The following is a 71,124-nucleotide window of genomic DNA, read 5'->3' as shown; positions in this document are numbered from 1 at the left end:
TTGTACATTTTATTTAATGAAACTTACATTTACCCCAAAAAAAATTATGCATGTGAGGAGGCATTTTTTCCCCAAATTAGCAAATTTTATGAATTTCAACTAACAAGTGAATTTATTTGTTTACCGGAAATAAACATTAGAAATACTAAGTACAATTTTTTAAATCATAAAAAATTACATGTAGTAACACCAAATATAAGAAATGACAGTATTAGTATCCCTTAATTAAAACAGCAACTTACATTTCTTTTTACCTTAACTAGAGATTTTAGTAAGTATAAATCATTCTCAAATCTTTAGTATGAAGGCAAGTGAGTTGAACTCTGATTGTTTTCTTTAAAAATTAAATTTACTTTACAATTAAATTACGAGTGACGAAATAAAAATTATAAGTCAATGAAGAAATAAAGAGAACTATATACACTGTGTTTTCTTATTACCATATAAACAGTTAAAATCTTTTCAAAAATTTGTTTATGTCTTTAGAAAAAACGCAATTCAATATATTTTAATTTATTTATAGAAAATTAAGTACTTCCTCGTTCCTTAAAATTATAGTTATAATTACAAATATACTCCATATTTATGGACAAAATTTTACAGATAAATTAAATTACGATGAGTAATTATAAAAAAAATGTGAGGTGTTTGTGTAATCAGATTTAAAATAATTTAAAAGTGGAACTAAACAAAATCATAGGGACTCCACGGAGAAGCCTAAAACGTTGAGGGGTGGGATTGCTATTATGATAAAATTCGTGGGCGACCCTGAAAAATAACTAACTTGGCTCGCTCTTCACAATTGCCATAGCACGCTGAAACACACAGGACACAGTGGGTTGTAGATCCTTGCAAATATTTATTTCTCTTTCAGATCCATCGAGTAAAGAAAAGCAAAGTCTGTGTTCGACTGAATATCAGATTCTTGTTCTATTTTGGTCGAATTCGAGGGCAAATTGTAGAGTTAGATGAAGCTGTTGCAGCTGTTTGTGATTGCTTTGGTCTCTGGACTTGTAGCCATTCTCATTTATATTACTGGTGTTTCCAATCTTGGTACGCATTTGTTGAAATAAATGAATCTTTAGTTCGTTTGCGGTTAATATTCAGATGATTTTTGTTTTTGTTGGTTAATTTTGTGGCTTTACGTTTGTATGTGAGAATGCTTCTGCTCTAAGTGCAGATGGGCCATCTTATATTTCTAGTGAAGATTTAAAAGCATTGAAATCTCTACAGAGTCATTTCCAGAAGTGTGTGGTGAGTTCTGTTTTCTTTTCGCTCTGTTGATTATCTGTGCAGTGATTGGAAATTTCCACCTAGTCCTTGCTCTCTTGAAATGCTGAAATTTTGGCCAAGGATGATTTTTGGGTGTGTACCAGTCTAATGCTTTTGCCAAGACAAAGTTTTTCATCTGATTGGAAAGAACTTTTCTTTTGAAGTGGAATAGTGGGTGAACTGAATCTGATTGAAATATTCACTTTCGGGTTTTAGAGCCAAATATGTTCTTGAGAATGTGGTGTAAACAAGGAATTAGGTGTCTTTAATTGGGAGAGAGGAGAAGATGACAGCCTAATTAGTTCGTGATCTTACATTCCAGGGCATACCATTTACTGTTAATACAGTGTCGCTTGGTTGCTAGGCTAGACGAGATTCTAAGAGTTGGCTACAATTCAAATTAACAAACGTTCACATGAAACTTAACCTGGCTGCTTTGGAAGCCAAAAGCATGAGGCCAAGAAGTGCCTCCACCTGCATAAGTTACAGTTGTCTTAGATCTTAACCTTCATTTTTTATTTTCTTGGCAAAAGAAGAAACAAGAGTACAGAGCCTCATTTTTCTCTTGAATTTTCATGACAAAAAGAGACTGCAATAATAATGAATTAACAGGACTCATCAGCTATGATTTAGCTTTGAACAGTTGTTTTTTTAAAGGTCTGACTCTATGGTATAGATGGTATTCTTATCTGATTCGCTGTGTTTAAGTTGAATAATCATGGGCCTATATTCTTATGTTCCTGCTAGATTTCTCCAGTTAAATGATTAAGATGTTTCACTTTGTTTTTGTATTGTATAGTTTATCTAATACATTTTGAATCTTGCAGAGTGCAAATGGATTGGGTTTACAAGCTGTAAGTGGCAGAGATAACTGTGAGGTTTCGTTGAAGTTTCCGAGTGACACAGTTCCAAAATGGGTAGGTTTTCTCGAATGCTTTTTGTCGTATTTTGCAACCATTTCATTCTGGTGTATATTCAAATTGCATCTCCCATTTCACAAAATCTGTCCTATAGAATTTGGAGAAATGTATAAGGTTGTTGCAGAAAATTAATATTTTTCTGAACTGGGATGTTATTGGTAGTAATGATTTATAATTATTTATTTTATTGAGCTTTCTCACTGAAGATATTCTGTTAAACATCTAAACAGAAAGATCCCAAAACAGGTGAACTTGAAGGCTTGTCTTTTGATTTTAATCTTTGTGAAGCAGTAGCCACATGGGAACAGGTCAGTGTCCTATCTGCTATTCAAAATTATGAAGAATATTCTAATCATATACAGTCTCTCAGTTACAGCTATTTGTCTACCATTTCAGCATGCCACTGTAATATTATTCTATATGTTAGGAATGACTGAGCATATATATGCTAGAAGTTCCTGTCCATCATTTTGCTTTCTGCTAGATGCATAATTTCTGTTTAGAAGCTCTTGGGTCTGTGTTCTATTCTGGGTTTTAGGTTATCTGCAACAGTTGATTTGTTATTTAGTGAGGGACTTGCTCAGGTGCGAAATAGTACCACTATACTGACTCGGGAGTTCATTGATGCTCTGCCAAATGGATGGGAAGAATATGCGTGGCGCAGGATCAACAAGGGAGTGCTTCTGTAAGTATCTTCCTTTACCTAGGTGCTAGACTAGAAATTTTTCCAGATGTATGTGTTATTATCCATTCAGAGAAGTCCGAGAAAAAGATCGATTGCTTTGAGATCATACACACGGGCGGCTAAGCATCTTGTAGAAATTAATTATGACATTTTTGGTGGCTGATGGCCATGAAGATTTGATTTAAACCTCCATAGTGCTAGAAAATACATCCTTTAAGTGCAGACTTGGTTGTGCATGGTGGTTTAAATTTATTTTTTGTTGAGCGGAATTGTACTTGTAATGTATAATTGAAACTCCGTATGTGCCATACTTGGTAAGATTGTCACCATTCCAGATGAACACTTAAGCTACAGTTTGCAACGTAAAGCTTTTCTATCCATCCTTCATATGGTTTACCAAGCTAAATAGTGGTTTGCTTCTTCTAGTAAGGTTCTCATGAATTTAGTTCTTGTCAGTATAAGCTCGTAACCATGTCCACCTGCACCGATGTCAAACCAAAACAGCCACTATCCATATTAATATTCTGAAGAGCTTCTTTATCTGTACCCCTTTCCTTTCACCATCTCCTCTCAATATATCATTTATAGTGTCTGCAAACCTGATGAAGCTGAAGTTTTTTGGCCTGTGAAAATTTCATTTACATTAATTTAGTAAACATATCTGGCAATCTATGCTGATATTTTTTGTTTATAGTGCTATTTGGACCAGATTTTGAACTCCTTTGCTGCAGGAACCAATGTGAGAATAGAACTCTGTGCATGGAGAAACTCTCTCTTGTGCTACCTGACAGACCACCTTATACACCAAGGCAATTTGGCCGATGTGCTGTTATTGGTAACTCCGGAGATCTCCTAAAAACCAAGTTTGGCCAAGAAATAGATAGTTATGATGCAATTGTCAGAGAGAATGGAGCACCTATAGAGGTTCTCATCCCATATTACAGTTATTCCTATTAAGAACTTTAATCAACAGTTGCCTTTCTCTTGCAAACCACTTTTTGTTTTGTGCAGAACTTCACAGAATATGTGGGTACAAGAAGTACATTTCGCCTTCTCAACAGAGGCTCTGCTAAAGCTCTTGATAAAGTTGCCGAGTTGTATGGTATTATCACATTTCACAAGTCTTGAGGACTTCATCTCACATACAAAAACATACTAATAATTTTGAAACCTACAGACAGGGGAAAGGAGGTCTTGATCGTGAAAACAACAATTCATGATATCATGAGCAAGATGATACGGGTGTGTCTTGTTTCCATTTCTCGCATAACTTAAGTTCCATCCAATCTAATCAGCAATTTTCTTATCCGGGCGTGTATTTTTTGACAAATATAAGCATGAAGATAGTATTATCATAGTCATGAAGAAGGCCAAACTCTGTTTCTGAAGCTTCAGCAGTGGGCTTCGCTATCTTTGTTGGGACACTTTTGAAGTTCACATTACTAATTCTTAATAATTACCTTTTGATCTCTGTAGGAAATTCCTATACTAAATCCGGTTTATCTCATGCTGGGAGCATCCTTTGGTTCAGCAGCGAAAGGCACCGGGCTCAAGGCGCTTGAATTTGCTCTCTCCATTTGTGACACTGTTGATATGTATGGTTTCACTGTTGATCCTGGTTATAAAGAATGGTAAGTACAATGGAAGAAGTTGTTGAACGGTACCATATTGGTTTAAAGTCACTTAATCATGGAGCTATACTGTCATCTTAGGACTAGATATTTCTCGGAGTCGCGACAAGGGCATACTCCTTTGCAGGGTAGGGCGTATTATCAAATGATGGAATGTCTTGGGGTAAGTTCTAAACTTTATTGTTTCTGATTTGAAGTTCTAAGTTCTCATGCTGATGATTTTGCATTTCTTCCTGTATGCTCATGGTAAACTTGCGTAGCTGCCTAAGTGGGTTATCATCTCAAGTATATCCAATGTGTTTGATCACAATGAAAGTCCAGTCTTAATGTTTTGCTGATAAGCTGTTGGCTATCGTCGAATGTGTTGTGAGGAACCTGCAATGTGTTTTATTACGAAAAAGTCCATTCCTTATATTTTTGCTGATATGTACTGAAGATTATCTAATGTGTTGTCTATGTAATTATGTTACTGATCAGATCCGCAGGAGATACTTATCCTTCATGATACGTCTTACTCTCACTAAATTCCACTTTCTAACATTTTCTACTTATTGTTTTCTGTAAGCTTATCAAAATCCATTCTCCAATGCGGGCAGATCCAAATCGAATTGTGAAGTGGGCTCCAAGCCGCAGCTTAATTACTGCTGCCCGGATTGCGTCAGAGAAATTGTTGAGGTAGTCTACTGTTGTTTCTCTGTATTAAAGTTCAGTTACTTTTTACTGTATTTATTACATTGACCAGCTGATTGTGGTTTAGTTCCTTGCACTCTTCATTGCCACTAATGCTTTGACAAATAACCTCCACTGTTAGCTTCTTCCTCAACGTGTTCTATGTAATAGAACACAAAGCAGTCTTCGTAATTATGATAACAGTTGGGTGTTTATGTAATCATAACCTTAACGTTCTGCATGCTTAGGGTTTCACAGTTGGTGAAACTTATCTGTTGTCTTTTTCTGATACAATCATATAAAATATCTTTTATTATCACGCTCGTTCACAACTCTTTTCTGGTTCTCTCGACAGGAGAGTTGGAGCTGGATCTTCAGATCCACTAGCCGCATGTTCCATCACTGCTAAGCAACTAAGAGGCAATTCTGCACTGGAGGTTGGCTCGAGAAAAGCTGCCGTTGAACATAAAAAGTATGTTAGAGGCACCACTATGTATCCACTGGAGCACAATCCGGGACACGGTCTACTCTGCATGGTGCCATCCAGATGAAAATACCTGTTTTAGAGTCCTACACTCTCAGAAGCTTGCAACTTTTTGGTCGGCATAAACTGGTGTGTTCTTTTTGTAGCATTAACTATAATCCCTTTTTGTTTTTCTCACAGTGGTGAAATCTTGAATTGACCCGAAGATACATTTTTCCCCATCAGAGAACGAATACAGAAAAATCAACACAATACCACAGATACTCTTGATATGTAGTTGTTCATTCATTGATATATAACTAAATTAGATACGACTCATACGACCATGTTTTTTTCTGGCTGTCAAACTGTTTCTTGTTTTGCACGTTGGGTTAGCGCCAATTTATGCATTAGAATAGGGATTCAAAGCTCATTTTCCTCTTTCGCACACTCTCAGTACTTGGCATGATGTACAGTAAGCTTCTTCATAAGTTTGACAGTCCTGTTATGCAAACGGCTGCTTGGATTTTTTCTCAACTGTTTGGCCGTGTTATCATTTATCATCAAAGGCAGGTTTGATTTACTTGCTGCACTTTGACGATCGTGGAAGTGAAAAAACTGGCAGCTGAGTAAGGGATTGGATTTTCTTTTCCAAATTCTGTACGTACAAAAATTTCGTTTTGGACACATAATGTGTATATATTGAATGAAACATAAAATGTAAAGTATTGCTATTTTGTAGGTGGATAATATTATTTTTTTCTCTGTAGTATCAAAACTCATTTAAATTTTTTGGTATCACCATATTTTTCCAAAATAATACATTTTTAAAAGATGGCCTTCAAATGTGTTAGTACAGTCATTTCTTCATTAGAATTTACACATTGGTTCAGTATCATATTGATATTATGTGCAAAATTAATGAGTCGTTCAATGCTCAAATTCTCACCTTTTATTTACTTAATTCTTCATAAATAAATTTGATTATTTTTAAGAAATGATAACATAAATGCCGAGTCAACATTCTTTTTGTTTTATAAAAGTTGAAGAAATATCGCTCGTTTCAATTTAGGATTTTATTTTTTAAATGCAACATTTCATTACAGTAACTAAAAAAAATTAAATCCTAATCGAATTTCAAGAAAAGTGGACAAAAAATATTCCGCTAACAAAATATAGAATTAGAAAGGCTTAAGCACTTTAATAATTTGTCAATGATTAAATATAATTTACTTAAATAATTGCTAACTTATATATTTATACTTATAATTAAATTAAAATGAAAATAAATAATAAAACAACTATCAATTGTTCAGAAGCAAAACATAAAATCATATATACTAAATTCATTTTACCACTAGGGACTAAAATAGTATAAGCTACTAAATAATGATTTTTTTAATAAATACCAAAAATAAAAAAACCGTAGAAAATGTAATAATAATAGAAATATCATAATCGAGTTTTTTTTTTTAAAAATAATAATTAGATGGAAAATATGAAATCAAGAGTCTAAAATAAGACAAAATATGTTGACTGGGATCAATAAAATGCTTTTTAATAAGTTTAATATTTCTTTATTTTTAGTACCTAAGGGATAGAATAGACTTTTAGTATGTTTAGTTTTTTTTATTTTGCTTTTGAATGGCTGATGACAATTTCGTCATTATTCCCACTTTTCTTTACTAATAAAAAATTATGAATTATCAAAATACATGACTTTTTTTTAATCAATAAAAAATGTCAAAGTGGATAATTTTTTTCAATTTTACCCCTCTATTAGGATTTCACGGTTAAAAATTCGTTTGATTTAGGTGAGAGGAAAATGAAAGTGAAAGGGAAAGAACGAGGAAAAAAATTAATAATTTTTTTTTTCAAATTGTTTGGTATATAATTGGAAGGTGAGTAAATATCAAATACTTTGATTTGTTTGGTATGAGGAAAATAGATTGAGAAGAAAGTACTATTTTTTTGTAATTTTATTGAATAATTCTTCTTTTCATATGTATTAAGAAATAAATAAACTAATATTATACTAATATAATTTTAATTTATCAAAATTTTAAAACCTTATTAATAAAAAATTATCAAACAAGAAAAATATTTATCATTGATTTCAATGCAATAGTTTTTTTTCAGTAATTTTGTTATTATTTTCTCTGGTGATTATGTTTAATACTATTCACAGGAATTGAAAAAAAATTATATATATATATGGACAATAAAGTAAATAAAAATATAATATATACTTTTTTGTCTTTTTGCTCTTATATTTTCACTTTTCCTCCTAATTTTGAACAAAAATAAAATTGGACTTCAAAAAGGTTTTATATGAATAAAGTTTTACTTTCCCTCTATCTCTTCTCCTTAACCAAACACCAAACTATTTTTTATATATTCCTTTTTACTTCCACTTTTCAACCCGACAAAAAATCTATACTATCGAATATTCCAATTTATTCTTTATTTATCCTTTAATTCATTATATTTTATCAAAAAAAATATCCATATTAGTAAATTTTAGTATTTTTTAAATTATTCTATAATTACAATTTTCTACGTCATATACTAAAGTTTTTATAATTTTTTGTAAAATTATTTTGAATAATTAATTGTCTATGTGTATCTATATTATTACAAGAGAAAACTCTTTTACTGTACCAAAATTTTAATACCTATCCTTACCCTTCCATTTATTTCTTCTCTAAAAAATAATTTTTAATACCTATCATCAACTACCATCCTAGCAAATATGTCGTATGTATACGATTATTTTAAAGACGAGGGATTGTTAGCTGCGCATCGAAAAAATAAAAAATAAAAAAAAATAATATAAGAAACTAATAATAAAAAAAGAAGGAGTACTAAAAACCCGATTTTAGTTACAGCTGCCACCAAAATAATATTAATTTTACCAGAAAACGTGGCTTCTCCTCCCAATTCCTGCTCAAACAGAATAGCACCTTTCTCGGTACTCTCTCCACACACCCACCCACACACTCACAACTCTTCAGCTCGCCGGCTCTCTGTTTTTGTTCACCCTACCGCTTCACTTCATTCTCTCTGTTTAGTATTTTCTTGGACAAACAGCCCACATAGAGTTTTAATGTTTATTCAGAAGGAAAAGAGAATTTGAGAACTGACGGCTAGGAGACCAATGCAGAACGGCGGAGGAGAGGCAGCTGCAGCGGAGGTGAACGTAGGGCCGACGAAGAGGATGCGGCGCCCGAGCGTTAGGCTGCACCAGCCGTATTACGAGAACCCGGGCCATCGCAAGCTGCGGCAGCAATGGAAGGCTATTAAGGAAGACAAGGGAGGAGCCAGGAAGCCTCGGACTGCCAAGACTGCGCATGCGAAAAACAAAAAGAATGATGGCGTGAGTGACAGTAGTAAAGGTGAAATGGAGGGCTTGAATTTTGATGATGATGTAGCGATTGGGAATTGGAAGAATTTCAATGCCGCTAACAGGGATAGGGATTTCAAGAGGAAGAGAGTCAGGCCCTCCAGTTCCAAGAAATGGGCTTCGATGAATTCTCGTGACAATGAAGATCCGGAGATTGAGAAGTTTCCTTTGTCTAGTGGTGGTGAGAGTGGAAAACAAGGGGAAGCGGAGGAAGGAGAAGAAGAAGAGAATTTGGGTGGGAATGGGATCAACAGCAATTTGGTGGTTGAAAATTCTGACCCATCTAGCCCGAATTGCTCGTTTGGTGATGATGACGGTAATGATAATGATAATGTAGGTGGGAATTTGCGAATGAAGCAGAGGGGTTGGGGGAATGGTCCTTATTCGGATCAAATGGGAGATGAGGGGAGGACTGGAGAAGGAGAAAGTTATAGGGATAGGGATGGTGTGAGGGTGTGGTTGAATGAATTGGGCTTAGGCAAGTACGCGACCCTGTTTGAGGTTCATGAGGTGGATGATGAGGTTTTACCGTTCTTGACTCTTGAAGATCTCAAGGATATGGGAATCAATGCAGTTGGGTCACGCAGGAAAATGTTTTCCTCCATTCAGAAGCTCAGTAAAGGTTTTATGTGAATTTTCGTGATGATTAATTGTGGCAAGACATCATTAGAGAAGAATTGAGTTAGTAGTTTGACTTGATAATGTAGCAAGAAAGGGGTACGGAGGTGAAAACTTGGTTGACATGCAGTTCATAATTTGCTGGTAACTTGTTTCAGCCTTACTTTTGGTAGTGAGCAGGTTAATTTTGTTTTGCATGTATGCTGTCTTAGTTTGTTTATGCTGACTTACCGGGGGAAGTTATGTTAGTGACTAGTAGTTATCTTATGATGCAGCTGTATATACGATCTCAATAACAAATTTTTGTAGCTGTCTGGAATGGATTAGTCATGTTGAAGTTGATAATAGTTGGTATTGCCTATGATGATAATCATCCTCCTTTTGACATTCTGTTTTGGATAATGGCTTCTGTTTGTGGTACTGTTGGTATAATTGGTGCACTTTGTGTGTAAACTCATGTAACAAATGCCTTCTTTGCCGTTCATTAACATGAGATGATTCATATAGAATTTATATGACCTTTTTTAATATATAAGTTGAAGCTTAGAGAATTTGTTAGTAGGAAAAGTTGAGCTGGTATGATGCAAAATTTATTGGACCTACAGCATGATTTAAAGTAACCGTTCCTAATTACTGCAAAAGGCAGTTTACACACAGATTAGGCCTTAATAGCACGATTACTTTCAAGTAGATGATGGAGTTTGTTTGGCTATCATCTTCAAAGGCAGACCTTGGCTGAAACTGTTGTATGGTTAATGATTTGTTTATATGGTATATTTGGATATTGTCATAGGTTACAGTCTCCAGGCACTAAGGCTTGCTTGCTAATGCATCCTTTCATTGACTTACCTCAGTAAGCTATGCCTTTCTTTGGTCTGTATGCCCACATATTATACTGTGGGCCATCTTATTAGCCACAGGCACTGTGGTCGCATGCTAGTTCAAGTTACTTTTAGAATATTTGTTGATGCGTTATACGGAATTTCACTGAATAGGCATAGCTGATGTTTTCAAATCCTAGCCCTAGACTATCATCCGATTAGGATTTGTTTATGGTCAGCTGCTATTTCAAATTTTCAGTGAGGGGAAGTGTACTTTCAAGGGCTGATATGTTGGAGCTGATGCCATTTTAGTTATCTTTTCCTTTTCTAAAATATCTCATAAGGAGATTGAAGTTTGCTCTTCCACCAGGTGACTGGCAAGCGCAAAATGGTCAAGAAGATTATCAAATTGAGTGCTTTGGACTGCTGAAATACACTTAAAACATTATGGATGTGATATAATTAATCAGGAGATGCTATTTATCTGATAAATTGGGATGCTTTGATGCTTTCCATACTGTAGGAAAACACAAGAGTACTTGTATGTAGAAACTGGGATTATTTGCTGAGAATGTCTGTTACCGAGTGCTTCTGTAGCTCATTGATGCAATGTCTGTCCCTGCGATGTTGATCATCTGAAGAAGTTTGTAATTTTCCTGCGACAGGTTTCATGTCTTCAAGAATTGAATCTAGTTCTTGCTTGATGGTGTAGTGCACACATGAAGCAAATGTTGTTTATACATTGCTGGAGTTTCTAAACCACTTGTATCGGTCTTATAGATGCTACTCCTGGTATTTAATACACCGGCTAGTTAGATAATTGCCATATACGCCACTTTCTAATAAAAAGGTATGCGGCAATCATATATGTGTTCACTGTATAAAGCATCTGATGTAGCATGAATTTGGCTTGCTTCTATCAGCTGTCGTTATTTTCGTCCTGGTTCATTTAGCTGGTGGATTCTAGCCTACTGTTGTCGAACTGTGCTCTACCTGCACTGTCACTGCAAAAGATCACTCACCCTAGATGATTGTGGTGTTCTTGATTTATGTAAACTTTGCGGAGGGGAGTGATCAATCATTCACCCAAATGTCGTTATTAGAAGAAGAGTTTGAACTCGTCTTTTGCTGCTTCTCACTACCAACGAACTCCACTGACCCTCGGCGACTCCTTCAGCATCCTATTATCGTTACATTGCATTATCGAACCACCCAAATTGGAATATGACCATTAGATATGATCACCATGATTCCATGTATTTAATTTCCTTTAAGTTTTAGACAAATTTGGATTGTCGACGTAGATATATTGTATTTGAAAAATTAACATACTTTTTTGTGACATTTTGGGATGAAATTTTTGAATTTATTTCAAATTCAAAATTCTCACCATTTTTTCTCTTGCGCCTATCTGAATATCTTTGGATTGAACTTATGACAATTCCTTCACAAATTTCGTTCCAAAATTTCAAAAAGAAATTGATTTTTTTTATTTAATTCCAAACAATCCTTAATTTTAAAGGTATCAAATCGTCCATCAAAACAAGAAAGTTATAACTAGTTTAATTAGAAATAGTTTTATGAATTATTTTATAGTTGTATATACACATACAAAATCTTGTAATAAATAACAATTTAAATTTAATCTAATCTAAATTATTGTATCGTTTTTCATTCTGATTAATTTTTCGAACAGAATGACCATCCGCAAATACTAGAATTTGAATTTGATCTATCTATATATATATATATGATGTAATTAATATAAAATAATTGAAGATTGATATGTACATATATATATATATATATTCAGATTTTGAGGGCTTAATTGTAAAGGTATGATGCAAGAGAGTGAAAACACAAATAAGAGAAGCACTCACATTTATACTATTATTTGTAATGACTTTCCAATGGATTTGGAGACGACATATAGCCTTTGAAACGATCATTTTCAGAAAGTTTTTCGGACGGATTTTATGAAGACATAATCTAGCCATTAGAAATTCGCTATTGGAGTTTTTGACCATCATTTGGCGCCCAAAATTTTTTTTTTGGTGCTTTACCGTCACAAAAAATTGTTAAGTGGGTACAAATTTCATTTGGAAATTTTTGACGGTTGACATGAGTTTGGAATTTCGTCCCAAGATTAAAAAATAAAAATATCGACTAATTTTCTAGCGATTAGTAACATACATATTTTCACGTTCTATTTTCTAACAAAATTTGTAATAATTATTTATTTTTTCTTGACGGATTGTACAATTCCTCAATCTATTGAATGATTCCGTCAAAAAATAGTAAAATTCATTACAAAACTGTCCAAACTTGGGACGAATTTTGCAACTACTTTCGGCCGTCCCAAATTTTTGTAATAATAAAATCATTTTGTTGTGCATACGAAACTAGGAGTCCAAGCTTATTCTTAGAAATTATTGTATATAAATATTATTATTACTGTTGTTGTTGTTGTTGTTATATTTTAATGTTGTAACAATTTTTAGATAATGAAGATTATTCAGTTATTTCAATATAGTTATGTTATATATATATATATTGATAGTTTATTTATTTTTATCTTGATTGAATATAAATATTACTTTGATTAGAAACTTATTACAATTATGAATAGATGAAAAAAATTACATATTTCAAATTTTAGCATATAAAAGTACTTCATTTGGGCTTGAATAATACATTTAAAGTGTTTACTTATAGATCTCGAAATAAATTTAAATTTAATTAATAGTAAAGTTGTTAGTGATTCTTACTTATATTTTGATCTTTTCATAAATAAACCTTTCAGATGAATCTAGTTTTCATTTAGCAAGTTTTATAATGATTATATTTCAAACTTAAAAATTGAATAACTGCAATAACAAAATATTAATACTTATAACTAAAAAAATCAAAATTTAAATTAAACTTGAAGAGGAACATAAGAAAATAATATTCTACTTTCTTTCAAGCTTTATTTTACTTAGAGTTGATTAATAAGATAAAAGATTTAAAGTTAAAAGTGAGATAAAAGTAAAATTTTATTTTCATTGTTGCTATATCATGATCATCAAGGTATAATAATATTTATTGAATTATAAGAGTTTTACTGAAAAAAGTATTTGGCAACAAAATTAAACTACAATAAAAAAGTACCAAGTCAAAAAAAATAAAATAAAATGAAGATGCTTATTTTAATTACTTTATGTATTATTACATTGTAAAGTATACGATGTGCATACTTGTTAAATTTTTGTATGCATTATTTCTCTATATAACAAATCAATCAATATATTTATTTTTCAATTTACGTCATTACATATCCTACACACACATGCATGTACATGTCTTTGGGCGTGTACTTTTTAGTGTATTTATTGTGTATGTATATAATTATTTTAAGTGAAAGTTAATTATATGAATTGAAATTTCCTTATACTAAAAAGATGTATATATTGCAGGTGGAAATATAAACTTAATACAAATAATAAATAAAATGGAAAAATTACCTTATTTTTAACTATTTGGTTTTACTTTGTAAAAATAGTAATTTGTTTTAAAGTTTTAATTAATATATTTTGAATTATAAATTTATTTTATTATTGTAATGTAACAACTTTTATTAAAATAATATGCATCACGTGCAACGCATGTGCTTCTCACCAATACTTATAAAATGTTCTAAATAAGTTTAGCCATCCGTCATCATCACCAAATGAAATCTTGGGTGTATGTCTATTTCTACTGTACTTTATTGTTTATTTGTCTTGTTTAGACGTATTTGTTGATTTGAAATATCAATATATTTAATTAATTTTTATTATGAATAATATAATAAATCACATATTATAAAAGAAAACGGTTCACATTTTGTTGATGGGATATCAATTACAATGGTAAAAATTTCACTATATACTTACCATTCCGAGCTGATTATGGAGATAAATGAATCTTAAATTATTGCCTTAGCTCTTTTTTAGTTTTCTCTCAAGTAAGTTTACTTTGTTACTGACGTTAGTTTCACAGTTTTAGGCTTCAAAATTTGTAATAGAAGTACTAATTTGTAAGAAATTGTCTTTTCATCTCCTAAAAAAAGTTAGAGCATGTAAAATTATATGTCATAATATCAAATAGGACGCATAGTAATTAAACTTGGCGTCTGAAAATGTTTAGTATTCGAAGTACATACAAGTTCAGAAGGAACGGAACTGGGGTTAGAGAGGCCTGCAGCATATGAATTACACTGCTGGACTTAAGTTGTGAAATCCAGCCTGCTCTAGACTGTAGCTACAACAGAGTAAATGTATTTTTATGGCAACCAATTCCATACAAGTTCCCACAGTATTTAGGCCACTGCAAAAAACAAAGAAGATAGACCAGAATGGACCACAACCTTATGGGAAAACTTGACAACATACACAGTTACAGAGATGCATTTCTCGATGTCGTGTTAGCAACTTACCACTTGGATAGACCACAACTTCCCGTATACGAATTAAACTAAATGAAACTTCACAGCTTGCAATTCACATCTATAACCACTGGAATTGGCATAGCATGCTATCGATTAAATCCTGATGGTGACCATTCTAAACCTGCTTCTTGGAGATCTTGGAATCTCTTGGAAAGATATCTCCTCAGTCCATCTTAATTCCTTCTCCCTCCAGCTGCTGTTTCTTAGGCTCGGCAGGGAAGTATTTTACACCTACCATGTCACCAACCCTGCTGATTACCTGATAGAAATACAAAGTTCCAACAGTAAATTATAGAATGAAAAAGCCTGTTGTCTTTCCTTAAGTCGTACAAATGGAAATTGCCACCAAAGGATATGCAATTTCATAAGGGGAAATGGAGAAAAGGCAAAAAATCAAATTCAGGTCAGTTTATCTATCTATCTATGATTTCCAGTTGCACCATGTTAAGTCGGCACAGGCATGTGCAATTGTTCTCCAGATTTCTCATTGAATATGAAGGTCCTAAACTACTTGTAAATCACATGGAATGGTTATGTGTGATGCTATGCCAATCATAACCTCGCTGGGAGTTGTAGTTATAAACTGTAACATTGCAATTATAATGTGTTTGATAGTTCATGATCCATTAGCATCTCATGTCAGTACATATTGGCTAATTTGAGAAAGAAAAAAGTAAAAATAGGAGCGGTTTAGAAAGGCTAGGAAACTTGAGAGCTATAAGATAAGATTCTAACCTCCAAAGCTTTAGTAAGGTCTTCTCTTGTATGAGCAGCAGAAATGCAAATCCGAGCACGGGCTAACAGTAAAGGGGTGGCTGGAAAAGCCACCGTCACAACAGCAACCTATGTTGCATTATCACAGGTCATGACATGGAAGAAAACTTCAAGGCAAAATAGGAGAAGCAACAAAACAAAAAAGGAGATGACGGAAGCTAAACAAGAGGGTAGAAGGGAAGCAAAAACAAAAGATCTTACATTCCGTTTGAGGCACTCTCGTGAAAATGCAGGAATTTTTGCAGGGTTGTAGAGCATTATGGGCATTACAGGGGAGTCGTTATCACCCAGAACCTCAAAGCCCATTTTCTGCAATTCTGACCGAAAAAAGTTGCTATTTTCCCGAATCCGTGCTAGTTTCTGAGCCCCTGTATTGACATAATGCAGAAAGTGAGTAACTTGGAGATAGACAACGAAAAACATGGTCTTGTGTAGCAAACAAAGGGCAGAAAGATCCCAACCTCTGCTAGAACCATCTTCTCCAAGAATAACCTTAATGGAAGACATGATTTGTTGTGCAGCTGGTGGCGATATTGATGTTGCATAAAGATGAGCAGGGCAGTTGTGCTTCAAGTATTCAATAAGTTCCTAAGGAAGGGATATGGAATGTTAGAATGCACCATTAACGGAGCAATAAGTAGGAATTTCTGTGATGTTACCTAATGCATAATTCCATTAAGTTGAAAAGAAATGCATTTCTCCTGGCCAGGAAATCCTCCATTTTCCTTCCTTAATTTGAACTAACGATTTAAGCAATTTATTTTAAAAATGAGGTTTATTTTTTAACATTCACATGCAAGAAAGCAAACTCTTTAAATAAATTCCTATGCAACCAATTGATACTACTTAAAAGCACACACGTTATATTTCCATTGCCAAGTTTGCCCGCTTAAGATTATAAATAAACTAACATGTCAGATTTACAAGCTTAAACTAAAAAATACTAATTAAATTAACCTTAGATCCCGCAATATAACCACCGCATGATCCAAATGATTTAGTGAAAGTTCCCATCATAATATCTATGTCAGCAGTATCAACACCTAGGAGGTCACAAACACCCCTTCCAGATTTTCCAACAGCTCCAATGCTGTGAGCCTCATCCAGATAAATATAAGCCTGATACAAAAGGAAAATTATACGAAAGATAAGGCATATCAGATATTGAACCAAAGAATGAACCATGGAACAGGAGACAACAAAAACCAAAAGTAGAAGAGCACAAATTGGCATTTAGCAGGACCCGAAAGCTGAAGACTTGAATTTCTATCTTTGAAAAAATAGGTACACCTGATGATTAGCTAATCTTTATCCCATGTCAGATTCTGGATAAAGAGGCTAGTCAAAACAAGGACCAAAACACCATTGGACCAGTTTAATGGAAAAACTGTTTTGAATTCCCAAGCCAAGTAAACTGCATATATTATTTAAAATATTAGAATGCTGGCAATTAGCAACTGCAAAAGTAGTATCTTGCAGGAATATGTACCCTGTATTTCTTGCATATGGAAACAATTTCAGGAAGCTGGCACAGTTCCCCTTCCATGCTGTAGATTCCCTCCACTACAACAATTATCTTTTTCCATGGTCTGTGTGTTCTGGGCTGTCCCTCAGCAATTTGTTCCCTTAGAACTTTCTCCAAGTGGGACGGTGCTACAGAAAAGATTATTAACAGTTAAACCAGTAGAATCAATCATTCAATTATTTATCAATATATATATATATATATATATGTAAAATAAACAGACAGCCTTAAACCTACTATTATGCTGAAAAACTCGAATAGTTGCCCCAGATCCTCGAGCACCATTAACTATAGAGTTATGGTTCAGAGAATCACTGATTATCAAGCCTCCCTGCAAATTTCCAAATAAATTAAGCATTACACACTACTGCGAAATGTGGGGGTTAATATTAGTCAACTGCCTGTACCTTCCCAATTAATACAGGAAGAATGGCGGAATTTGTTGCATAACCCATGCCAAATACTACAGCAGCCGGTTTTCCCACAAAATTTGCTACACACTCTTCTAATTCAGCATGCAGTGTTGTTGTGCCTGATCACATGGTTCCATTTATCAAAACATCAGTCTACATGCATTCCAAGGAACGGATAGCGATATTATCAGGAAACACATCTACCTCCATCAACTCGGGTACTGCAGGTGCTCGCAGAAAATTTCTTCAAGGACTCAATAACACGAGGTGTGCAGTATTCATCTGCTGCAGCAAATCCTAGGTAGTTATATGATCCCAAGTTGAGGCATCTGTCGACTCTTGTGGTTCGCCTGAAAAAATAAAATACTAATAGCAGTTATATTAAAAAGTGGGGTTTAAGTTGAAAAACCATGTGCTTGCACATGACGTTTGCATTTATGCAATTCTAGCCGCAAATGTGCCCTCACAGATAAAATGGTGGCAGAGTAGACAACTCGTAATAGTATTTAAAGTTAACAAACCACAAACCAGGTAGTTGTAGCAGGAAAAGAAAATACACAATACTGACTATGAACTTGGTGCAAGATACTTACTTTAACGTTTTGTTATAGTCATTGGAGATACGCTCCACCACATCAAACCAAGCATCAGGAGAGCTACATATTGGCCGGTTAAAGCAATCCTGCAAATAAATGTTTTTTGTAAAGTGAAAAACGTGTAATAGTGACTTTTTTAATAATGTAGAGAGGAAATCATAAAATTCCCTATACAGCTGAAATTCTGCTGTGTTCAACTATTAATGAAGTCCAGTCTGGGAATGCCTGTTTAAGATTCATGTTTTTTGACACTTTAGATGATACTTATTGTTCTGACCTCTATCTTTTCTCCAAATAGAAGACAAAGTTGACAAACTAAGCGTGCTGAAAGAACAACTTTTCCCCCTTTCTTTTCTATGATTTGCCACTCCGAAACTACTAGAAATCAACTTCACATACAGAATTTTTACCACCAACTAAAAGAAAGAAAAGAAAAGGAAAGAACTCAATCCCAAATGAAAATAACTTTATCAATTTAAAGGGAAACCAGACTCATTGGCAAGAAATACAACACAGACAAAAGTATATCACTGATTACAACACGCCTTGCACACAGATCACCTGAAAAATTCACCCAAAACGACACTAAAGCATCCAAACAAAATAAAACAAAATTGTTCACGAAAAAGCTAAAATTGAAATAAGCACCTGAATTCTCAAATACAATCGCCGAATGTAGAAATCCTCGAGCCCCAAACAGATGGGCGCATACCCCTTCATTTTCCAAAACAAAAAACGAAAAACACAAACACACATCAACAATTCAAATCCAGCGACAAAAACCAGAACGCAGACACGCACACAACTACACACTTATTCCTATGCAGACATCACCCAGCACGCACGACGCGAATACCTCAAGGCTGTTATGGGACCACCAATCGAAAATCTTCCGAAAAAAATCGCGCAGCTGGCCGAATGCAAAGAGAAGGCCGTAGCTGAAGTAGGTGGTCAAGGCGGTAAGGTAAGGGATTGTAATCATCTTGAAATGGACGACAGCGGTGTGATCTGGATTCTATGGAGGAGCAGAGGAAATCCCAACAAGACAGAGAAGAGAAAGAGACAAGTATGGAGGGAGAGGATTCGGTTTGACCCGCTCCCACCTTTTGCCTTTTATTTCTTTGTTTCCCGTTATTGTCGTTATTTCCGTTTTTCTCTTTGGCGGCGATGAGACATTTCTTCTTATAGTCCATGTGCATATATAACAACGTGATGAACTAGGTGTAGGTAAATGCGTCATCAAATAAACGGTGATTACTTATCTGGATTATTTTTATTAAAACTAGTTATTAAATACGGACATATAATTTTTTAATTAAAATTATTAATATTTAATATTGACTTGTTAGGTTTATTGAAATTAATTAATATTAAGACATTAGTTGTATTATTTTTTACAGATAATTGAATTTTTGTAAATTATTTTTTTAGTATATATATTTTAATTTTTTTGTAACATTTGTATATTCGACAAGGTTTTTTAAATAATGACACATAACAAATAAAAAAAATTGAATTAATTAGAAATATCAGCGACGTTAATACATTAATATAGAAGTAGAAATACAATAAATAAACGAATAAGAATAAAAGTTCAAAATTCTTGATTAAAAATTTGCCAAATACTTCAAAATAAAACTAAGTTAGTGTAAGTTGGTAATGGCTAACCAACCAAGTTGTTAACGCTAGAGAACAACTTTTATAGAAAGCATCATTTTGCTACTTTTGGATCTCATGAAAAATTCTTTAACGCCCTAAATGAAATATTGGCTTTTAAATTTTAAAAAAAAAGGGTTAAATACACTTTACGACCCTGAATTATGTATAACGTGCATTTATATGCACCCTTCAGGTATGTTACAATTGAACACAAATACACGGAATGTAAGTATTTTCTACCTTTCTCGTTGTCTTTGCATCCTGATTTACAGTTAATTTCGTCTTCTACATCACTGGAGAAAATTTCCTTCCTAACAAAACAAAGCAATTTTCGAAAACAAAACAATTAACATTTCGGAAATATGGAGAAATATAAAATCATCCTTATATCCAGAACCAAATACAATTTCCAAACATAAACAACTTGTTAATGTTAAATGGCACCCTCACCATCATCTTGGATCAAGTTAAATATTGATGGAAGTGCGTTACAAAATCCAGGATACTCAGATCAGGTGGAACATTAAAAAATCAACTTTTGCATTCTCAACAGGAATAAGCACAAACTCTAGTGCTGAAATATGGGCTCTACGGCAAGGAATGGAAATTGCAATAGAGAAAGGTTTTACAAAGCTTATTTGGTTATTTTGCAGGAACATGGATCCACCCATGCATCTTCGTCCGCTGTTGCACTGGAATAGATTCCAGGACATCAAATTTCTTTTTGGATATCGGGGAGTAAATTGTCAACGAATTTACTAGCTGGCAAGCCAACTTTTTTGCAATAGCCTCTTTGATAGCTATTCAAGTTTCTTGCAGAATATTTTGTATTTTGACATAAAAAATATATCACTTCCCATGATGTACAAAGTTTTTGATTTGAATAATGAAGTAGTTTTGGTTTGTTAAGAAAAAAACAAAGAGATCAAGATATATGCTCTTATTTCTCAAGACACGTGGGAACTTGAGCCTAAATGGTTGATATATATGTAGTATCTTTTAAGTGGGTATTTATAATTAAGCATCGTGCTTGTGGGATCATTGATTGATGAAAGGTTTCACGGCGTTGACTATTTCAAGGCATTCTCCTGTATTGCTTGTCTCGGTTTCGTGTTGTGTTCTCCTTGGTTATCAATCAGGAATAGCTCATGTCTATGATCTACATACGAACCCTCGATCCTAGCTAGTTCTGGAGGAAAGAAACAGAGATAGAACAGAAGAGACGGTCTAGCATGATGAACAAGAGCCAGTCAGGATAGCCAACGGATGACGCCTAGAAACCCTTTTCAGCTTTCATCCTGCACTTGATCAAAGATCAATTACACAAACTTACGTACGTATGAACGGTTGATGGAATTTAGGCAAGTCATCCTTGGCTACCAAACTAGGCTCTTAGTCTTCATACAAGACCTCTCCTCTTTCGACGTATGCACGAAACGCTCTCCTTTCTGCTGTTACATTCCATTGCCCGATGAGTATATATAGACGGTGAAAAGATGACGGATAATGGATTCAAAGCGCCGACGGCATCGTTTCTGATTCTTGGCCTTTCAGGGCTTTGCTGCATGAGTTGATAATGGACTTCGCTGTCATGCAAGATAATTTAGGGTTATTCAAGTTTCCCTCAAAGGGAATAGATTCTGCAGTATGAGGGACCATACATTGCCATATCCATTCACGTTGACTGTCTCTAATCCAAATATATATATATATGGAAATAAGAATCAACCAGATACGTATAGATACAAATTATTGACTTAGGAGCAAATTGATCTCTTTATATTTAGTCCATTAATTGATATAAAAAGAAACCAAGAATTTTGTAAACGCACAAGGTTTTTCTATGTTTATTTGTAAACATGAAAATGCAAAATATATTTGATGAGGATAATATAAATGAGACCCAACACATTAAATTGAGCACAAAATATTTTAGAAGTGATATGGGCTTATAGAAGTAAAGGTCCAAGAAGCATAGGTAAGTAAAAAGTAAGAGATAGAGTACAGGCGGCAACATCGCCTTGACAAATCAATATTATCTGTACAATTGGCCACAAATATAAAAACCCCAGCATTTGAAATGTAGTGTGAAAAATTATAAAAAATAGGACTAAAATAAAAAAAATATCATAACATATAAAACAAAAACTGCAATTTTCCCTATACCAAATCTACAAGCTATTTCATGTGAGGTCAAAATGAAATATACCAATCATACCTTGGATTAAATTTCATATATGTTTTGAAGTTGGTTAATCTTGTTCTTGAATATGAGTGGATGAGATCAACTTGACCTATTGTAGCTAGTTGTTCCCTCTGACATTCCATATTGATGGAGTTTCGACGAATCTGAAAAAGGAACAGAATCGAGAGGTCAACATATCAATTATTATACTATTAAATCCTTTGAGATGGACCAAATTACAATTCTCCTTAAATAAAAAAAAAAGTTCATGGAGCTCTTAAACGGAGAGGTGAAAATACTATGTACTTTACTCTTGTTGATTATTTTTTAATAAAATATTTGAGAAAATATAAAAAAATGTGGGAGTGAGCAAATAAATAATCCATAGAGCATATTAGTCCATAAAAATATTTAAGACAATTCTAAAAATATATATGAAATTATAATTTTTATATAATCCAAAAGGGGAGTTTTGCCAGTTCACCATAAAAATTAAACGAAAACCTAATGAAGGCTAAGAAATAAGCTCATTGTGACATACATTAAAATGAGGGGGTTATTTGTAAATTTTCAAACAACAAAGATGTATTTATGATTATACCAAACCTTAAAGGATGAGGTTGTAATTTACCCAATATAATATGCAAATTAATTTTCACTACAACAAAATATAATCTATATCTATATCTATACTATATAGAAAAGTATGAATCTCAAGTGTTTGTTTCTCATTGCGAAAAGACTCATATCTGTACTTAAATAATATTTTTTTTATAATAAAATAGAATTAGTTATAAAAGAATAAAATTTTATAAATTAAAGAAAAGATTATTTGATTGCGGTTCTAATAGCTCTAAACTACTGAGACAATAATAAATATATCAAACTAAAAAAAATAGACAAATACTATTTCTATGTGATGAATTTGTTAGAAGAGATTTTTAAAAAAATTTAAGATAAAATTAATTTACTAGGGTACGATAAAATTTAAAATAAAATAGCGGCGGACTAATACATAAAATACTTATCGGAACTTCAAAAGCCAAATAAAAGAATAAGTATAATGAAATTTAGGTAAAAGTAGTTATCAATTTTGTTAAATTAAAAGTGCATTTAAAAAATTTAAAATGAGTAACTTATGACTGATTAATTTTATTTTAACATTAGTAATAGATAATTATTTTTAAATTGTATTTCATGTACTTTTATTTTTTTTTTATCATAATATGTTATAGGTACAATAATATTAATAAATGAAACTATGATTACGATTAAATATATAAAAGTGATGTGAATCTCTTTTAAGTATTTATTCTTATTGTGAAAAGATATTAATATTTAAGTATTCTTTTCAATAATAAATATGAATTAGTTATATAAAGGATAATTAAATTATATAGTTGGTCCCTTAAGTTTGTGTTTAAATCACTTTAGTCCCTAAATTATTTTTCCGCATGCTAACATCCACAAACTTTTAGGTTTCCTCCCATAGCGGTAAGATAGATAGGCAAATATTATTTTAACGCGACTAATTTGCTAGAAAAAATCTTAAATATTTATTAAAAATATAATAACTAGCGAATAGTAAAATTTTAAATTAGTTGAATATGAGTAACATGTAAATACCAATTCAAACTTTAAAAAATAAAAATAATATAGAAAAATATATATTTTTTTTAAAATTGAGCGACTTTTGAACTATTGATTTTATTTTAAAATTAATATTAATAATCTTTTTAAATTGTACTTTTTTCCATAATATAATCAACCTAAAAAAATAACATGATTAAATTAAATTAAAATTTCTTATAAAAAGTTCAAAAATAAGGGGGTTTTACAATTAATTTTATATCAATGTTGGAGTATTATGTATTATATTTTACTTTCGAATTATTAATTACAAAATGCAAAATTTTAATTTAAAGGATTAAGTTTGTTATTTATCAGGTGCAATTAAATTTAGAAGTGAATTACAAATAATAGGATTTTCCTTATCAATTAAAATAATAATAATTAATTTTTAAAAATATAATCATATATACTAATGTTTCAATGATAGAAATATAAACAAAATTATGAACTTAAAATCTTTTGTAGCTAATAAGTGATATTCACCTTTAAATATATATTTTTACAAGTGCAACACATGCTCCTATAAAAAGTGACAATTTTACAGTTATCACTAAAAATATATATCAAGTAACAAATATTTGATCTTGTGATTATACAATTCTTCGTGACAATGTTGTGCATAAAATTGTTAGTATAGATAATTTTGAAAGTGGCCTTTGACTTTGACTATTTGAAGGTGGACCTAGATAGTTTGATCTCCTTCAATGTTGACATAAGCCTCTATAAATTTGAACACTTGACTTGGACTTTGGGAGTTTCTTGCACTAAAAAAAATTACTATTAGTTATAATATTAGTGGTTATGGTTGAAACTCATCGTACATGACTACTATTAACTACGGCAAATAAAACTGATACAAAAAATTAGCTTTTCATCATGAAAAAATTATTTGCCATGGGTAAGATTAATGGTCAAAACATTTGCTATGATTAAAATATTTTAGCCACCCTTGTAAAAATCACGACCAACAACCGTTGCGTGACCGTGGTCATAACTATTGCTAAGACTACTTGTTATTAAACATGATAATTAACCGTAACTAAATCTTGTAGTTCTTCTAGTGTTGGTGGGATTGGAGCTTTGAACTTCTGTCGACGTGGATTTGTGCTTTGATAATGTTAATTTGCGAGGTTTTTTTAACTTGTTTTCTAATTAAAAATGCCATGATTTTTGCTTTTGAACCCCGTGGATCTTTCTTGAGTTGAGGTAGAGAGGATTTTAACACTTCTTGAGCGCTCTTTTTCTTGTGTTTTTACTTGTATCTTCAATTATATTTTTTTGGTTTGGAAGAATACCCTTGTTTATGGTTGTAAGGTGAAATTTTTTTCCTGATCTACTTTACTTGATGAGGTGGTGCAATTTGATTGGCCATAATTTGTTCGACATTTAATTGAGTTTTTTGCAAGTCACATGCAATCACAAGAAGAAATATGACTTTTCACTATGGTTGAAGTAAAAAATCGTGATGGATACTAATTAATCACGACGGAGCAGCAACTATTACCCATAGTGAATGTTGATAATCATATATAGTCAAAATTTTAGTTTGTTTGATCGTGGTAAATATTATTAATTTACTACGATAATTTTCAAGTTGTAGTGATTTATAGTATAAGAAATAATACATTTTTTACAGTGAATTTTCCGGCCAAAATGATGAAAATTTACCAAAGTTTTAATATTACATAATTAAATTGCAAAAATTAATTCATACATAACCAACACCCCGTCCCTAAATTTCAAAACTAAAATTGTATTTCTCCCAAAAATACCCACTAACATCAGAGACGAAAAGGCAGAACATCATTGACCTTTTACACACGCACTCTTAATAATTAACATATACTTAGTAATGCATCAATTTGTTGAATGGTTATACATATAATTCACAAACATCGCAAAATAATAAAGTTATATAGTTCATTGACATTCTATCACCGATCGAAATATGTATTCCAAACTCATTTTGGCTTATCCACGAGCTATGTGCATTTCTCTTAACAATTGCGGAAATGGTAAAACTTGTATAAACAACAACGACATAATAACATACACATGTTATTACAACTTGTGTACCTTTGTAAGTTGTCTTTTGATCAAGAATTATGAGGTAGTAGAAGAGATGGTCTAGCATGACAATGAAGAGCCTGTCTGGATAGCCAACGGATGACGCCTAAAACCCTTGTTAGGGTTTTCAAAACTCATATGAACCCTAGTCGGATGGATTTAGGCAAGTCATCCTTGGCTACCAAACTACGATCTTCATCTTCATACCAGACCTCTCTTCCTTAACATTTTCCGGACCTGTTGCTGCTTATTTCATCGTAACGAGCTATATATGTCTATATATAGGCCGCGAAGGAGAAAAGGATATTAGAATCAAAGCGCGGCGCCTCTCAGTCATATGGCCTTCCATGGCTTTCTAGCTAGCTACGTCCAGATATGCAAGTGTTGAATTGTTCTCATCCCTTCAAAGGAATATATTCCTGACACTGTGAGGGACCAGCACCATATCCATTGCCTTTGGCCCTTCATTCATTTTCAAGAAATAAAACGTTAGAAGAAAAATGGTTTTTTACTGATGATTAATTATTATGATTAAAGTAAAAAATTATGGTGTATACTAATTAATAAGGTTGTGTAATGGTTGTTAGTTATTGTTTTTTACAAGCGTGACAAAGACATATTGGAAAATTATTATTTTTGGTCCGTTAACTTGACTTATTTATTAATTTTAATCCTGTAAATATACTCGTTATCAATTTCGCCCTTCAAGTTACAAAAATGCGTAAATATGGTCCGACTTAGAATTTTTAATAAGTTTTTTTGGCATTTTAGTCGGAATTAATTCCAACTAGGCGTGGAAATTGCTGATATGGTGATGTAACACAGGCTTGAGTAATTGAAAAGATTTGTTGCCCATGGAATTTGAAGTTGGGTCAAAATGCTCCTTTTGCCACTTTACCAATTCAACTAGAATATAGTAAATAATATTGATTTATTATAATTTTTATATCGTAGTGATTTACAGTGTAGGGATTAATTATTTGTTTATAGTGTAATAAAAATTATCTATTTAGATTTAAAAGTAGACCAAATAATTACTCGTAGATTATCTATCATGAAATCACACACAGAAAATTTTTGTCTCTAAATTTTGTCATTGGACCTTCATCCCAAGTGCGTGTCGGATTTTTTTTCAAATTGAAAGCGATAAATTGTTATTCTTTATTAAACAAGTTGATTACAATCATCAATATCCAATAGCATTAAAGTAGAGCTACACCTACTATTAAAATAAAATAATATTTTATATATTAATGAAGTCCGAACCCACGATTTTAAAATTATGAGATTTCAACTTTACTAATTGAACTAGACCTTATGACGGATTGAATTCTAGTTGTTCACTAATAGAAAGAAACATCCTCAATGCAACAACTGTAGAATGTTAATTATGAGGAAATTTCGTGAACAATTTTTTTTTAAAACCTGAAAAGTTATATTATTTCGACTGAATTCTTTTTTATCTGAACGAGGCTCCTCAATGCGATTTTTTCTCTTTTGAATTTGGGACTAACTCTGAGAGGAAAAGGAGAGTGGAGGGAAAGAGAGAATAATAGTTTTCTTTCAAATTGTTTGGTATGATTTGAAAGTGAGTAAATTTTAAATAGTTTCATTTGTTTGGTATAAAGAAAATAGATTGTAAAGAAAAGACTATTTTTTGCAATTTTACTGTATAACTCTTCTCTTTATTTTGTATTAGAAAATAAAAAAATTAATTTTTCACTAATATAATTTTAGTAGATCAAAGACTTAAAAATCTTATTAATAAAAAAATTTATTAAATAAGAACAAGAGTTTATAAATAAAAATATTAGTTATTGACTTCGATGTTGTAGTTTTTCAACAATTTTGGTATTTTTCTTCTGGTGATTATGTACGGTATTATCAATAGAAATGAGAAAAAAAATAGAGAAAAATTACATATATATATATATATATATGGATAATAGAATAAATAAAAATAGAATATATACTTTTTTGTCTTTTTGAGTTTATATTTTCAATGTTTTGCCTAATTTTGGATGAAAACAAAATTGGTCACTAGAGGGGTTTCATATACACCAAGTTTTACTTCTCGTCCATCTCTTCCCCTAACCAAACACCAAACTATCTCTTATACATTCCATTTTATTTTCACTTATCTTATACTCCCACTTTTCATCTCAACCAAATATACTTTAAAGTGAAACATCAACAGGTGAGACCAAAACATTAGCTACAACTCAAAATTAATTAAAAAACAATGACGAATGCCGATTTTTCATGATCAAAACTTTTGATATTTATGTCGATTTTATATAATCGTGATTTGTTGTGATTTTTAAGTGATAGTAATTCTTAATATTGGAAATAATTTTTTTTAAGTGACGAAATCTACCAATTTTTAAAATTTTAGAATTTTAGTTGTCAATCCCGTAAAGTAAGAAAGTTTAGTTGCTATTCCACGAGACTAAAAGTACAATATTACCGAAAAATGTTCCTAAAACAAATCATCACATAATGAGTCATAAATTCATAATAATGTGGTCCGAGCTAGTTGTCCTCTTTGACATCCCAAGATTCCATCACAGAATTTTGAACAAATTTGAAAGGAATAGATTTAAGAGTAAATGGGATAACTACACCATTCTTTTTAAAATTCTGTATAATTACAAGTGTAAATTTTTCATAGTTCGAAAAATTATATTTAGTACTTCTGATCAGGTTTGCTTTCCAACAAATAAATTCTTAAATAATTAAAAATTTATAAAATTTGTTGTTATTAACAAAAAAAATACTGAATAAAAATTAATATTTAATATTAAAAATAGAAACAACAGGTGGTTATCGACAAAAACTTATGTGCATCCTTCTTGCTTCAAATTCAAATCCACCAAACACTTTCTTAGCAATAAGGCTTCATTTACAACAGCACTAGCTAGCCGCTGTAAATTCAACTTTTGGGTAGGATTAGACACAGGGATCGATTCTAGCCCACATTTCCACTACTAGATCGATCTGATGAAATTAAAACTATAATAAATACAAGGATATTTACTCAATAATATAAACTAATGCTTGTTGGCTCCCTTGGTTAGAACCCTCTTTCAATTAGATGGTTGTGGACTTGATTTCCTCGGTCGATATGAGAGTTGCATCGACTAGTAATTTACAGTACCCCTATAATGCCTCAACCACGGTTGAGGATTGAAGTCAAAATTACTATACCGATATGAGGGTTGCATCGACTAGTAATCCACATTACCCCATATATGTACCTTTCTTCGTGGCCTTTGAATACAAGAATATCAAGCCGTCCTCGCTTGTGCTTAAGAAATAGGGATGGAACAGAAGAGATGATCTAGCATGATGAGAAAGAGCCAGTCAGGATAGCCAAGGATGACGCCTAGAAACCCTTTGCAGCTTTCATCGTACACTTGATCAAAGATCAATTACATAAACGTACATACGTATGAATGTATTCCACTGATATACATGAACGGTTGATGGAATTTAGGCAAGTCATCCTTGGCTACCAAACTAGGCTCTTAGTCTTCATACAAGACCTCTCCTCTTTCGACGTATGCACGAAACGCTCTCCTTTTTGCTGTTACATTCCATTGCATGACAAGTATATATTGACGGTGAAAAGATGACGGATAATGGATTCAAAGCGCCGATGGCATCGTTTCTGATTCTCGACCTTTCAAGGCTTGCAACATGCATTGGCAATGGACTTTGTTGTTATGCATGTAGAATTATAGAGTTGTTCTGATTCCTCAAAGAATAGATTCTGCAGTGTGAGGGACCATATATTGACCATACCCATTACTTCATTTTGCATGCACGTCGTTTCTGGTCCAACTTATTATAAAAGCAGAAACAATTAGAGGGATTAATGAAAATGGAGAATGTATATATTTTCAACATGTAAGAGGTACCATATAGACAAGAAATTTCATGTCGGGTCACACGTACCCATGTTGGAGTTGACTTATAATATTCTTGAATGAGACATGAGTGATCAACTTGACGACCCATAGTAGCTAATTGTTCCCTCCGAATCCAATTAAAGATTGATAGGTTTTGACGCATCCGGAAAGAATAGATTCAACAGTTCAAAACTTTGAGATTGACCAAATTATCACCTCAGATTACCATATTCCTAATTCCCTTCAATCACATATTGTCAACTCTCCAAAATACCCAAATTTGTTCTCTACTAATTAATACTGTGCAACTCTTTCTATGAACAATTTCTTACTGGATTAAATGCATTTTTATTCCCGTAACTTATATCCTTTGATCTTTTTGTCCTAATTTTATATGATAGTATTTTGATTCTTTATCTTTTCTATTTTCATAATTTCAGTTTTTTTTCCCGGACTTATCTCAACCTACAAGAAGGGTGAACTCCAGGGAAAAAATTATCAGAATCTCGAAAATTAAAAAATTACAGGACCTAAATATTACTCTTGAAAGTTAAAGTAATGATGGCAAATGAGCCAACAGGAACAATTCTCCCAATTTTAAATGATCATATGAGATGTACATGTATTTTTTCTGCGAGAATAATGAACTAAAAAAAAAAAAAAATTAAAATCGCGCAGTTTGAAAAGATACTGGACCAATTACTTGGCAATTTTACGTGGCAACTAATTGTATTTTCTCTTTGTTTTTTGATAGTGGTTACCATAAAAATATCCATTTAATACATTTTCTAAATATAAGATATCTCTTTTACTTTTTTGTGTGATGATTACACCAACAGACCATAGAATTCGTACTATTTGACTGATTATATTTTTATAGTAAACTTTATAATGTAATAATTAATGCAGAGATGCTACAAGTTTGAATAAAAGTGTAAAAAATGTGTACTTTGGATCATTAAGCGGGTAAAAATTATATTTTTAGTCATATAAGATAGAGGTCGATATTTTTAGTTCCCTACTTTATGCAATTACAAAACATATTTTAAAATTGTGAAAGTTTAATACATTTAGTCTTATATTAACTTTATCTTTAAAAAACTAACGGCAAATATATGTGCTGTGCACATGCCCGTTAGTCAAAAGTGGCACTACCCATTAATCAAAATTACATATATATGGAACTAAATATGTTCAATTTTTAAATTTTGAAATATTTTTTATAATTTCATAAAGTAGGGGACTATCGACACCTACTCTATGGGCTAAAAGTGCATTTTACTAGAAAAGTTTGATGAAAATCTCCTTTTGGTTTCTCTCTCTCTCTCTTTCTTGTATTCTTTTTTTCTTGTTTCCTTCAATAATCTCTTTTTTTTTTCTATTGTGGGGTTGATTTATTTACATTGGACAAAAGTCAAGTGTGACTGTGATCTTTTTGAATTAGCAAGGGACCAAACATGTTCAATTTTTTTAATTTGGGATGTTTTTTGTAATTCAATAAAATTGGAGACTAAAAATGTCATTACCCCATATATATGGAACTAAAAATATAATTTTACCCATAAAGTGCAACAAAAAAGAAAAAGAGATGGCAAAAGTGCAAAAATACTATAATTCAAATGACAAAATGTAATTTACTCAATCTAAAAAATTATTTAACAGTATACTAATTTAATTCTATACTGATTTTTCAGAAATTAAAAGAAACTTGAGGAACAAAAACATTCTAAATTGGTCACACTTTGATAATAGTAAGTAGATAGATAGCACAATTAAGAAGCACTCCGAATTTCAATCCCAAATTAGTATTTTATTTTACACATAGAAAATACATACATATATATATATATATTTCTATATAGGATAAAGAATGTATATATTTGATATAAATTATGAGAATAAAAATACATTTAAGTCCTTTACAGAGCACTGCTAATTAACAAATAAAAGAAATCATTAATTAATACAGCTTCCTTATACACTGCAAAATGACCTCATTGCCACGAGACCTCTGGTGACAATTTTCCCATTGATTTTGCCACGACACTGTAATGAAATTTTGCCCCCGCAGCCATCGCCGCCTCCCCATTCCCTCTCAGCCGACATCCCCTTTCATTGTCCCATAGTCGCCTCCTCCTCCATCGCCGTCCTATATGTATATCTTTATATATATATATATATATATCTTTATATATGTAAATATTTTAATTTTGTATATATAAATATATATTAAATATATAATTTTAATTTTAATTTATATATTTAAAAAAATTTAAACAGTTGAATTTAAGTAAGTAAATTTTGCATTATTGACCCACTAATTAAATTTCGACTTTAAATTCAAATCAAATTCAATAATTTTTAGATAAAATTATAAATATACTTAAATTGAAAAAATAAATAATAAAAAATGCATCTGAAACACATGAACTCACGTGAGGGGGCTTTTTGCTTCATTTTGGGACATATAGGGGGTAATTGTTATTTATTTTTGCTCTTTTTAGTTAACACAGTGAGGTAAATTGCATTTAATCCTAAATATATATTATAAATTGAAGTTGTTCCATACATATATAGTGCAAATAATATATTGCACATATATACATGTTACTATCCCATGTTTACTAATTCGATTTCCTATTTCAATTCTTATTCATCTTTTATTCCATTTAATATACACATATACACGCCACATATATAAAATAAAAGAAATGACCCAACCTTGTTACGTATATGGAATAGAAGATACAATATGATTTGAAATAGAAAATTCAATCAGCTTTATTTACCTATCTCGATCGTTGCCCTGCCCTTGAATAGAAACCAAGCATTGTGATCGACAAATAAAATACTAGAAGAGATGGTCTAGCATGACAATGAAGAGCCTGTCCGGATAGCCAATGGATGACGCCTAAAACCCTTGTTAGGGTTTTAAAAACTCATCTACGATGCACGAACCCTAATCGGATGGATTTAGGCAAGTCATCCTTGGCTACCAAACTACGATCTTCATCTTCATACCAGACCTCTCTTCCTTAACATTTTTCAGACCCGTTGCTGCTTATTTCAGCGTAAACGAGCCATATCTTTATATAGGGCGCGAAAGAGAGAAGGATGCTATGATTCAAAGCGCCGCGTCTCTCTGTCATATGGCCTTCCAAGGCTATCTACATGCATATGCAGATCATGTTGAATTATTCTCATCTCTTCAGAGGATATATTCCTGACACTGTGAGGGACCAGTCATTTTCCATACTCTTTGATTCATTTTTATCCCAGACAAAAAGAAGAGGAATTAAAGAGAGAAACATTGAAGAAACAAAGTATTATATATATGTATATATGAAAAATTAATTCTTGCCAAATTAAATCTGGCCGAACCAAACTAATCATAGAACTAGTGTAGTTTGTTTATTTTTCCTGAACTATATACTTATCATACATCAAGTGTATTGCACTTGTATGATTGGCACTACAAAAAAGGTGGGATTGGGGGGGGGGGGTTTGAAAAGGTTTTTTTTGTCTTTGAAATAGTTTGCACAATACAGAACTTATTTGAAGCGGAATTTGGAAGGATTTTGGAAATGGATAGAAATCCGTTTTTAAGTCGGCGTTACAAAAATTTAGGAATGGTTATTTGATAACAATTCCTACTTGGGACGGTAACTGTAACTGTCTGTGAAAATCGTTTCTAATGTCGAATTTGTCCAAAAAAATTTTTAGGTTTTGAATTGGAATGGTTAGGGGCGGGATTTGGAAAAGATATATAATTTAATTTTATCGGGGAACTTTTGGAACGGACTTTGTAATACTCGTGCATGAACTTTGGAACTGTTTTTTTTTTTTTTTGGTAATTGGGATATATTTAGGAACGGTTTTTTAAACTGTAATCTGCAACAGATTTAGGAATGAATTTTTTAATTAGGAACACGTTTGTAGAACTGTTTTAGTAATGGTCTTAGGAACGGTCTCATATAATTTGGAACACGTATTAGAGACTGGATTAGCAGTAGTATTTGCAATGGAACACGTGTTTGAAATGGTCCTGGCAATGGTATTTGGAACAGTTCATCCCGTTTAGGAATACTTCTTTGGGACTATCTTTGTAACGGTATTTGGAACGGGTATTTACTTAAATTTGTAACATTTTCTTTACCATTGCTAAAATTATTTCTACTTTTTGAATTTTACAATTTTTTTAATAAATTCGAATAAATAAAACTAGTCTATTTTGCTGGCTAGCTTTAGGGCATGCCCAAAGAATTATTATGTTAATAATATTAGTTAACTCAGATGCAGAATACTACCATATTACAATTTGTTTTTGTCCTCTTGGAATTAGTCACATAGAAAGCATGGGTGCTGTCTATTAGGAAAAAGGAGCAAATGCTACACTTGGTTCTCGACAATTCTGTATTTAGCTAGGTTTTGTTTTTGTCCTCTTCCAATTTTTGCTCTTCATAGTTGCTGAGGAAACCAATCTTTAGTGAGTTATTTGCATGGTATGATAAATTTTGGGATAAATACATAAAATTTTCCAAACTGTCCTTCACAATTAAATTTTTAAAAGTTTTTGCGCTTATAATTTTGTAGTCTAGAGGGTGCTTGAATTAACTTATAATTTTAAACATCTTACGATATGTTTTAGAATTTATAAAGTATCACATAATATTTGAATATTTTTTAAATAAAATTAAAAATAAATATTACATGTTTATAAACTTAGTCGAAAAAAATATGAGTTTCTAACTTATTTTTTGCAAGCGTTTTTCTAAATTAATTCAAACCTAACACTAAAATTCTAATATCATAGAAGCCCCAAAATGAATAATAAGATTTTAAAATAATCATGAAAAAGAAAATTGAATTTTAAAATTTGAGCATAATTTCTTCTCAGTTTAAGGAAAAGAACATGCAGGGGTTCATGAGTTAAACAACATTTTAAGAGACTTAACCGGTGCTCCTCCATAAAATGGTCATCCACCCTTAAAACGGAGCCTCCAGTTTATTATGAAATATTTTCTGACAATGATCATAATTTCCCAAATACCAAACACAAAATTTTCTTGCAAGAGGTAAGTTGAGTGGTTGAGAAAGACAAGCAAACCAATTTCAGCACAAAATTAGCAAAGCCACAAGAAAGAAGCTCTTTAAGACAATCCTGTAATTGCTGTGAAGTCCCTCAAAAAAATGTTACTCTTTTAAGTAATGTTTGTACTTAAATTTACAAACACCTTAGTCTCATTAACATCTCTGTCTGCTCGCTCTACTATAACACTACCCATACCCACCTCAATCTCCCTCTTAATTCTGCTCTCATTTCTTGTGAAATTCCGTGGGAGGCATAAAGAACTCTGGTTTCAATCCCTGAATGTTAAAATCTACCTCTTCAATTTTCCAGGATTCTTGCAGCTCCCTCTTGTGGTTTGCTGAATGCTCCCCGTATCTGAAAACCGTGAAACATGTCTTCCCACCATGCGCGATGTTTACACCATCAACATATTTATAGTCTTCGATCACAGATTCAGAGCTCGTTTCCCAGAAGACATCACCGTCCTCTTTGTTTGTTTTCACCGAAAGCAACCTGGAATCCTCGAACTTAACTAGGAGCCCTGATCTCTGGCTGAAATACCCCCAGATTGTGTGGTGAATAATTTCAAATTTTGGGCCACTCTGTGCCTCCAGGATCGACTGGCTTGCGTCTAGCTTCAGTATGAAGCAGTCCTCGTCGTTTATGATCTTTTCGCCTATGCATACTGCATCTATGAATAGATTGGCTGTTGCTCGGGGATCAAGGCCCTGTAATAATTAAAGCAATGAGAAAACATGGATGGATTTAATGTTATGTATAATTTGCAAGAAAAAACAACACGATTTCATCAGAACTAAGCTGACGTTATCACCTGTAAGAATCTGCGCAAAGGTCTGGGAGGTCCCCTACAGATTGGTCTCTGTTGGTTGGAAGATTGCCTCCAGGAAATCTTACCGTTGCTCCCTGCAATGACCTTGCACCCGGAAATTTGCAACTCTAGACACCAGAAATCAGGATTCTTCTGCCATATCACGAAACCTCCAGCTTCATCTTTGCTCCTCACCTTAACGTTTTCGTCACCTTGATGAAACTCAGATGAATTAATCTTTGTCTGTCCGATCACACACATGCTATTCAGCGCGTTCAAGGGCGGCTGCCCTCCCGTTGCTGCTATGTATTGTTGTACAATGTATTTGGCTGTTGAAGCTTCCTGTCAATCAGTTTTGTACACCCAAAAACAACAATTACTACTTGTTCATTTGTGAGTATGAGTAAGTCAAGTGATTGCCACTACACAATTTAGCAGTTCAGATACTTTATTATAAGTCGATGTTCATCATATGTTATATTTACACATTCATACAATGTGTACAAAAATGTTGCCTTTTAAACATTCAGGAGACTGGATTTTATACACGTGACCTTTACATGTAAAATCATGGCATATAAAATACAATATTAATTCAAAATAGAGTGTCGCGACTGATAAATTACGACATTTCATCTAATCATGAGAGGAAAAGAAAAAAGCCCACGTTTGAAGATTGTGAAAACGATCAAGAGAAGAAGAAGAATGAGAATGAGAATTACTGACAATGGAAGAATGCTTGACGGCACGTTGGTTGAATCGATCGACCTGGACCTGGAAAGGCAGAAGAGGAGATCCCACAATGTACAGAAGAAAGCTCATTTCGTTGTACCGGGTGGCGACGATTGGCGACGCCAACTTGTCGGTAGTTTGAGCCTTCATCCAAGCAGCCATGGCCTGCCACCGCAACGCCACAGAATTGCCCAATCCGGAGAACATCTCCTCCGGGACGGGTACGTCCAGCACCGTCTCCAGGAAGTCTTCACGATCGAAATTCGGGCACATTTTCCGCATCACAAGTTTCTGTTTGTTTCTCTGGCCTTGCATCTTCGATATCTTGGAGGTGGGATCAGCTGACGGGGGCAAAAAACTGGACAATTCTTGATTGAGAACGGTGAAAAGTACGAATCAGGATGGTTTGATTTCTTGCAATGAGTTATCATGATGTTGGACCATGATTTTTTCCCTGGAGAGAATCGAAAATTAGGGTGGCTGCCTGGAGGGCTGTCCGTGCTTGTAGGGGTCGTGTGGGCACGATGTCAGTGTACGAGGAATACATGGGGTGGGGGAAGAATTCTTTCACCTAATTGAACAACTGCGGAGATATATTGCTGGAGATGGTATTGGTTTTGAAAAAGACCTGAGTTTTATTTGAGATAATTTCGAGTAAAGAGTAAATTTAAGAAACTAGTTTAAAGAAATTAATATGTCAGTAGAAATATTAAGTACTGATATAGATATTTGATAAAAAAAAAAACCTGATTTTTAGTTGATAAGTTGAATTAATTTTAATCAACAGTTTAATACATTGTTTACTAATTTATGAAACTTCAAAATTTTATTGATTATTGTGGATGAAAGTATTAAAAAGATTTAGCACTAGAGAACTGGAAAAAAAAAATGAGCATCTGAATTCTAGAAAAGGTTGTTGGTATGGTAAATGATCTTTTATTGTGCGTGTGTGTCATGTTATGATGTCACATCTATGTACGTATTGTATGTGTTTTTGTCTTTAAATTATGATATAGTTTAATTATAAGTTTTAATTTTAAAAGGAACATGTGTCGATCTTTTATTGATATGATAAAAAATTTGACAAAAGATCCATACTGATTTTATATTTATTTTAACTTATCAATTTTGAATATACCAAAAAAAAAAAAGAAATAATGTCTATCCAAAGAACTCAGTTGACTAATTTCTTAATCTAACTCGTGAAAGGCAATTAACTAAAAAAGATTAAATTTTTGTTAGTAATTAGACTAAATAATAATTTTATTTCTTTTAAAAAATTGAAATGTTGGTAGGGAGGGGTTTGGTAGCATTGGTGACCATTTTCATGTAATAGAACAATTATTATATTTAAATAACGGTTCCTAGGGATGGGGATAAGTTGAAGACAAGTAATCTATATGTGGATAATATTCTCTTGTTAAGGTTAATATAGTAAATACATGCAATTCTAGAAATGTATGGTCTCTAGCTTTTCATCATTTTCTTGTGGAAGTGACTTCTTTGCCCTTTGTTATATTTTCCCTCCATCAACAATCCCCAACTCCCAAACATATAAGAAAGTATTTGAGAGTTGAATGAGCTATGTGGGCCCCTTCATGCGCATGCTTGGTCCATGCAGTCTCTTATCAGGGTTCTAGTTGCTTTGCCTGTAAATTCTGAATAGGACTCTAGTCAATGTTTTGTCTTTATCTTATTGAATTATTGTTTTTGTGTTACTTCAATATGTCTAAGCGGATTATTTTTGGAATATAGTCTCCTTATTATCCCCTTTCCTTCTCACGTTTGTTGTGATTTTTGTGAGAGTGATCATGAGCATCTAACAAATTTGGAGGCCAGTTAGGCATTGGTTTGGTAGGAGTCGTAGTTCAAAAATCTTTCGACAAAGGGATTCATAGGGGAGTGTTGTGAGCAAGGGGATCATGATGCTGACAACACCATGGTTGTTTCTCGACTAGCCACATGCGATTTGTCGGTGTCCTATAGCACGAAATATTGTTTATTTTATCTTTGAACGAGTCTTACGATTTTGTTTTGGAATGGCATTTCGCTAGAAAGAGGGGGCCTTGAGGCTTATAAGCTGCCCAAACTCTTCGTTTGCAACTGTGAGATACTTGCCTCCATCATTAATATCCTAAATGAGATATTTGAAATAGTCACATAACCTAATTCCTACAAACGATGCCAAGTTAATAGGGAATAAGTTAAAGATATGTATTCAAGCACACTGCAACCATGTGTCATGTCGCAACGAGTGTGCATATTAGAGGTGCAGGTAACTCTAGGTTGACTGAATTCGACCCACTACAGGATGCTTGGAGATTCTTATGTGGCACCATCCTGTGAGTTCAAAAATTAAAATAAATGCAATAAGACTACAAAAATAGAGAATATTAGAGACTCAAAATTAAGTGACGATATTAAAATGATCACTAATTGTATGTATAAGTGATAAAAAAAAATAAATAATTACCGTCACTGTAATGATCTTTAGTTTTGATTTTGATGATTATTGCGTAAAGTTGTCACTAGCAATAGTTAATAACAAAAACATTTACTTTTTCTTTACTTAATGAAATTTATCGTTACCGATAAAAAAAAAAAACAAAAACCGTTATATATAAAAGTTAGTAATTGTTTATAATGATAATTTTATGCTTCTGAAATTTTTTAAAATAATCTCGTAACTTGCGAGAAAACCTCATTTCCAATTTTTCTTCCAACTTCTTTAAGAAAATTGATAAAAAAAATCACGTGCAAGTTGCGTAATTATTATCTTTTCAAAATGGAGAGAAATGACCCATGACTTGCACATGAATATTGCAAGTGAGTATTTTTTATAATTACAGAATTGCTATTTTTTATAATCTCGTAGACAGTAAAATTATAAGTACACAAAATTTAAGTGGCAGGACGAAAATCCAATTTCTTGTAGCTAGTTATCCTCTTTGACATATCCCAAGTATCAGGGCATGGAAGTTTGTTGAAAAACGTTTAGGAATATATTCAAGAATCTAACAAGTGATATTAAATTCCTTAGCCAAAATTTCCTTCATTTTACGTTTTAGCAACTCAAAATATTCGCATACCAAGCAATATGTCTACTCATTTGCAAGCAATGTCAACTCTCCAACGCCCAAATTTCTGTTCTATTCATTTGACTTCAAGTGTTCAACTACAACTTGACCATGCATGGACCACGGCGCAACGTACTTGATACCCATAGCTGTGTAAATATATATATATATATATATATATATTTACACGCACCCATCCAAGTTTAAAATCGAAATATTTCGTAAAATAATTTAAACCCAAACTGTTAGATTGTCACTTGAAAGATATGTTGTGGCACATACACTAGAAGAAAATTTATTATTGGCTATAATTTTATTGATTATGGACTAAAACCGTTATTAATAACTATTATCTATGATTCGATGCAAAAATTTAAATTATCCACCAATAAATTATTTTTACCATGGGTACGACTATTTATTTTTAACCAGTGCATAGTCTAACTTTTGTGTTTACCTAATTTTTGTGGTGGTTTACCTAATTTTTGTTGGGCTTCCAATTTCAGCTTCTGCCCAGGTATTGTTGGTTGACTTCAATAGCAACTCATGAGGTGGTATTGTTACTCGGCCCAAAATGCACAAACTTATCCACACCACTTGCTCTCATTAGGCCCTTGGTCAATTACTTTATGAGCCAATGGCATAAAATTTCCTGTGTTTTGAAAATTCAGTTAAAAATTCTTCTCTATTTTTAAAATAAACTAAAAGTTTGTTTAATCTTTTAAAATGTAGTTCAATTTTCCATCTCTGTTAAGTGTAACCAATAATATTAATTTTTTGATAAAATTATCATTATGTCCTTATATATTATATATTGTTTATTTATTTTAATGACCGTTGAATTCTTATTAATTAGGAGAGCCGTCAGATCTAACTAATTACTCTTAATTGTTAGATCTTATATCTACCTATTATACTGGCTTCATATCTTTTGCACATGTGCATATACACAAATACTTGTTGGCTCAATTGATGATAACAAATCATTTTCCATCAGATGGCTATGGCCTCAATTGATGGTTCTGATGATATGTTCTAGCCCATAATAATAATCAGAGTCAAATTCCCTCGAAAAAAAATTATATAAAAAAGAAAGAAATAAATAAAATTCGGACATAGCATTTAGGGTAAAATTATGAGTTCTCCTGAGATATAATATATTTATAAATTCCCCCTCATTATTTTAAAAAATAACTAATACCCCCTAATTTTAACAATTGTCCAGCAACTAGACTAATTTATTTCATCTTTTTTTTTATGGTGAACTAATCAAAATACCCTTATAGAAGTATTATAGTTTACTTATGTTTTAAATTTTTCTAAATTTATTTTATAGATTTAAGTGAATAATTCTTTTTATAATTTCAAATTTTTTCTATCCACCTCCTGTGATATTGTTTAAAATATTCAATTTTTTAAAAAAAAATAAAGAAAAACAAAATACATCAAGTGTAAATTGATAATTCTAGGATTCCACAAAAGAATTACATCATTTCTACAAATATCAACAAGTGCTAATAATTTTTTAAATTAATTAAAAATATTTATAATTACTTCAAATTAAAAAAAAATAAAAATAAAAAACTCGTTGTCCAATTGACAAAACCTTGGAAGTTAGTGAAGTGATGGAAGTTGGAGTAGGTTTGGTTGTGACCACAGAAGTCAGTGCTTACTTCCCGACAAAATGCCCACCTTCCTAGCGCCCACCAAAAGTGTGCATCCCATTATTTGTTTGTTTTTCCCTCTAATTAGGAATCTAAAGCCTTTGTGAATTGTGATCAAACATATTTAATTAATTTCATACATCTTATAAAAATATTTAATTTTATCTTAAAATTCACTCTTTTAAGTATTTAAATAAAATAAATTTATAAAATATTTATAATTATAATTTCGTAATTAATATATTCAAATTAAAAATATTTGTTAATATTTTAAAAATAAATCAAAAACTCCTTTTTTCTTTTTATGGAAGTTTCTGAATCTTACAAAGTTGTATTTGATACCAAGTATTTGAAATTAGGATTTTAAGTCCGTGATGACAAATGCTCGGACCTTGTTTTGCAACATAGGAATGACGATAGGGCCGGGTTTTGGCAAATTTAAGATTTGTTCTACTTAATTTTTTTTCATAAAGATAAATTGCATAAATAGATAAAAAGAGAAATACAACAATACGGTTCAAGCAATCGATGAACTACTTAATTTTTTTCAAGACTAATGACTCGCCCTGTCCAGCTTCCAGACCCACCATACCCTGACCGACCTCTTAGTGGCCCCTTCTTAAATCCGCCCTAATTTGGATCCAAATTTGGTAGGTCTAACTCGCAAAAGCCAAATAGGTATATGTATTAAATAAAATTTAAATTTTTTATATAAATTAAATATATTTATAAATAGTTTTCCATAATTGCATCAGAAATGTATGTAAATTTGAGTCCATGCTTATTCCACGTGGTACAAATACTCATAATTGCTTTTTTTTTTATCCCATATGTTAGTGTTTTTTTTTTTTTAATTTAGTCTCATTTATTATGATATTCTCATATTGCCTCCCATAAGCTGAAATTTTTCTCAATATTATTTTTCACGTGCATTTTTCATCCAATAGTTAACAGAAAAATATATGAAAAATGCTAATGGCTCCAATGAAAAATGCACATGAGGACTAAAATCGAAAAAAATTCAACTTATGAAATGCAATATAAAACAATCATAATAAATTAGACTAAATTGAAAAAACTAATATATGGGATGAAAAATACAATTTTCTGCCAAAATTACATATTGATTAGTAACTTGACTATTTATCCAAATGTCTGTTAAGGTTTAGATTTCATAAATAAATTTTAGGTCATGATGTATTCGAGTTTTATCGGGCGTGTGGATATTTGTCTCACTTTCTGTATGTTTATTTTAATTGACTTTATTGTTATATTGATATATTGGTCGAAATCGATATATCGATCACTCAATTTATTTGAAATATTACTTAATAATATAATTATAGCTTTTATTTAAAAAAAAGTTTAAAAAAAAACTTTACTATTTTTCTAAGTACAATTATGGATAATTCATCTTCAAATTTAATTGAATATGATTAAATAATACAATGAATTTTAAAAAGAAAATTTCATAATATTAGAATTATTAATAAACTTTATATGTTCACTCAAGAACTAAATTGGGTCACTCTGTATTGATAACTAATTAATTCTTGAAATATTAATGTAGAGATGGAATATTTATTTTTTATTTAATTATATAAAATTGTGGAAGAAAAAAATGGGTCAACAACATAACTTCCACACCATCCAAACCTTTATATAATGACACTAATTTCACACAAATTTCGCCATTAAGAGAGGATCTGGTTTCGACCATCAACAAAGTCCACAACTTCTTTAAATACTAGTGTGTGTGGTGTGTGTGCACCATGTACAATTAATTAAAAAATTAAAAAATAATTACTAGTTTATTTTAAATGAATAAATAACAAGTGTGTAAGAAATTATTGAACGTTTGTTTGGCATGCATGCGATTGAGCTGGTAAATGTGTGTTTTAATTTTGTGTCATTTGATCCATTTTTCAATAATCACTTATGTCGACAATGTCCTTGCAAACCTCCTATTTCCTATTCCACGACAGCACAAAGGAACCTACGGAAGGGGCATTTTCAGGAAGTAGCCCGTAGTTAACCGAGCCATTGAAAAGGTGATTAAAACATTAGAAACCACGTCTACCCGAGCTAATGATAGAGGCAAGAACACTTTTCGCCCAAGTCCCATTGATTGATTATTTCCTATATTATAATTCACTACAGTTTAAAACTCGAATCAATCAATATGATTTGTCACTGACAAACAAAATCAATATGAACACTTAAGTTTCGGCCACGATTAATCAACATTCGTTATGATTTTTACTTATGGCTAAAATATTTATCATAATTTTTAGATGTGGCAAATATTTTGGCCTCAATAATAAAAACAACGGCTAAGAGCCGATGCACAACCGCAATTACTTAGTATCCTCCACAATTTTTTTACTTTGAACCATTATAGTTATTCATAATTACAAACCATATATCTTTTAAGTGGTTGGGTCAAATTGAGCCAAAATTAAATAGCTAAGGATAGGTCAAATTAATATAAAGTTAACTTGGTCCCAATATTGATAGTAGAACCTTATAACAAAAGAAATGTTGGAGATTGATATATATGTGGACTCTACAGTGATAGAATATTAAATATATTTTTAGCAACTATTTATAATATAGTTTCAACTGTTCTATAAAAAATGTTCTATTTCTAAAATATTTAGAAAAATAAATTGTTTGTCCTTTTCTCGTAAACGTCCCTTTGAACGTTGATATGTACACGAAAAATTTAATTATATTAATTTATAGTGTATATATCATTCAAAGACTTTGATTTGACTAATTAATAAAATATTATTGTTAAGAGACATGGTTGTTGTGGTCTGACTTTCAGCTTCATTATCAAAAAATAAATAAGTTATATTTCTTATATTATAAATAATTATAATAGCTCACTATTGTCTACAAATTTAAATTTTGATAATTGGTAATCAGTATTTATCATAGTTTTAATTATGTATGTAAGGTTTATCATAATTTTTAATTGTGGTCAAAATACTTATCATGATTTTTAACTATGTGCATGGTTAATATTTTGATCTCGTCTGCTAAGATGGAGATGAACTCTGATGATAAAAAGAATTGAAATTACAAAAATTAAAAAGATGCAAAACTTAAATGTTACAGTAAAAAGTTAAATAACAAAAATATTGAAAAAATTAACTAATAGAAACATTAGTCCCAATTTTAAAAGACGGCATAAAATAGACGTGTATTTTTTTCGACGAGACGGGTGAATTTCGACGAAAAAAATGACTTATTTGCAAAAAATAAAAAAATGCACAACCGAAAAACTACTTTAAAAAGTTAATGGACCAAAACTCCAAATGACCTAAGTCACGACAACAAAGATCCATTTAAGCCAAAAAGACTGTATATATAGGGGTGTGGCAAAATTTATGATACACAATTCTTTACATTATTCAATATTTAATTACAATAAAATCAACAAAGATATTCAAACAAGACAGAGAAATAAAAAACTACTATACCAATAGAAATACACCCACATCCATGAAACTCACTAAAAAAAGTTTGTTGTTGTGTACATTTTAGAATTGCTATGAACTAAAATTCATGGTAAATAATCATTAGTAACCATATATGATTAAATAGCTTAGCCATGGCAAAAACTTTCGCCATAATTTTAACAATGAAAAATATTGTAACCATCCTCACAAAAATCACGATAAACGTTGCGTATTTATGATTAATAATTATTTACTATTATTATTATTATTATTAATCATATAAATTTATTATTTCTCCCAATAACTCCAACTCACAACCAAAGGTCGTGAGGCCTCGACCAAAATCGCAAGCTCGAAGAATTAAACATCTAATAACATTTGGATCTTTGATATTCATATCTTCCGCTAATAATCAAACAAAAACTCGACGGCAATGCATTAATCTATTGTATAATAATCTCCCATTAAAAGAACAAATACGTCAAAAACATAACGCCTGCATCTACTCAAAATTAACTACTATCAACAAAATAATAATAATAATAATAATGTGTGTCTTATTTATATAATAAATATTTTTGTTATAATTTAATATCTTACCATTATGAATAACAAAATTATAAATTATTATTGTTTATTAAAACAACATAGCAGTTAAAGGGTGTTAACAAAATATTTTATTTTTGTGATGGAAATAAGTTATAAATTAAACAACAGTAAAGATTTGGAATATTTAAAAATAAAAGTTAAACATGAAAAAAAAATTAAAGTTGGACTGTTTAAAAAATAACTTAATTTTATAGTTTTGTTAATAAATTGCAGAAGTTGGTAAGAGAATTACTTAATTTTTTTGTGTAAATTAATTTAATTTAAGCAGTCCAATAATAATAATAACATTATTATTTTCAATTTCATTCAACAATAAACTGAAGAGTATTTATTTTAACAGTAAATTATAGCTACCTCCTGTGAAATTTGTCATAATAATGAATGCATTTTAATTATTAAAAAATTATAAATATCCTTCCCAAATATAATTAGTTAGCCCATAAAAAATATTAGTCCATAAAAATATTTTAAAAAATTAAAAAATTATAATTTATAATCTAAAAAAACAGTTTAATAGTTCACAATAAAAATCATATGTAAACCTAATAAAAGATAATGAAGTAAGCTCTTTTCTAAATAAACATTTAAATCAACATTTATTTATATTTTTTTATTAAAAAATATTTATAATTACAATAAACTTCAAAAAAAAAAAAAAAACATTGGAGTAATAAACGTTTTGCAGTCACAGTATATTTAAGTAAAAGAAAAAAAGGTAATCATAGAAATACTGCTGAAAAAAAAAGAAATCATCAATAGTTCAATGATTAAAAAGAAAGGTAAGGTTGACTTGTCAGTGATTGGCTGAATCATCACCTATGAAGCAACAGCTGCATGCAGGATATCATATCACACCACCTTTTCGATGCGTCCTTCAATTTAATACCCCTACACTTTTTACTTTTTTCACTTTTTGCCTCATCTTTCTGCTTTTTCGCACTTTCGCCCCTTTCTCCTCTCCCTCCTTTTCCACTGCTCCCGCTGTCCAAAAGATGACCTCACCTGTAAAAAGTCAAAACAAAAATACCCTATTTGGATATTTTAGCAAACTAATCTAATTAAATCGAATTGAAATTGAAATTTTAATATTTATTTAAATAGAATAAAAAAATTTTGATTTCATATTCGATTTTTATTTTGGAAATTTGGTGTTGAATTTAATGTTAATTTTTAGCTTTAATTTCGAATCCTGCTGAATATTAAAACACTATTTATGTTTTTAAATTTTTATATGTATTTTATATTTTATTAATTAATTTTTATACTATTTTTTATCATTTTACTTACTGATTTTCTAATAGAAACTATAGTTTATAGATTGTAATATTTAATTATTTTAATAAAAATTGAATTTTATCAAAATACTGATTTTTATAACTATTAAAATTGAATTAATTAATTTTAAAATATTATAATTTTAAAAGATATTTTTGACACTACAAAAGTGGGTGAGCAGCGCGCCGGCCAAGTGCGCGGCGCTGGCGAGAAAGGAGACTATGGGTGAGAATAATGTTGGTGAACGGCGGTGAGTTTAGAGAAACTGGTGGGCGGCGAAGGGGAGAGGAACTTTCGGAGTACACCTGTCAAAGGACTTCAAAAGTTGAGTAATTATATTTGGGGCCCCATATATTTTGCTGCTCCTGTTAATTCACACCCCTTAGGACTCCCACTTCCTTCTGGCTCGCCTCCCAATTCATGTCCTTCCCTCCCTTTCCACTCTCATCTGCTGGCGCGTTTCCTTCACTCATCTTTTTCTTTTCTGTTCATATTGATGTTATATTTTATATAAATTACAATAATGTATTAAGATATTTGATATAATTATGATTTTTTTATTATTTAAAAAATTATAAACACCATCTCAAATACAAAATCATTATGTAGCCTTGGAATGCTGTGGTGGAATTACTATTTTACACCAACTGATTTTTCTAAAAAGAATATTTGAAAAAAAATATAAAACAATTGAGGCTGAGTAAAATAAATAATTCATAGATCATATTAGTTTATCAAAATATTTTTTAAAAATATAAAAATATGTAAAATGATAATTCATAATTTAAAATGACATTTTGATAAGTTAAACCACAAAAATTGGACGAAAACCTAATTACTGTTATAAGGGTGAAGATGTAACTCCTGATATCCATTAACGTGTGAAGATGTAAAATGGTGGTTTGGTCAGCAAAAAATTCTTTGACTTATAATTTTCATAATAAGTTAGTGGGGGGCCAAATATAGATTTTTTTTTATTTTTTTTGACCAAATTTAGCAAATTTTGTGAAATTTGACTAATACATATTCATTTATTGGATGAAGACAAACGTTACAAGTACTACATATAATTTTTTAAATCACATAATTTTTATATTTAATTATACCAAACCTCATGAAAAAATATTATAATTATTTTTATATTTTATTAAATTTACATAAAATGAGCATATAAAATATTTCACTAAATATATGATGTTATTGATTATGTATATGTGTCATCTATTTGTTTCTAATTTAATTTGAGGACTGCATAATTGATTTTAGAAAAAAAATTATTAACTTATAACAATGCTTGAATTTATAATTTTATAATTTTTTAAAAAAATCATAATTTTATTAGTGATTATATATAAATGTAGATTGCAGCTAAATTACAAAATGAACCTCAATCCTAAGGTAAACAAAAAAAAATAAAAAATTAATGAACATAATGAGTAATTGAATGAAAAATAATTGCACTCGGGAGTTTAGTGTTTTATCATAATGTGTGATACATTTAAAAAACGTACGGATCCAATGGACATAGACTATGCTCAAAATTTGGGTCAAAGCAAATGCAAATCTTGAAGGGAAGGGGCCTGCAAAAAAAATATTAGCATTCCGACGCCCAAGTTAGTAGTGGATTTGAGATTAAATAAAGCCAACAAAAATAAATAAATATAATTGAAATTAATATATACTGAATAAAGTCGGTAAAAAATACAAAAACACGTGATAATGTACTTGTAGAGTGCTTAGAGAATGTTTAAAGAGTGAGAGAGATGATTTAGAGAGTAAGAGAAGTGTGAGGGACGTGGGGATGTCCAGAGAGTGAGAAATGTGTCAAGAAGGTCTCAGGAAGTGCCCTCAATATGGAAGAGTAAACCTGCATCTATAGGAGGTGCCCTCTTCCGATAGGGCTATGCACATTTCCTCAATTTGCGGGGAAAGTGGATGAAAATCTTATGGATAAGTCATAATTTGATCTTATCTTCTGTTAATATTGTTGTTGAATGTTTATCTTCGAATTGGGTGGACCCTTCATTAGTAAAGATTCCTAACCACTAGGGAGTTCAAGCTGCCAAGGAATCTAGGACTTTGGGGGCACCTCCATCGTCTGCAAGGAATCTTAACTACCAAAGAATCCTAAATGTCAGGGAGTCATTCCATACTTACTTTGTCTTGGGAGATCTCTCACCTGTGAGTAGTCTCAACAGCCAAGGGGTCCTCTAGAGTTGATGTGGTCCAATGTGGCAACACCTTGGGATTGACGAGATGCCACGTGGGAGAATAAATTGTCATGTGTTTGGGCCTTTTGCGCCGAATATATGTCGGACTTTGATCATGATCCGAGTAGGGGATGCTTTTAGCCTCATTCCTTTGCCAATTTGTTTTATGAAGGGCATCCGTCAAGGCTACATTCCAAGGCCTCCTAGAATATTATGAACCTTTTCTTGGACCAATTGAATCTCTTTGGACCAACTAATTTTTATGCACATCAATGTGATTTTGACGGAATTTAATGTCAAAAATAATTATTAAGAAAGGGACTAAATAGTATAAAAACTTACATTTGTATTTGAAGATATATATTTGATTTACTCAATTACAGGGCCAAATCAATTAGATGCAATATAAAATGCAACATTAATTTAGATTAGAAAATTCAAAATAGTTTTAATTAAGGAGCTAGATACATAGAATTTATTACACTACTTGCTATAGTCAATGAGGTTAGACTAATTGCGAAGTAATGAATTTAAATTCCGATCAATGTACGAGTGTTGTTCTATTTTAATGATAAATTACTAGTCAATTATATAATAATCGTTGTCTAATTTTAAATATTTGGACGTTGATTATTGATATATTAATTATGATTGACACTGAAACCAGTTCAATCAATTTAAAAAATACGACTTGCTGTAATGAATGAGTTTTTCTTTTTTTTGGGTTGAGTGAATAGGCTACAATTCAAACATAAATTTCAATTATCAATAGTTGATATATGTCGCCAATCTAGTTCAATTAACGAAGTTAAGGCCTCATGACGTTAAGATCATGGGTTCAAATCCCATTAATGTGTGGGATGCTATTCTACTTTAATAGTAGTTGTTGATTAGCTATAATTATCTGATATTGATAATTAGTATATGATTGTCGTATTTGTTAGTAGTTATTAGATATAAATATTTGATATTGATGATTCAAAAATAATAGTTCGTTGATATATGTCAATTACAAATATCATATGTGTATAACTAATCAATAACTATTATTACAGTAAACAAACAACTAATATTAAAATAGATTAATACATGCACATTAGTGGGACTCAAATACATAAACATAATTTTTTTTTCCTGATGTCTGATATCTTTTTAAATAATCACTTTTAAAATTAAATTTCATACGTATTACGTTTCCTAGAAAGCTAATTACTTTTGGGATTTAAACGCAATCTACATCTGCACAATCAATTATGAAATTGTAAATTAAAATTTTATAATTATTATCTCATAATTAATTATGAATCACAAAAAAAAAAAAGAGAGAGAGTAAAATTTATTTTGATACCCGAGTTTCACTATTAATATCATTTTAATACATAAATAATTACAAATGACTCAATTTATACCCTAATTTAACTGTTAAATATCGCTTTATTATTTAATTGATATTTTTCATTTATTTCCTGTAATCTTTTTATGTTATGATTATTAAAATAAAAATAATTAATATACGAAAGACAAAATTTGCATAAATTCAAAATATATTTAGTCTTTATTTGAATCAGACTTCCAAGTTCAATATTTGATTATTATATTTGAGAATAATTTCACTAACTTTACTTATAAATAGTTATAAGGTAAAACATTATTTAGTAATTCATTGTATTAAAACCAAAATTCAAGACATATTGCAACATAAAAAAAATAATAATTTTCAGTTTAGTTTTTGGAGTTTTATGAGATAAAGCTTAAGCTTTTGAACCTAACTTCAAGTTTTTGCAACAAGATTTTAATATCTTACATAAATGCAAATAAATATGTTTGACGAAGAATAAAAATACTTCGTACCTATATCTTTATTATATTAATTAGAAAACAACGTACTACTTTAAATTTATTCCTTGAGTGGGCTCGCTTCACTATTATTAAGCTATTTAATAATAATTTTTTATAAAGTAAAAAATCCCAAAAAATATAATAATTTTGATAATCAAATCTGAAAATAAAAGCAGAATAGCTAAAATAAATTTTATATTGATGATATTTATACAATTTTTTAAAGTATATTTATTATATTTTATTTTAAAATTTAAGGGTAGAATAGTTATTAATTAAAAAAATAGAGAAAAGAAATAAAAAAATTCAATTGGGTATCAAGTCGATATTAATAGTAAAAATCATATACTAATTGAGTCATTTATAATTATTTAGGTACCAAAAGATATTCAGTATCAAAATACATTTTATTCAAAAAAACAAAAAAATATAATATGATTTGAAATAAAAAATTTAATAAAAAAATCCTATAACAAAATGAAAGAAACGTCAATGACGTCTAATTCAATTGTTGAAGTTGAGGGCCCATAATTTTAGAAATTATGAGTTCGAATCTCACTATATTTGTGAAATATTATTTTATAATTTAATTTATATAATATTATTAATTAATATATGATTACTGTAATTATCTTTGAAATCCATAATTATTGTAATTATCTTTGAAGTCAATGCTTTCAATTCAAAAAAAACAAAGTAGAAAAATGAAAGAATCATTTACATTTTGCAGTTTGAAGTCCACGCTCTTCGGCCCGCGTCCACGCTTGTCGGTCTATCATTTTGCTATTTCCCGTAAATGCGTGCCCCCGTCGTTACCCAACAGTACTCGCGGAACCTCTTCTCCTCAGTACCTCCAACCCCATTCCCCTCCAAAGCCATGAAAGAAGCGGCAGATGAAGAACCCATCAATCCACTGCTCACAGACATACACCACCAGCTCCAATCCCTCTCACAATCCACTACCCATGTCCAAATCTTGAAGGGCAAATGGTCTCTCATAACTACCAAGCTTATCACTCTACAAAATCGCCTCTCCGACCTCTCTATTCCCGCCGCCGCCGCAGAAAACCCTCTTTCTGCTGACCTTCTCCGCTCCCTCTCCGCCACCTGCTCCGCCGCCTCATCTCTTGCCTCTGTCTGCCTTTCACCCACTCCCCCGGGTGGCAAGCTCAAAACCCAGAGCGAGGTGGACTCTTTATCTGCCAAGCTCGATGCCCACATCAACGACCTTGAGGTACTCTTCAAGAGTGGTGTTCTCTCGGAGAACGCCGCCGTTTCATTGCCGGCAATTGTCTCCTCCAGTAAAAGGGAATCGGTCCGGGTGGAGGCCCGAAATTTGATGACCCGGCTGCAGATCGGGTCAACCGAGTCGAAGAGCATGGCCCTCGATTTGCTTCTAGGGCTATTGCAGGAAGATGATAAGAACGTGTTAATTGCGGTGGCGCAGGGGATAGTTCCGGTACTTGTTCACTTGCTGGATTCCAGCTGTTCGTCTGAAATTAAGGAAAAAACAGTCACTGCGATTGCAAAAATCTCGACTGTGGAGTCTAGCAAGCATGTTTTGATTGCTGAGGGTTTGGTGTTGCTGAATAATTTGCTGCGGGTGCTTGAATCCGGAAGCGTCTTCGCGAAAGAAAAATCGTGCATTGCCCTGAAAGTTTTGAGTAATTCAAAGGAAAACGCTAGGGCAATTGGGTCCAGAGGTGGCGTTTCGTCATTGTTAGAAATTTGTCAAGAAGGGACGCCAAATTCTCAGGCTTTGGCAGCTGGGGTTTTGCGGAATTTAGCTGTTTTTGAAGAAATTAAAGAGAATTTTATCGAAGAAAATGCAGTCCTGACGTTATTAGGATTGTGTAATTCGGGTACTGCACTGGCGCAAGAGAATTCAATTGGGTGTTTGTGTAATTTGGTGTCGGGAGATGATGATCTGAAATTGCTCGTCGCAAGAGAAGGTGGAATTGAGAGTGTGAAAAGTTTCTGGGATTCTGCTCCTACTGCTCAAAACCTTGAGGTGGTTGTTCAGATGGTGAAGACATTCGCCTCGTGCCCGAATATTGCCGAGTTTCTTGTCGCAAATGGTTTCCTCCACCGCATCGTTGGTTTGTTGAATTGTGCAGTTCTAGGAGTGAGAATTTTAGCTGCAGAAGCATTGTATGATTTGGCCTACAACAATAAAACAAGAAAGGAATTGGGTGAAATGGGATGCATTCATCTCTTGGTGAGCATGTTAGAAGGTAAGGCCATTGAGGAGAAGGAGGCTGCGGCAAAAGTTCTATCATTGCTCATGAATTATGCTGGAAACCGGAGAATTTTCAGGAAGGAAGAAAAGGGAATACTTTCTGCAGTTCAACTCTTGGATCCATTATTGAGAAACTTGGATAAGAAGTATTTTGTGTCCATATTAGCGTCGGTTGTGCATTCCAAGAAATGCCGGAAACAAATGGTGGCGGCTGGGGCACGTGGTTATTTGCAGAAGCTTGTCGAGTCGGATGTTGAGGGTGCTAAGAGGCTGCTCGACAGTCTTGGCAGGGGCAAGCTATGGGGAGTCTTTGTTAGGCCTTAAGTTGAGAAACGTAGAAGCGGTGACAGGGTCTGGATACTGTTAATCTGTATGTACAATAATTTGTCTATTATTTTTTCTTTGTATTTTTCTATATTTATTTGTTTAGTTTCCAGTTTCCACATTGTTTATAAGCTGTGGTAGAGAAGTAAATGTTGTTATGGTCTAAATGCTGATGAAAGGTTGTGTTTTAGAGCCATTTTTTTCTCAGTTTGGTGACCTAACCTGATTAGTGACTTGTGCTTATGTTTTCTACCAAAATGCAATAAAATTATTGAAAATGTCTTCAGCTTCAGCTCATGCCTTGCTGTATCTAGTACTATATCACTTTGTTAACCTTTGAATGTGTAATGTTACTAGTTGATGTTACCTTTTTGATCTTATAAATCCCTTTGGTGCTCTGCTTTCTGGGATTCATCAGCGTTCTTGTTCGATCACTATCCGGAACAACCCATTCTTGATCCTCTAATAATTGGCAGCAAAATTTGCCAGATTCTTTATGTTGTGGGTGTTGTTAATCTCATCTCAAATTTTCTATATCTGTATGATGAATTTGTCTGAGTTCTTGCAACTGGGATTGTTTTGTGATGGCCTATTGAAGTTAGTAGTATGATGTGGACCCTGCCCTTATGATGTAGCAATAATTTAAGATTGAGGAATGGATTATTTATTCTACTGAAATTTGTTAGAGAAATATCATCATTTTTTTATATTGGAATAAGCTGTCAATAATTTTGTGCTAAATGCAGATTGGTGTGTAGGAGAAGGGTATATGGTAGGTAGGGGTTCAGCATGTGCATTTGTTTTGTGCATATTATCAACATTGCCAACATTTCATTTCTGGCGGTTGTTGCCAAAGCAAGGATTATTCTGTCCTTACCAGTGTTTTTAGGGCATTTTTGAAGAATACGATTAATAACCAAGTGAATAAGACTGGTAGCCCTTACCCCCTCATCACCCACCACTAGTGGCGCCTCCTTCATACTATCCTTGTGGCCTGGAGCCATTCCGTTCCCTCTTTTTGCTTCCTCAAGGAAGCCTCCCCTTGGTTCTCCTCAGAGTCCTCTTTTTTAGGGGTATAAATGAGTTGAGTTTGAGTTGGACTCGATTTTATTTTTGTGAGCTCGACCTCAAACCCGATTCTTATATGGCAAGCCCAGGAGGAATTACTTCAAATGGTAGGGCATTAAGGCTATAAAAGCGAACCTCTTCCCATTAGTAAAGCATAGCATTTTGCAATACTCATTCTCATGATCAATTGCCACTTTATGATTCTATGTCATCCTATTTTTATGAAAATTTCTATTTGTTACAACAACTAATTATTATTTGGGCGAGTGGTAATGTATTTTTTGCAGGCCCCATTACAAAATTTGTGAAAAAGTAGGCCCAATATCCCTGGTTTAATATTTTTTATTAATAAAAAATAAATAAATTATATTAATATACTTTATTTAAATATACTAATAAACCGTGACTCGGATTAAAAAATAATTATTTTTTAAAAGATGTGTTCATATCGTGATTTAAAACCACAATTTGGTCAGTTTTTTATTTTTTTTTAAATTTCATTTAATTAATTTTTTATAAATTAATTATATAAAATTAATTTTTAATAATATATTAAAGTGCAAAAAAATTAGCTGAGAGGAATACAATCGCATTGTAAAACACAATCTTGTCAGAGAAGCTGACTGGGCGTATCCTCCTCGGTTCGTGTTACAATCTTGTTTTTCTTGATTTCCATTCTCATTACCAACTGCAAATTTGTAGTTAGTGTTGATAATAGATATCAAGAAACGTAAGATTGCAACACAAGCCGAGGAGAACATACCCAAACATTGTTCTCCAACATCACTAAGTTGGCCAACTTTTTTCAATTTTAACAGACACTTGAGGAGAAGGATCAAATTCTTCAAAAAATTGATATTTTGAGTACCAAAAGATCGTTTCGAAGTAGTGATATAGTATGAAGAGTAAAAGTGCAATCCATATTTTTTAAAACATCTTATAATTAAAATTTCTGACATATTACAAAGTGTTTGGTAACCTTTTTAAATAACTAATGAGCTTATAAGATTAAAAAATAAAATGTTAAAAATTTATAAACTTCTTTAATAGAAATAAAAATAATTACTTAAGCATTATTTTTAAGATTTTAACAAGTTTTTCTTCAAATTAAATATAAAATTACTGTTAGTAGTGTGTATATATATATATAATAAATTCAACGATCTTATACATTTTTATTCGGATACTTCAATAATTTATTTTTAACCTATAATTTAATATTTTATAATCTAAAAAAAATATTTCTTTAATATTTGAAACCATTAGAATTAATTATCTTAATAATAACTACTAATTGATAGACTAAAAAGTCCATGAAATTAGTAACAGTAAATCTCCAAAAGAATACAAAATATACAGATACACTCCTCTCTCTCTCACACACACACACACACTAGAATTAATACTTAATGAGTTGATTAATTAGACAATTAGCAAAATGCCCCATGAAATCAGTGACAGTAGTCATCAATCTCCCCAAGAAAACATGACAGAATCTCATCACCCTCTGCTTCATATATACACTGAACTGACAACAGCAAAGGAAGGCATATCTGGGCCTGATCATTACCAATGGAGCAGCTGCAAAACCACCTGAAAAGATTGATGGACGTCAGAAGACAAGCATTGAGTCCCCATGAAGTGAAGTGCTTGACAGAGCGCAGTAGCTGGAGGGCGTTAAGTTTCGTCATGAGAATGGGATGATGCATGGGGACCTGAAACCTTCCAACAAAAGGGCCGAATTGATGATATGTGACTGTACGATCCGACCCTCTTTGAAACCAAAGTAACACATCTTCAATTGGCCGATTTTGTTGCTGGATGGCTTGAGGTCCCTATCCGTCATTCCATTCTCTTGAAGAAACTTGATGCCGTAACCTCTATGACTCATAATGTTTCGCCCTTCCAGAAATCAAATTTCGTCCCAAGAAATCATCAGATCAGATGTTGAATGACTTAGTTCCATCAAGAATGGATGATGATGAGTAGATGTTGTTGCCAAGAGAATGAAACGGGCCATGGCAGTTGTCAATGGCAGCAAAAGCTGTTCTTCCAAAAATGAAAAACTAATGAAGAAAATCAGCAACTCTTGTTGCATCGCTGGAAAGGATTTCTTGGTTTAATGGACGTCAGGTTGGATTATATAGGAGATGGTGGGATATTTAATTAATGTTAATAAATAGAGTTAGAGTCCGAGTAGGATATATAGTTTAGTCAATTCAGAATCAGAAATATGGTTTTTTCTGTTTTATTTTTTATCCCAACCATTTAGAAGAGTTGAAATCTCAGAAGAGTGAAGAAATTAGAAATGCAACAGAGTTATAACTAATTTTTGAGTTTGGTGCTGCATATATACATCAGAACACAACGGCTGCAAACTTGACTTCTTCTGCAACTGATATTTGAAAGTCTTAATCTAATCGCCGTCAGGAGACTGAGTCTAAGCATCCCTCACTGGTTGTTGTGCTCATCCAACGGTTGTTGCTAGGGAGGCAACTCATGCATCCTTGAATTCTAGGCGACTATGAAACACGTTCCTCCACTAACTGAAATGTCTCATCTTAAAAAAACATTAGTATATAATATAGAAATAAAATAAAAAAATAATTTAAAATTTATTTTAAGTATCAACTTCCTCCTACGTAGTTCCATCACAGGAAGACCTCCTGATGGCCCCGTGACAGTTCCGATTAGACCTGCATTTAAACAAGGCACACCAAATTAGAATTAACAACAATATATATGCTTTTATTTAAGAAAAAAGAAAGGGAAAGCTTACATATAAAATTACCTAATGGGCGAGTGAACTACATTGTCCAGCAGAGAGAGGGGTAATATGTTTCTTTATTAAAGGTTGGGGAGGCTCTTTGCTCTTTTTTTTTTTTTTTTTTAGGAGTTTTTGCCATTTTTCAATATTTTAGGGGGATAATTTGAATTTATCCCGAAAAAATTATGGGTCGAAAAAATAATTTGAGTACTTAAGTTTTCAATTGAGAATCCTAAAAGATCCAAGGTTGTTTAACCTTTTTAATACTGGGGTTCTCATGGTTTGCCCCAACAACAACTACAACACTCAACTTGGCTTTGTGCTAAATTTCTTACCGCCCTTGTCAGAATTGGAACCAAAGTGTGGATTGTGTCAACTTGTGATAATTAAGTGTCTGTAAGATTGTAGTTAAATAAAAACAAATGAGAAAGTTCATACTCTCACTAATTTCTTTTTTCTTTTCTTTTTCCTCTCTACCTATGTTGAATATTATATTTAGATTATTTTGCACAGACATCTTAGTATGTTAACACATACTAGTAAAATACTTAAATTTCATAACAAAATCCATTGCTAGAAGGCCTTTTTCTTGTACTCCGACTGAAGTTTGTGTATTGCTCCAAATTCAAGAATCACATCCGCATCAAGAAAAAATAGTATCTTTTCAATGCATGAGAGCAAAATGATATTTAATCATTCAGTTTATTTCAGCATTAATGATCTTTCCTCCAAACACTATCCATTTTATCTTTTAGCTATTTTTCACTTTTTTTATAAGCAATACTTATTTTTTATTGTGATATAAGTTGTACCTTTTTCTACAAAAAAATTAATTTTGCCAACAAGAAGGGATTTGGTACATTATATGTTTTCTTTTTTCAAAATGGATTGTACTACATACAAAAAAAAGTGAATTCATTACAAAATTACCATTTTTCAAAGAAAGTGGAACATACAGTTGATTATCTTAACTATATGATTAAACAATGTAAGAAAGTAGTTGAGTGTTGGACGACTTGAACATTAGTAAAAAAACCCATTCATAGTTATAAACACACAATCTCGCAAACAAACTCATATTATCCATAACATTGATAAGCATTTGTGCAGATGTATTTGTACAAGAAATGTTTGAGGCTTCAATTGTCAGCCAAATGGTATGAGTGGTGCCTATTGCTAAACCAGAAAAAGTAAGGATCGAATTCCTTGAACCAGCCGTGATTCAAAGCAGCTTCTGCTGTTATTCTCTTATCTGGATCATACTCCAAAAGCTTTTTCAGCAGATCAAATCCATGTTCCGTAAGCAATGGAGCTCCTGAATTGGCTGCAGCTGTAAGAAACTTGCTTATAAACAGATTGTCGTCCGCTTTGCCACGCCCAAGATACGTGTATATCTTGCTTCTCTGCTCAACATCACACTTCTCTTTGAAAAGCACCTCCTTCAACAGCAATTCTGCCATTATACAACCAACTGACCACATGTCGATTGCGGTTGAATACGTCTCCGCTCCAGCAAGGATTTCTGGGGCTCTATACCAACGAGTTACAACACGAGGAGTGTAGCATCCCCATTCTCTTTCGAATTGCCGAGACAGACCAAAGTCGCATATCTTCACTTCACCCTTTTTGTTGATCAGAATGTTTGATGGCTTCAAGTCCCTATGCATCACTCCATTGTCGTGCAGAAATTTGACGCCCTCCAGCAACTGCTTCATCATGCACTTCACTTCGTTTGGACGCAACGGCTGTCTCCTGACGTCCATGAATCTTTTCAGGTCGCTTTCCACGTGCTCCATTACGACGAAAACACGATCCCAATCATCTAGAACCACTTCTTTGAATTCCACAACCGCAGGATGCTGAGGAAGAGCCTTGAGAATGCCGATTTCCCTCAAGGTTGTCGTAGACAATCCGCAACACTCCTCCTTCATGGCCACGATTTCGCCTGTTCTCTTGTCACATGCTTTATACACAACGCCGTAAGACCCATGACTGATCACGTTCATATACTGGTAATTATTCGCTTTGCCAAAAATCAAATTCCTCCGCAGGAAATGATTAGGCTGAGACTGAGAATCATTGGGTGAGAACAAGAATGGGTGATGATCATTCTTGTGGCCAAGAAAATTAAGAAGCCCAGCCTCGGCCATGGAAACACAATTTACAGAGAGGTGAAACAATACGCAGAGTAAGCCAGAAGCTGTAGGAAATCTTGAAAGGAAGAGGTTTGTATTTGTTGTTTCTTGTTTTGCAGGGACCTTTATATAGTAAGGTTGGTTAATTAAATGTAAATAGGAATAGGAGATGGTCGGATATTTAATTAATGTTAATAAATAGAGTTAGAGTGGGAGAAGGACATCTAGTTTAGTTCATTCAGAATCAGAAATATCGTTTTTTCTGTTTTATCTTTTATCCCCACCATTTAGAAGTGTTGAAATCTCAGAAGAGTGAAGAAATTAGAAATGCTGCAGATTTATAACTCTCATTTGTAAAGGATGTCTCTGTTAGTCTAAGTGCGTCTTCTAGTCAGGTAGGAGTTTTAACTGATTTTTGAGTTTGGTGCTGTATATATACATCACTACACAACTGCTGCAAACTTGACTTCTTCTGCAACTGATATTTGAAAGTCTTAGATGGAAATTGCATTCTTTCTCTTCTTGTTCTTGAAATCTTGACAAAGAGTAGTCTAATAATTTACTACGGGTGCTTGGACCGGGGTCTGAATGTTTGTACGAAAGATAATCATGCATCTCCTGAATGTTTTGAGTAATCCCAAGGAAAACGCTTGGGCAATTGGGTGAGTGGGGTTTCGTCTCATTGCTAGAAATTTGTGAAGAAGGGACGCCAAATTCACAGGCTTGCTAAAGAGAATTTTTGTAGGATTGCAAATTCGGGTACTGCACTGGCGCAAGAGAATTTTCAGGCATGCTCATGAATTATGTTAGAAATCAAAGAATTTTCAGGAAGTTTCTGTTTCACTTAATCTGGCCAGTTTTGAGGTAATACTCGGCTACATACATGATGTATTATCTTTTGGCAGATGGCAGATGTGAATCCCCGGCTACATTCTTCTGAGGTTGGATTGCAAAATACTTAGCCTAATCCATATTAACTTTGACTAACTAATTTCAGGGGTAAAGATACAATGCAGAGTCAGAGTCGGCCCTTGAATTTCTTGCCAAAACACTGCCAATGGGCTGTGGTGACATTAGGCTCCAAAGGCTGCAACGCAAAACACGGAAAAGGGGTATGTTCTATGTGCCGTGTCTTCCACTTGATGTTTTAGTTCTAACTCAAATGAACATCACAAGGGCAATGAGTAATGTCAGACAAACCAAAATCATCATATGAAATCTCTGCTAATGTATATAATTTTTCAAAGTTCTATCGGCGACATTGGCGAGGAGGAGGCTCTGGCAAAAGTTCTATTAGCACTCATGAAATATGCTGGAAATTGGAGAATTTTCTGGAAGGAAGAAAAGGGAACAGTTTCTGCAGTTCAACTCTTGCATCCATTTGTGCAAAATCTGGATAAGTATTTGGTGTCCATATTAGCAGCAGTCATGCCTTCTAAGAAATGGTGGTGGCCTGTGCACCTGGTTATTTGCAGAAGCTCGTCGTGTCGTATGGCGCAAGTTTATGGGGACTCTTTGGTAGGCCTTAAGTTGAGCAACAACAGAAGAGGTGACCGAGTTCGCATACTGTTAATCTGTATGTACAGTAATTTTCTATTATTTTTTCTTTATATGTTTTATATTCATTCTGTTTAGTTTTCAATTTCCATGTCGTTTATGTGGTTATGGTCTAAAGGCTGATGAAACATTAGTGACTTGTGCTCTCTTCCAAAGATGCAATAAACTTAGTGAAATGCCTTCAGCTTCAGCTCATGCTTTGCTGTACGTAGTACTCTGTACCTTGAATGCCTAGAGTTTTCATTGCTAGAGAAGTTCAATTCTTTAAATGTGTCAAACTACGAATTGATGTTGCTGTCGTTTTGATCTTATACATCTCATCATGCTCTGCTTTTCTAGTATTCGTCGACATTCTCGTTGGATAACAACCTGAAAAGTTGCATGCAGGATGTGGGAAGATTGGTTGGATTCTTTTATAGTCTCTAATAATAGTTAGGAAAACCTGAAAATATACAGACTTCACAGTTGGGAAAACCTGAGAATATACAGATTTCACCTATACTCCTCTATTCAGAATTCATTTTGTGTTGATTCTACACAAAACCCAGTTATGGTTTACATCGACAGCGAAACCAAAGAACTTAAGAACACATAGTATACACTTGATAAGTACATCTAATTATCAGAAAAAATTTACAGGCCTGCGGCTCTACCTTCGACTGCCAACATTTTCTGAAACTGCTGATCTACGGCCGAACCTGAAATCCATCGACCACCCAATGGTGGATGGATAGAATGCTTTGATAAATTGTCGAGAAGGAGCCCAGTGAGGCTCTTCTTTAATGTTTTTCCTCCTTGAAGCTGCACTTTTAGATGCACCGTTGTTTCGCAGTGATCTTGATGACTTTGGATCAAAAATTGAGGAGGTAAATGAAGAACCAGCTGCAGCAAATGATATAGGGCCATTTTGAGATGCATCGGGAGGATGGCCGACTGCTCCATCCCGATGGGGCGGTGGGAATTTTTCGCTCTTGCTCTTGGCTTTAACATCTGACATGATCCATAGCCTCTGCAGAAGATGTAAATGAATTTTAATGAGAGAACTGCAGATGCAAAGATGAAATCATGGAAAGTTGTAGCGGGTCTGGCCAATGTACTTGTCATGTAATTGGTACACATACACAGTTCAAGGAGACTGCAACCACATATATTAGTCATGTGCTTAGTTCGACCAGCCTAACCTAGTTGAGATTAGAATTTTCTCTGAAATCACAATCATTTCTTCTTTTCATTTCTTTATGCAGCAACAAGATATAGGTTCTGATTTCATGGGGATAATGGCAAAAATATGAATTGGAGAAACTATTGACGTACATCCAAATTTGTTTGGAGTTCCGCATTAGCTTCTGGAGCAGGAATTGCACGGACCTTGTCACGTACTCTACCTCGTCTATTACCATCAATTGTGTGAGGTTTTCCATGTAGACCTTGCTGCCTACACGGTTAGCCCGGTGTCAGCACATGATTAAGTATTTGGTAAGACAGTTACTAAAGATAGAGAAGATAGTAAAAGCACCTTCTTGATTCTTCGTCTCTCAGTTTTATGTCCATCTCCTTGCTAGGAGGAAATTTCGGTAAGCTTGATGGCTCACAGGCATACGGTTCAGTTGTAAAAAACTGGTCATAAACAGCACATCAAAATTAGTACCAGTACAACTGTACAAGAATAAGGGAGATTATTATCAACGACAAACTATGACATTTAGCTCAATGGATACAAAAGGGATGTGTGCCAATTGAACAACCTCTATATGAAAGAAAGTTTAAAAAGAAAGGTCTGCTTTAAAACACAAAATGAATACCTAAGCTTCTGAAAACAATTCCGTTTGTCATGGTAGATAACTACATTATTCAGCACCAAACATCTCATAGACCAGTTTACAAAGGTAGTTTCTGTTCGATCTGGCCGAAAGCATAGAAAGTTGAAGATTTACTTACTTCAGAATTCAATGCTGCAGTAGCGCTGCCTCGTGCATCAGGATCTATAGAAAGAAGAGTGTCTATCAGACCAAGAGAAGATTGCGGAAATTCCTTAAATGACTCCATTATGCAACGTTTATAAGGTTGTTGAGGTTTATAAAGAGTTGCATTTGGCAATCTGGATTTCTTCCAGTATTCCTCAGTCGGAGAACCACATAATTTAAATATCTTGTGTAGTTGCTCAACCTACAGAACAAAATAAATTATAAACTTCAGAGTTGGAAAAATATCAATTTCATAAAACAAGTAGAATAACCAATCCTCAGCCGAAGTCAGAAATCTCCTCATCGGACCAAAAACATCAAACTACTAGACAAGCTATCCACACCGTCGTAGTGTCATCATGTTATAAGTTCTTATAGGTTTTCCGATACTTAGTTCAGCATCTAAATCATCTTTGATCTAGTATTTATAGCATCTATATGAAGCTTAGAGTATTATCAACCAAAAAAATTGTCGTAATCCACGAACCAGACCTAAATCAAAGTACCTCCGTTCGTCCCCTCAATATTGGCTTCCCAGCTAGCAATTCTGCCAGAATACAGCCAGCGCTCCACAAATCAACACCAACACCATAATAAGTGTCCCCTAACAAGAGTTCAGGAGGACGGTACCACAGTGTGACAACTCGACTTGTCATTGGTTTCTTGTGTTCAGGATCAAAAAAAGAAGCTAGCCCAAAATCAGCTATTTTCAAGACTCCTTCATTGTCTATTAGCAAGTTGGAGCACTTAATATCACGATGTAGGACACCATTGTTGTGGCAGTGCTCTAGACCAGAAAGTAACTGTTTCATATAGCATTTGACCTGCACCAGAAGATATAAACTGTAACCAACAAGCTGGTTGAATAATGCCCAACTATGGCAGGATTCTGTGCGTAACATAAAAAAGGAAATAATGAGGATGACAAAATCAGACCATCATAGTGTTTACTAAAAATTTTAGCTAGTTTACAGTAAATTAGTTTATCAGCTTTTCACGTTTATGGTGTTAATACAAAACTTTGTGGGTGTAACAATATGAATCTAGTAAATTGGAAATTACCAAAAGTTACGTATAATTGCAAATTGTTGGAGCTGTCAGACTTTTAACAGCGTCCATCTCAAACAGTCAGACTTGCAAAGAACTCCAGTATATCTTAAACTATACATATTTACAACAATCAAAGACAAACCTATTCAAATATTTATGCTTAGCAAATGAACATGAATTGACTTTTTCCAAAATGTAACATTCACGAGACTCACAGGGCCCAACTAGGAGCAAGGATAGAGCTTCAAAGTAAATGAAGCAGAGGTTGGTAAATTCGACAAATGAGTGTTTATACAAGAACAAAGTGTTACTTGAAATTTCTGGTGAGAGAGCTTCTGATGAATCTAAAACTAAAATAACCTTTCTCTAGAAAACAAACTACATCTTCTAGAAAACAAATAAGCTCCCAAGTTCTTGAAATAACTCAATAAGTTCACCTAGAATTTATGTTGTGAACTCCTGGAAGTCCCAGAAAATGTAGTTGCTTCTGAACTCAACTACTTGGTCCAAAAATGTAGTTGCTTCCAAAAAATGTAGTCCCCAGAAAATGTAGTTGTTTCCAAAAATACTGTCTTGGGAGGTCAAAATGTGATAATAAATTGAAAGTAACCCCTTATATTCTACCAATGTTTAAGAAAATATTCCAAGGAAATTTACTACTGAATTTAGCTAATAGGAATGATGAAAATCTGTCTTCGTTCTTGTTTCCCTCACCTACATTTGATATTAATTTGGACTAAGTACAAGAATTAGTTGGATGCAATACTTATTGACGTCCGGACGTTCAACTGCATGGGAAAAGAACGCAAAATGCAGATTCAGCAGCGCTTCTTGATAGTGACATTAAAGATAAATTTATGAGTAATGCAAACTACAAACCCAGAATTTCTCCATTCACCAAGTTTCCAATAGTTTGCAAGAGCTTCTCTAGACAGTACTGAGGGAACTACCATACTGCACTTTCTTCAAAATGTGAAAAGAGAAGTTGAAGAAAGTAATGAGACAGAGTATTCCTAGGCAGGGTGTCAATTTTGCTTGAACCAAATAAAATTTGTATCACATCAGTGCTTGCTTTTATCTAAAAAATATTATCCAAATGAGGACGTAAAGCATATACTTCGACATGAATTTGATAAGTAGATCAAAGTAGGGCAGGTACTTCTGCTCTTTCTTAACGTTCCATGTTAAGAAGGAAATCAAATCAGCAAGTTGTTAGACGTGCAAGATGGTTCAATGACACTTGTCAAGTATGTCATGTTCCCCTGGGAATTCCCAAATAACCACTAGAAAAAAGGAGCAGGTCTACTTCTAGATTGCGAAGTAAGAAAGTTGTCAACCATATAAGATGGTTCAAGCACATATGGCGCAGTGCATATCCCACCTGTGAAAGTCTAATAATCGTAAGAAACAATAGCAGTGAGTCAGTGACACCTGGACCTTCAGCTCTTGGGACTAATAACCAAGCAAGTTCTATCAGCTGCATCCAGAGAGCACATGGTGGAAAATATACCAACAAATAATGATCATATAATCCAATGCTCAGGGGCCATCAGCAATAAGAATTTGGCCTCTGGTAAAAGGCAAAGGTATATATGACAGTAGAGCCATTCAGTTACTTAAAGAAAATCTAAACACTTCCCTAATCATTGAAATACAAAAGAATTGTTAGAAATGCCGGCAGGACAATATATAACCCAAAAAGAGCACAAATCCAGGAAAATATGAAAAATAAAGCATGTACATCTAGCCCAACATTTAACATTATCAAAACCTATAAAAAGTACAAGAAATAATAAAAATAAAAAAGAGATGCTTTTGTTTTTCACTATTTACCTCAGGTTCAGTGAACTTGACGCTTTGCATGGCAGTAAGGCCAGCAAGATCGTGCTCCATATACTCAAACACAAGGTAAAGACTGCTGGACATCCTTGAAATAACAAGACCTTCAAGCTTAATCACATTGGGATGATTCAGGCGTTTCAACACAAGTATTTCTCTAGCCATGAACTTCACAGTCTCCGGCTCAAGGTTATCAAACCTTACTTTCTTCAGGGCCACCACCTTCCCAGTGATCAAGTCCCTGGCCTTGTATACATTGCTATATGTCCCTTGCCCAATCTGCACAACAGAACCATCACCCAGCCACCCCCAAGATTCAGAGTTATTGAAAAATAGAAACTAATACTGTAGTACAGAGATTCTTGAAAAGTTTTTTCAAGTTGTATCGTTTTCTGCCATAGGCAAATTACTAATGCATGAGACTAATACAATCCACATCCGAAGCTATGTATCTGTTTTCAAGCTGGGACAAGAAACTCCTCAACATGCATATACATGAAAATGCTGGGGAGAACTCTTTGTCTCGAAGAGAAATTGGTGCCTTTTCCCTGATCATATACTGTAAGCATTTTCCCAATCCACCAAAATGTCAACGCAAAAGCATATAAAGCGCATGCATCCAGGTATTGTACCCTTCTAATAAAAGTAGGTACCTTTACCCACCCGGAAGTTAATGCTATACAAAGGTGCAGCACGCAACCTCATGAGTTGACGGGGATTACCTTGTCAAGTTTCTCGAAGGTGTTGGCACGCCGGGGTTTCCAATCCTTGATCACGTTTCCGGCGACGTCAACCAGCCACGAAGGCCACCCTTCCGCCGCAGTGGAGACGCCCGGTCCCAGCCGGAACTCCGGCGCCGCCGGCGGAAGCCTCCGCCGTCGGCCAGCAGCGGTGGAGACCTCTTCGTTGTTCTTCTCCTCGGCTCTTTCGTTGGCTCCGTTCTGCACGGCCCCGGCGGCGGATTCCGAAGCCCGTGTCTCATCGTTTTCGGGCTTCCGGCGAGTTTGTCTTCTCCCGGCGGCTCTTTTGCCGAGAACACACCCCATAGCCAACACCTTTAAGCTAGCTTACTCTAAACTCTCAGCTACCCATTTCATCAGAAGATATAAAATTCTGAAAAAGAACACAAAAAAAGAAAAGAATCTTTTTTCAATCCAATAACTAGCCAGCAAGAACAACCGTGCATTTACTACTCTCTCAGCAAGTGGGTGTTGCCTTAAATGGTTCAAATGAGGCCCTGGATCAGCATAACAACTTCATATTCCAACCAATTTTCAAGACAAAAAAGAAATCCCAAAAGAAGAAGAACACAGAACAGAGTGGTCAATTCAGTAAGAACGCACACACAAAAAAAAAGGGGGGGTGGGGGGAACAGCCAGCAAAGGAAACAATTAACAACAACGAAATAGATAGAGAGAGAGAGAGAACCAAGTTTTGATTGCGCATTTATTGCTCTGTGGGTGACGGTCATGTGTGTGTCTGTGTTTGAAAATTGAGCTGCAATAGACTATTTAGTCAGGTAGATGACTCAGTTTGTATAATTGTTAGGTATGCATATGTAGACAGAGAATATATATACACGTATATATACACATACAGACACACAAACACCCATATCTCCGTGCGTGAGTATCTCTGACTCTGCGCGTATCGATGGCAGAAAGAGAAGTGGGAAGAGCGAACAACTTTTGCTGGATTCGGGAGTGAAAAAAGAAAGTTAGGTAAAAAGAAGAGAATTTTACCTTTCTCTTTCATGAGAGAATTCCCATCTGCACGAATTCTGCGAAACTCTGGGGGAAGAGGAGGCTGTTCCCCGTTCGTTCCAACCCAATTCAATTGAAATTTCGCCACACTCAAATATCGCATTTCAATACCAACTAAATCGAAATTTAGAAAAAAATAAAATTATAATATTATATATATTTTAAAATTCGAAATTCAGTATGGTCTGATTTATAAAGTGAAAAATTAAAATCGAACCAATACCAGAATTAATAATTTGGTTCGATATGATAAATTATAAAAAAACAAAATATATAAATTAAAGCATTATATCAATACAATAAAAAAATTGATATGACGATATCATATATTATTCTCTATTAGTAAAAAATAATCTTCTTTGTGTATATATATATTAGTATACAATTTGATGAATTGTGATAAAGAGCTGGGGAGACGTCAATCCAATGTTTGGAATAGATTATTAATTATGGTGACCCGCAATACCTTACATCCAATCAAATTGAGACAACATGGGTTTTAAAGAAAAAGAAAAACAAATAATTATAAATAGAGGAAGGGATGAATATAGAGAATGATTCATAATTAAAAGTGGGGTAAGAGATTAAGATTGAGTGTGGGAGATACATAGTTTAAAAAGGATAAGTAATCATCGTATTGGAATATATATTTAACGGTATTAGTTAGTTATTTAACCTGGTATATAACTTTTTAATTAAAATTATTTGATATTTAATATTAATGGTAAATAGTATATTTGTCTTAATTTTAGCATGTTTAAACTTTACTTTATTTTGTCTCAGTTTGATCCCTCTGGCCATTTTCAAACGAAAATGTAGTCGGATTTTGGACTCTTTGGAGGGTAAAATGGTAAATAAGTTTGATTTTATCACTTTAGTCTTTTAAATTTGTAAAATTATCAAATTGATCCTTTCTTACATGAAAAAAACTTTTTTGTATTATTTTATGACGATATGTTGTAATTATCTCATGTGAATAATGAAAATTTTGAACTCTTGTGAACATAATAATAATAATATATTACTTAACTTAAAATAAATAGTCTCTTTTTTTTAGTAGCTAAAAAAATTAAAATTATAAATAAATTTCATAAAAACTTATCAATATAAAAATATAATAAAAAAAACCTAAATCAATAAATTTTTATTTCAAGAGTTAAATAAAAGTGTAGAAAAGTTAAACCTTAACAATATTTATCAAATATTATTTTAAGAGGTTTTTTAAATATATAATTATATTTTATAGAAAAAGATCTATAAAAACCTCTTAAAATGAATTTTATATATATTTGAAATCCACCAAATAATCTAATTAAAAGTACATTCCACCAACTTTTTTTTTCAAAACTATATAATGTTTAATAACATTGAAAATATTTAATTTTATTAGACATAGATTAAAAACAAACTTAAATTTTTTTTATTATATTTTTAGATTAGATAAATTTTATAAAATTTATTTATAATTTTGATTTTTTGGGTCACTTTCAAAGTGAAAAAAACATATCAAGCAATATGTTAATATTATGTTCACAAGAATTTAAATGTTTTTTTTTTTTCATTCAAAATAATTACATCATTCACCATATAAAAATATAAATAATTGGTACCTTTCTAAAAAAGGATTATTTTGATAATGTTATAAATTTAAGGGACCAAAGTGATAAAATCAAACTTGAATTGACCATTTTACCCTCCAAAATGTCAAACTCTGGCCATATTTTTGCCAAAAAATGGTCAGAGGAACTAAATTAAGACAAAAATTAAAATTTAGGGACGCTAAACCAAAAAATAAATTTGAGGGATTAAAGTAATTTTAAACAAAAACTTAACAGACCAAATATAATATTTATCCTAATATTAACTATTTAAGTTTATTTAAATTAATTAATATTAAAATATTAAGATATTAATTAATTGAAAGTAATGATACGTAAACAAACACATTTATTAGGAACCAAAACCGAATGCAACTCAGAACACGTACATAATTAGAAAGATAATATATAGGGTTAATTTATTTTGCCATTTGAATATGATCCGTTTTATATACTTTGGTATCTATTTTCTTTTTTTCTTTTTCAACTTATTATTTTAATTTTATAAAATTTTGCACTTTACCATTTATAATTGTATTTTCATAAAATATTTTATCAAAGAAACATCACATGCAGTGAACATGTGATAATTAAGAGTTATGCATATGATATTTTTCATATATGCACAACACGCAATGTTTATTGGACAGAAAATCAACAAAAAAAACTGTTATATATGGTAAATAATGTCATATAATATGATTATTAATATTTTAAAATTTAGTGATGCAGTGTTATGGACTACCATTTATAGGTGAAAAAATAATTGGTTTTTATACTATAGTATAGATAAAATATAATTGAGTGCTTTTGATTTTGATCAGTGTTACATGTCAGAATATATTCTCAAAATCATTGAAATAGTTACATAAAAAATTAAATTATTCCTTTTCTATTTCTATTAATTGTATTTCTAAATTTATTTATTTTTCCATTTAAATCTTTTCATATTTTAGGAGTGTTAATAGTTCGATAAACAGATCGAATCAAACTCTTGTATAGATTTTATTTATTTTTATAAAAATTCATTATCTAAATCAGTTTTGATTTACTGATTGAAATATTATTATAATTATATATGAATTTTTATGCACTATTTTTGTATCTATCGATTATTTATAAAAATATTATTTATGTATTTTACTTATAAAAATAAAAAATATATACTTATGTTTTTTAGTCTTTAATTATTTTATTGTTATTTTTCACCAAATTTTTTTTTATCAAATATTGAAATGAAACTGATTAACTTGATTCAATATTCAATACGACATTTTGATGATTAAATTTTTAATTTACCAAAAATCTCAATTTAATATAATTTAATTTTATCAAATGAACACTCCTTTAGGCCTTGGGGGCGTATATGAAGTGTTTTACACTAGAACTTGAACTGATCGAAGGTTGGAAAGTTGAAAACCTAAAATGGCTTCATTCTGTAGCTTTTGTCAAGTTGTACTCATCCTCCCACTCAGACTTTTTATTGCAATTTAATATTATTATTATTTCATAAATACTCATCCAAAATTTCAAAATAAATTTTGAATAAATTATATTGTTGACCCCTCTAAAATTAAATTTAATTATACAAATATTTTTATCTTTTATGAAATTATAGGTGCACTTTATATATGAAGGTATTAATGTAATGTACCTTAAGATATATTTTTGTAAAATTTCGTGATTGGACAGGGCACTTATAATTTCAGACAGGACATAGGGTGTTGTATAAATTGCGACGAACTCCCTCACAATTTAGCATAACTACGAAAATCCCTTATTATTTGAAAAATTATCAATACCTCCGTGAAGTTTGATAAAATTACGTAATTCTTAAATGGAGGTTTGGAGTTGTCAATTTTGTTCTAGTTGTATTAATTTTTTTGTTTTAAGAAAAATAAAGATTGTAAAAATCGGTGGAAGTGGATGGAAAATTTTAAAAATTTATTAAAAAAAATTGTCCACTTAGTCCACGAAACGTTTCAGAATTTTTTTTATAAAAAAAAAGTAAAAATTATTATTCAGAGTCCACAATGGCATTTTGATCAATTTATCACAAAAGATGAATAGAAACCTAATAAAAAACTAAATGATTATATCAGAGGAGCTGGTTGTAATTTATTTTAAGTTCAAAAAATATATCTATATATAACAATATCGAGGGAGAGCATACTTTATAAGTCTCCATTTGCTTGTCCCACAATCTCTTTTCACATATGTCTACAACAAGTACATGAAACTTTTAGCACATCCATTTTAAGATTGGTAGGTTGTTTGCATATTGTCCTAAGTATGAACCATTGGGACAAGGTAACTTGCAAGAAATGCCATTTCA

General features: G+C 32.4%; 6 protein-coding genes and 1 pseudogene across 16 annotated transcripts; 3 read left to right on the top strand and 4 right to left on the bottom strand.

The window, feature by feature from the left end:
- Positions 1 to 797: 797 nt before the first annotated feature.
- Positions 798 to 5,979, top strand: LOC105158178 (Glycosyltransferase family 29 (sialyltransferase) family protein). 2 transcript variants are annotated; one of them, XM_011074829.3, is made up of 12 exons: positions 798 to 1,053; positions 1,181 to 1,254; positions 2,100 to 2,189; positions 2,423 to 2,500; positions 2,777 to 2,877; positions 3,609 to 3,801; positions 3,889 to 3,979; positions 4,055 to 4,119; positions 4,354 to 4,508; positions 4,590 to 4,671; positions 5,074 to 5,183; positions 5,533 to 5,979. In XM_011074829.3, the coding sequence occupies exons 1-12, from the start codon at positions 969 to 971 to the stop codon at positions 5,726 to 5,728; spliced, it is 1,320 nt and encodes a 439-aa protein (XP_011073131.1). In that variant the 5' UTR covers positions 798 to 968; the 3' UTR covers positions 5,729 to 5,979. The 2 variants fall into 2 exon arrangements, with proteins under 2 accessions (XP_011073131.1, XP_088735333.1); XM_088879207.1 differs by lacking the exon at positions 798 to 1,053 and having other exon boundaries at positions 1,220 to 1,254; positions 2,439 to 2,500.
- A 2,570-nt stretch (positions 5,980 to 8,549) lies between these two features.
- On the top strand, positions 8,550 to 11,707 carry LOC105158497 (uncharacterized). 2 transcript variants are annotated; one of them, XM_088878283.1, is made up of 2 exons: positions 8,550 to 9,805; positions 11,148 to 11,707. In XM_088878283.1, exon 1 carries the CDS (start codon positions 8,798 to 8,800, stop codon positions 9,674 to 9,676), a length of 879 nt encoding a protein of 292 aa, XP_088734409.1. In that variant the 5' UTR covers positions 8,550 to 8,797; the 3' UTR covers positions 9,677 to 9,805; positions 11,148 to 11,707. The 2 variants fall into 2 exon arrangements, with proteins under 2 accessions (XP_088734409.1, XP_011073583.2); XM_011075281.2 differs by lacking the exon at positions 11,148 to 11,707 and adding an exon at positions 10,853 to 11,146.
- Positions 11,708 to 14,597: 2,890 nt separating this feature from the next.
- Positions 14,598 to 19,412, bottom strand: LOC105158175 (long chain base biosynthesis protein 2b). 3 transcript variants are annotated; one of them, XM_011074828.3, is made up of 12 exons: positions 19,115 to 19,412; positions 18,907 to 18,972; positions 18,256 to 18,344; positions 17,867 to 18,012; positions 17,657 to 17,781; positions 17,487 to 17,580; positions 17,214 to 17,377; positions 16,682 to 16,843; positions 16,186 to 16,312; positions 15,926 to 16,092; positions 15,686 to 15,793; positions 14,598 to 15,209 (listed from the first exon to the last, which is right to left on the bottom strand). In XM_011074828.3, exons 1-12 carry the CDS (start codon positions 19,238 to 19,240, stop codon positions 15,114 to 15,116), a joined length of 1,470 nt encoding a protein of 489 aa, XP_011073130.1. In that variant the 5' UTR covers positions 19,241 to 19,412; the 3' UTR covers positions 14,598 to 15,113. The 3 variants fall into 3 exon arrangements, with proteins under 3 accessions (XP_011073130.1, XP_020548003.1, XP_088734358.1); XM_020692344.2 differs by lacking the exon at positions 18,907 to 18,972; XM_088878232.1 differs by lacking the exon at positions 19,115 to 19,412 and having other exon boundaries at positions 17,867 to 18,028; positions 18,907 to 18,924.
- A 15,491-nt stretch (positions 19,413 to 34,903) lies between these two features.
- LOC105158174 (spindle assembly abnormal protein (DUF620)) lies at positions 34,904 to 36,735 on the bottom strand. The gene is made up of 3 exons (XM_011074825.3): positions 36,339 to 36,735; positions 35,616 to 35,954; positions 34,904 to 35,511 (listed from the first exon to the last, which is right to left on the bottom strand). The coding sequence occupies exons 1-3, from the start codon at positions 36,657 to 36,659 to the stop codon at positions 35,029 to 35,031; spliced, it is 1,143 nt and encodes a 380-aa protein (XP_011073127.1). The 5' UTR covers positions 36,660 to 36,735; the 3' UTR covers positions 34,904 to 35,028.
- Positions 36,736 to 51,275: 14,540 nt separating this feature from the next.
- On the top strand, positions 51,276 to 53,340 carry LOC105158173 (ARM repeat superfamily protein). The gene has a single exon (XM_011074823.3). The coding sequence runs from the start codon at positions 51,282 to 51,284 to the stop codon at positions 53,046 to 53,048; it is 1,767 nt and encodes a 588-aa protein (XP_011073125.1). The 5' UTR covers positions 51,276 to 51,281; the 3' UTR covers positions 53,049 to 53,340.
- A 4,664-nt stretch (positions 53,341 to 58,004) lies between these two features.
- Positions 58,005 to 59,831, bottom strand: LOC105158496 (cyclin-dependent kinase G-1 pseudogene; annotated as a pseudogene).
- A 1,133-nt stretch (positions 59,832 to 60,964) lies between these two features.
- LOC105158172 (putative serine/threonine-protein kinase At1g54610) lies at positions 60,965 to 67,323 on the bottom strand. Of its 7 annotated transcripts, none has more exons than XM_020692628.2 (10): positions 67,171 to 67,279; positions 66,857 to 66,925; positions 66,151 to 66,541; positions 65,423 to 65,707; positions 64,971 to 65,066; positions 63,046 to 63,363; positions 62,514 to 62,741; positions 62,092 to 62,192; positions 61,890 to 62,006; positions 60,965 to 61,584 (listed from the first exon to the last, which is right to left on the bottom strand). In XM_020692628.2, exons 3-10 carry the CDS (start codon positions 66,472 to 66,474, stop codon positions 61,209 to 61,211), a joined length of 1,845 nt encoding a protein of 614 aa, XP_020548287.1. In that variant the 5' UTR covers positions 66,475 to 66,541; positions 66,857 to 66,925; positions 67,171 to 67,279; the 3' UTR covers positions 60,965 to 61,208. The 7 variants fall into 7 exon arrangements, with proteins under 7 accessions (XP_020548287.1, XP_020548288.1, XP_020548289.1 ...); XM_020692629.2 differs by lacking the exon at positions 67,171 to 67,279 and adding an exon at positions 67,026 to 67,043; XM_020692630.2 differs by lacking the exon at positions 66,857 to 66,925 and having other exon boundaries at positions 61,890 to 62,010; positions 67,171 to 67,323.
- Positions 67,324 to 71,124: the final 3,801 nt, after the last annotated feature.

This window comes from Sesamum indicum, linkage group LG3, assembly GCF_026168435.1.
Source record: "Sesamum indicum cultivar Baizhima isolate 11 linkage group LG3, ASM2616843v1, whole genome shotgun sequence".
NCBI lineage: Eukaryota > Viridiplantae > Streptophyta > Magnoliopsida > Lamiales > Pedaliaceae > Sesamum > Sesamum indicum.
The sequence above is the reverse complement of the archived record's forward strand: the minus strand, read 5'-3'. Positions and strand labels throughout refer to the sequence as shown.

What these genes read in the sequence shown, in the direction of transcription:
- LOC105158172 (XM_020692626.2), bottom strand. Translation starts at nt 66,474, where the DNA reads ATGGGGTGTGTTCTCGGCAAAAGAGCCGCCGGGAGAAGACAAACTCGC. An exon ending in CTGCAGCATTGAATTCTGAA is followed by an intron (nt 62,193 to 62,513) that starts GTAAGTAAATCT and finishes GTTTATGACCAG; the next exon opens with TTTTTTACAACTGAACCGTA. An exon ending in AACTCCAAACAAATTTGGAT is followed by an intron (nt 61,585 to 61,889) that starts GTACGTCAATAG and finishes CATCTTCTGCAG; the next exon opens with AGGCTATGGATCATGTCAGA.
- LOC105158173 (XM_011074823.3), top strand. Translation starts at nt 51,282, where the DNA reads ATGCGTGCCCCCGTCGTTACCCAACAGTACTCGCGGAACCTCTTCTCC.
- LOC105158178 (XM_011074829.3), top strand. Translation starts at nt 969, where the DNA reads ATGAAGCTGTTGCAGCTGTTTGTGATTGCTTTGGTCTCTGGACTTGTA. An exon ending in CAGTAGCCACATGGGAACAG is followed by an intron (nt 2,501 to 2,776) that starts GTCAGTGTCCTA and finishes GGACTTGCTCAG; the next exon opens with GTGCGAAATAGTACCACTAT. An exon ending in AGAATGGAGCACCTATAGAG is followed by an intron (nt 3,802 to 3,888) that starts GTTCTCATCCCA and finishes TGTTTTGTGCAG; the next exon opens with AACTTCACAGAATATGTGGG.
- LOC105158174 (XM_011074825.3), bottom strand. Translation starts at nt 36,659, where the DNA reads ATGCAAGGCCAGAGAAACAAACAGAAACTTGTGATGCGGAAAATGTGC. An exon ending in CCGTCAAGCATTCTTCCATT is followed by an intron (nt 35,955 to 36,338) that starts GTCAGTAATTCT and finishes ACTGATTGACAG; the next exon opens with GAAGCTTCAACAGCCAAATA. An exon ending in CTTTGCGCAGATTCTTACAG is followed by an intron (nt 35,512 to 35,615) that starts GTGATAACGTCA and finishes TAATTATTACAG; the next exon opens with GGCCTTGATCCCCGAGCAAC.
- LOC105158175 (XM_011074828.3), bottom strand. Translation starts at nt 19,240, where the DNA reads ATGATTACAATCCCTTACCTTACCGCCTTGACCACCTACTTCAGCTAC. An exon ending in GTTATATTGCGGGATCTAAG is followed by an intron (nt 16,313 to 16,681) that starts GTTAATTTAATT and finishes TCCCTTCCTTAG; the next exon opens with GAACTTATTGAATACTTGAA. An exon ending in ACCTTACTAAAGCTTTGGAG is followed by an intron (nt 15,210 to 15,685) that starts GTTAGAATCTTA and finishes TATTTCTATCAG; the next exon opens with GTAATCAGCAGGGTTGGTGA.
- LOC105158497 (XM_088878283.1), top strand. Translation starts at nt 8,798, where the DNA reads ATGCAGAACGGCGGAGGAGAGGCAGCTGCAGCGGAGGTGAACGTAGGG.